Below are 69,599 nucleotides of genomic sequence, written 5' to 3'. Positions count from 1 at the left end.
CAGTGCTTTTGCCTACCTGCAATCACAGCCTCCAAGTATCTGCTCTAACGAGTCCCTGGGGAGGCTTTGTCAGGAATGGCCCTCAGTGGGCTCCATTAATTCTTCAAGGTACTTTGCTTCTGACTTTGGCTTCTTGAGAAGTTTCTTTCAGTCTGCTCTCAGTAGCTGACGTTCATGGACTCAGCCTCAAATACACCATGGGGCTCATTAAAATACAGAAAGTTCTAACGAGCCTTGTGTCTTCCTGCAATTATCTCCAAGTCTTCAAGACTTGTACGGCTAATTAGAAAAATGTCATAGTGTAGTTAAGGAGGAAGATTTCAAAGTGCACCTATACTCATGATTCTTTCATTTTAAAGAAAAGTTTTTATTAGTTTCATTTTAGAGAAAAGGTGATAGAAGCATTGTCCAAGTGATAATGATCCAGAGTGTCTCCTCAGGAGGTCTGGACAGCTAGGAAAAACAGTCCCTTGAGGTCTGACACTGGATGGACACCCTTGCTCCTCACCTCTCAAACCTCACCCCTTCTGACATTGGCCACCTGGGGCTTACATCTCTGTTCCTTGCCTCAGACTTCTCCACTGATCTCTACAGCTGGAGGTTACAGCTCCATTGCACCATCTCCCCCCTGCTCTCCTTAGAGAACTGGCTGCACACAGGCCCAGAAGAATTTTTCCTATTTGCAAGCAAAGCAAAGAAAATCATTTTCAAGTTCATAAACACAGTCCTCAACCATATGCAACGTACAAGCTTCCCCTAATGAGGCTGCCTTTCTACAAGGGATAGTCTTATGAGAAATGTTTATGATAGATACTAAGAAGTTAGATGTAAACACAATTAAAGAATTGGCTAAAGAGACTATTAGACTACTGGAAGACAGGCAAGGTCTTAGCTCCCTGAAGCTCAAAGCAGCTGCATAGGGGAGAGGTATCTGAATGAACAAAGAGCAAGGGAAGGAGAGAAGTGGAGCACAATGGAAAGGGCCTTTGCCTAGGCAGTCTGCATCTGAAAAGATGACTTTCACAAATGGTCATTTTGTCAGGACAGGTGTAACTACATGAAAGACTAGAGCAACTAAATACACCGAAGAACAGGCAGAATAGTGGTAACGAAGTTGCAGGGAAAGACTGCTATTTCTTTGGAATGTCCTCTGTAAAGGTTCATGGAATCGGTAGGGGTCTCTTGAGAGTGAAGACAAACCAAAGTTGCACTCATCTCCTAAAGAGGCCAAAAGTGCAACCCAGGGAACCACAGGCTGTACAAGGTCACTTGGATGAGGAGTGTGAGATTGAATGACTCCTCATGGGTGACATTTCTGGGCACCTAAAAAAGGAGAACATTGGCATGGACTTCCAAAGTGTAAATCAGGCCTTGCCAACCTGACTACCATCATGATGAAGGAAGTGCATTTGTACACAAGGGGAGCACGGTGGATGTTGTTTACCTCCACTTCAGCAAGACTTTTGGCAAATTCTCCCTTGTCGTGGTTTAACCCCAGCCAGCAACTAAGCACCACGCAGCCGCTCACTCACTCCCCCCCCATCCAGTGGGATGGGGGAGAAAATCAGGAAAAGAAGTAAAACTCCTGGGTTGAGATAAGAACGGTTTAATAGAACAGAAAAGAAGAAACTAATAATGATAATGATGACACTAATAAAATGACAACAGTAAGTAATAAAAGGATTGAAATGTACAAATGATGCACAGGGCAATTGCTCACCACCCGCCGACCGACACCCAGCCATTCCCCGAGCGGCCAAAAAAACTGCCCCCCCCCTTCCCAGTTCCTAAACTAGATGGGACGTCACATGGTATGGAATACACCGTTGGCCAGTTTGGGTCAGGTGCCCTGGCTGGGCATGAGAAGCTGAAAAATCCCCGACCATAGTCTAAACACTACTGAGCAACAACTGAAAACATCAGTGTTATCAACATTCTTCACATACTGAACTCAAAACATAGCACTGTACCAGCTACTAGGAAGACAGTTAACTCCATCCCGGCTGAAACCAGGACATCCCTCAATATTCTTCTGCTCAAGTTAGGACATTATGATCTGGATGGACAGACAAAGAGATGGGCAAAGCACCAGTTGGATGATGAGGCTCAGAGCGCAGTGTTGAAGGGGCCATACCCTGCGTGGAGGCCAGTGGGACATATTGGGGTATTGTGGGGCTGCACAGGAGACTCTACTGGGCGCTGTGCAGTTTAACTTCTGTGTCCATGACCCAGAGGACGCAACTCTCAACATGTTTGTTGATGTCACTGTATTGGGAGCAGCATTCCAGTGCCTTGGGATGCCATTCAGGGGAACCTAACAGGCAGAAGGACTGTCCTGTCAGGAACGTTGTGAGATCAAGAAAGACAAAGTCCAGATCCTGTGCCTGGGATAGACTAAAACCCTGCAGTGGCAGGGGAAGGGGACTGCCTGGCCAGAGGGCAACTCTGAAGAACAGCTCTGGTGGTGGTGGGGGACAGAAGGCAAAACACAGTCCAGCAGTGATACACATGATCCAGGGCTACCTGGTAGCAGAGGTGGCCAGCAGTGTCCTGGAGAGTAGAAAGAAAAGCATCACCAAAAGCGTGAAGGAAAATATTGTCTCCCCTGCCCAACAATTGTCAAACCACCTGTGCATTGCTGTGTCCATTTTTGGGACCCTAGTTCAAGTGTCCCGGGTCTGGCCGGGGTGGAGTTCACTTTCTTCATAGCAGCCCCTATGATGTTATGTGTTCCATTGGTGCCTCAAACAGTGCTGATAACACACCAGTGTTTTAGCTGTTGCTGAATAGTGTTTGCACAGCGTCAAGGTCTTCTCTGGACACAGCTTCCTGAACACAGCTAGGGGTATGCCACGCCTCCTGAGATTCCTGGGAACATCCACCTTCTTGCCCATGGGGGTAGGTTCCTTATGCAAGTTTCCTGGCATATCTGCAGACCAATGGGGTGCTTTAAGCTGCAAACAGAAATGAAAGTAAGCCTGTGACTGGGGCACTATCAGCTTAATTGCTACAAGAGGGGGAGATGGAGGGATCTCAGAGCTGCCAGGTTCCTGCTGAAGATTTAAGGCCTCTGAGATAGCAGCAGAGGATAACAGTGTTGAACTGGCCTAGCCTTTAGATCATTTCACATGTGATGGCTCTGCTCCCCCAGTTCAATCATTGGCACCTGGAAACCACCCCGCTTTTCCTTCCTCTCCTCCCAAAACCTGACCAAGTGATGACAGGAGGGAAAGAAGGAAGCAGAAAAGCCCTAGTCCTCCATCATCAGCTGGGATCTGGCACTTGGAGGGCCACAGTTTCCTTCCATTGTGCAACCCATAAAGAATCAAGGTGGGACGTGAGCCTGCAAGTCCGAATCAACAAGGTCCATGGACAGGCAAGGCTGTGTCTATGGCTGTGTCTGGAGACCAGTAGCCCTACAGCATAGACCAAGCTGGGGCTGAAACTCAGGCCTAGGCTTCAATCGTCTCCTGGGCTCATGGACACAGGTGTGGGTGGAAGCTGCAGGTGATGCTGCCCAGGGCCCTGACACTGCCATCTTAGACCCCACCTGCCAGTGCCCTCAACTGGCCAAATTCTCATTCCCTGATGTGCAGGGTCTGCTCTCTGCTACTCTCCTTCTTCCTATCCCTGGGGATCTGGGAGACCACAATTTCATGGTCATTATGGCCAAGGCTGACTCCAGTCTTCACATCCCTGACCAACTCTTCCTCTTCTGGGAGTTCTAGGTCCAGGTGAGCATCAGACTGGATGGCCTATTCAGAAGCTGACCCACACAGAAGCTCCCACCTCATCAGTTGCCTGTCCCATAGAGAGCGTCCATATATATCTGAGCTGCCCTGACATCACACAAGGCATCTCCTGCTTCTCATCTTCCCTGTCGGTCTCTCCTAAACATGTTGTGTCTCCATTCACCAAATAACCCATGGGAGCTGTCCTTCCTCACCTCAGCTCTTACTCCACTCATGTTACAGCTCTGTCACGGCACACAGGGCTCCTGCTGTCCACGCCCCAGGTGGTGGGCATTGATGCCCATTAGGACTGCAGCCCCTCAGATGTGGCACCAGGGCCAAGGGCAGACTGAGACAAGGGGAGTCAAAAGAATCTCAGTAGATATGATAAAGGGGGATGAAAGATGCTGTTTAGCACTTGCATTGTTGAAATTAGCTGAGGCAGAGACAGTCCTTGATAAGAAGAGCTGGTCCCAAGAACCAGCCAATGAGGCAGATACAGTTCCTGATAAGAAGCAGGAGCTTGTCCCAAGAGCCAGCCAAGACTGCTCTTGTAGCTTGGGTGAACACCAAGAAACCACGGAGCCTGCGCAAGAAAAGGGGTTACTAGTGGTGATGAAGAGGAGTTGTCTATCTTCATCTCTGTGACCACCCGACAACCACCATAAGGAGGCATTGTGCAAGCGCAGTTGAGAGGAAACTATGGAAATGACCTCTCGGAACTCATTTTAATATGAAGCGGGGATAGGTCATGCATATGTATAGGCGTATTGTGAATATGTAACCCTTGATTGTATAAATTTGAAGCAAACTGCCGAGTCAGGCACGCAGGTCTTTGGTGGGACTACCCCTCCCTGCTGCCCAGCGCTGAATGAACATACCTACTTTACAATCTCACTGATTATGGAGTCTGTTTTCTGCACGTCACTGGTACTACCATGGATTACCAGTAGGAGTAACAGTACTACCGCACAGGATCAGGTAGGGACGCCAGGCCTACCCCGGAGCATCAGGCAGGGATACCAGGCATACCCCAGAGGGTCAGGTAGGGACAGTGGGTCTAACACTGCACACCCATAGGGACAACAGGTGTACCCCAGAGTACTAGTAGGGGTACCGTTCCTGCTGTGCAGGATCAGGTAGGGACGCCAGGCAATACTCTGGAGCATCAGGTGGGGACACCAGGACTACCCCGGAGCATCAGGTACAGATACCAGGCCTACCCCAGCGGGTCAGGTAGGGAGGCGAGGTCTACTCCTCATTTGAAGTAGGGAGGCCTGGTCTACCCTGTCTGCGTGGGTAGGGAGGCCAGGTCTTCCCCACCAGCACTGGAAGGGAGGCCAGGTCTACCCCGCCCTTCCCAGCAGGGAGGCCTGGTCGACCCCCTTCACGCAGGTAGGGAGGACAGGCCTACCCCGGAGCATCAGGTAGCAAGGCCGGGTCTACCCCAGAGGGTCAGGCAGGACGCCAGGCTTACCGCAGAGTGTCAGGTAGGGAGGCCTGGTCTACACCATCCGCATGGGTAGGGAGGCCAGGTCTACTCCACCTGTGTGGGTAGGGAGCCCAAGTCTACCTCTCCCGTGCCCGTAAGGGATGCCTGGTCTAGCCTGGAGCGGCAGTAGGGACAGCAGGTGTACCGCAGGGTGCAAGTAGGGGTACCAGTGCTATTCTGGAGTACCAGCAGGGGTAATGATACTACCCTGGAGGATGAGGTAGGGATGCCAGGCCTACCCCAGAGTGTCAGGTAGGGAGGGTGCGTCTACCCCTGCAAGCCCGTAGGGACAGCAGGTATACCCCGGAGTACCGGTAGGGGTGCTGGATCTACCCCGGAGTGTCAGGTAGGGATGCCAGGCAGAGCCCGGAGCATCAGGTAGGGAGGCCATGTCTAGCCTGCAGAGGCAGTAAGGAGAGCAGGTGTACCCTGGGGTACAAGTAGGGGTACTGGTGCTACCCCAGAGTACCAGTAGGGGTAACAGTACTACCCCAAAGGATCAGGTAGGCAGGCAAGATCTACCCCACCCTCGTGGGTAGGGAGGCCAGGTCTACCCTCAACGCATCAGTAGAAAGGCCAGGTCATCCCCGCGCTTGCCGATAGGGACGCCAGGTCTACCCTGGTAGCGGTGGTAGAGAGGCCAGGTCTACCGCACCCGTGCGGGTAGGGAGGCCAGGTCTACCTCGCCCATGCCTGTAACAGAGGCCTGATCTAGCCCAGAGCAGCAGTAAGGACAGCAGGTGTACCCTGGGGTACAACTAGGGGTATTGGTTCTACCCTGGAGTACCAGTAGGGGTAACGGTACTACCCCGGAGGATGAGGTAGGGATGCCAGGCTGTCCTGGTTTCAGCCGGGATGGAGTTAACTGTCTTCCTAGTAGCTGGTACAGTGCTCTGTTTTGAGTTCAGTATGTGAAGAATGTTGATAACACGATGTTTTCAGTTGTGGCTCAGTAGTGTTTAGACTAAAGTCAAGGATTTTTCAGCTTCTCATGCCCAGCCAACCAGAAAGCTGGAGGGGCACAAGAAGTTGGCACAGGACGCAGCCAGGGCACCTGACCCAATTTGGCCAACGGGGTATTCCACATCATGTGACATCCCATCTAGTATAGGAATGGGGAAGTGGGGGAGGGAATCGCAGCTCAGGGACTAGCTGGGTGTCGGTCGGCGGGTGATGAGCAATTCCACTGCACATCATTTGTACATTCCAATCCTTTATGACTACTGTTGTTACTTTATTGGTGTTATCATTATCATTATTAGTTTCTTTTCTGTTCTATTAAACTGTTCTTACCTCAACCCACAAGTTTTACTTCTTTTCCTGATTTTCTCCCCCATCCCACTGCGGGGGAAGGGAAGTGAATGAGCGGCTGCGTGGTGCTTTAGTTGCTGGCTGGGGTTAAACCATGACACATGCCTACCCCCGACGGTCAGGTAGGGAGGCCAGTTGTACTGTGCCCACGCTGACAGGGAGGCCGGGTCTACCCACCATTGCTGGTATGGAGGCCTGGTCTACCCCATCCACACGGGTAAGGCAGCCAGGTCTACCCCACCCATGCAGGCAGGGAGGCCAGGTCTACCCCGCTCTTGACTGCACGGAGGCCTGGTCTAACCCACCCACACTGGCAGGGAAGCCATATCAATCCCGCCCTTGCCGGTATGGAGGCCTTGCTTACTTTGTCCACAAGGGTAGGGAAGCCAGGACTACCTTTCCCTTGACAGCTGGGAGGCCTGGCCTACCCACCTCACATGGGTAGGAAAGCCAGGCGTAACACGGCGCATCAGGTAGGGATATCAGACTGACCCCAAAGGGTCAGGTAGGGAGGGCACGTCTACCCCCGCGTGCCCGTAGGGACATCAGGTGTACCCCGGAGTACCAGTAGGGGTACCTGTACTGCCACGCAGGATCAGGTAGGGGTACCGGTACTACCCCAGAGCATCAGGTAGGGAGGCCAGGTCTAACCTGGAGCGCCAGTAGGGACAGCAGGTGTAGCAGGTGTACCAGTAGGGGTACCAATACTACTCTGGAGTACAAGTAGGGGTACTGGTACTACCCTGGAGGATCAGGTAGGGACGCCAGGCCTACCCCTGATGATCAAGTGGAGAGGCCAGTTCTAGCACGCTCGCGCTGGCAGGGAGGCCAGGTCTACCCCACGCTTGCCCGCAGGGAGGCTTGCCTACCCCATCCGCGTGGGTAGGGAGGCCAGGTCAACCTTGCCCTTGAGGTAGGGAGGCCAGTTCTACCCCACCATTGCCAGTAGGGAGGCCAGGTCTACCCTGTCTGCATGGGTAGTGAGGCCATGTCTGTCTTGCCCACGCCAGCAGGGAGGCCAGGTCTACGTGGTCTGCGCGGCTAGGAAGGCCAGGTGTGCGCTGCGCGCGCAGGTCAGGAGGCCTGGTCTACCCCGTCCACACGGGTAGAGATGCCAGGCCTATACTGGAGCATCAGGTAGGGACACCAGACCTACCCCAGAGGTTCAGGTAGGGAGGCCAGGTCTAGCCGGCAGCGCCCATAGGGACATCAGGTGTACCCTGGAGTACCAGTAGGGCTACTGGTACTGCTGCAGAGGATCAGGTAGGGGTACTGGTACTACCCCGGAGCGTCAGGTAGGGACACCAGGCCGAGCCCGGAGCATCAGGTAGGGAGCCCAAGTCGACCTCTCCAATGCCCGTAAGGGAGGCCTGGTCTAGCCCGGAGTGGCAATAGGGAGAGCAGGTGTACCCTGGGGTACAAGTAGGGGTACCGGTGCTATTCTGGAGTACCAGTAGGGGTAATGATACTACGCCGGAGGATGAGGTAGGGATGCCAGGCCTACCCCTGATGGTCAGGTAGGGAGGCCAGTTCTGCAAAGTCTGCGTGGGTAGGGAGGTCAGGTCTGCCCCGCCCATGCCAGCTGGGAGGCCTGGTCTACCGTATCCACGCAGGTTGGAATGCCATGCTTATCCCGGAGCATCAGGTAGGGGTACCAGGCCAACCCCAGAGGGTCAGGTAGGGAGGGTGGGTCTACTTCCACGCCCCCGTAGGGGCAGCAGTTATACTCCGGGGTATAAGTAGGCGTACTGGTACTACCCTGGAGTACCAGTAGGGCTAACGGTACTAGTGCACAGTAGAACTCCCTTACCCTGGAGTACCAGTAAGGGTACCGGTACTACCCTGGAGTACTGGTACGGGTACCGGTACTATCGCACAGGATCAGGTAGGGACGGCAGGCCTACCCCAGATGGTCAGGTAGGGAGGCCAAGTCTACGCCACCCGCATGGGTAAAGAAACCTAGCCTATTCCGTCCATGCCGGTAGGGAGGCCAGGTATACCTTGTCCTTGCCGGTAATGGAGGCCTGGTCTACCTCGTCTGCACAGATAGGGAGGCCAGGTTTGCCCCGCCCACACCAGAAGGGAGGCCAGGTCTTGCCCGCCCTTGCCCATATGCAGGCCTGGTCTGCCCCGTCTGTGCAGTTAGAGAGGCAAGTTCCATCCCACCCTCGTGGTTAGGCAGGACAGGTCTTTCCAACCCGCTTGGCGAGGGATGCCACATCTACCCAGCCCGTGCAGTTAGGGATGCCAGGTCTACCCCACCTGCATTGTTAGGGAGGCCTGGTCTACTTGGCCGGTGCAGGTAGGGAGGTCAGGTCTACCCCACTGGTGTCGGTTGAGAGGCCAGGTCTAACCGTCCCACACGGTTAGGGAGGCCTGGTTTAACCCATCGGTGCCAGTGGGGAGGCCATATCTACCTCGCCCTTGCCATTAGTGAGACCTGGTCTACCCCCTAGATCAACTAGCGAGGCCAGGTCTACCCCGCCCGCGTAGATAGAGTTGCTAGGTCTACCCCACCCTTGTCTGTAGGGAGGCCTGGTCTAACCCACCGGCACCGGTCAGGAGGACTGGTCTACCCTCCGGTGCCAGTGGAGAGGCCAAGTCTACCCTGCCCACTTGGATAGGGAGGCCAGGTCTACCCGACCCACTCAGCTAGTAAGGCGTGGTCTATACCACCCACGGGGTTTGGGAGGCCAAGTCTACCCTGCCCGTGTGGTTAGGGAGGTCAGGTCAACCCTGGCCGTGCCTTTAGGGAGGCCTGCTCTACCAGGCCCGCGTGGACAGGGTGGCCAGGTCTGCCCCACCTGCACTGGTCGGGAAGCCAGGTCTACACCGCCTGTGCAGTTAGAGAGGACAGGTCTACCCCACCTGCGCGGTTAGGGAGGTCAGGTATGCCCTGGCTGTGTGTTAGAAGAGGCCAGGTCTACCTGGCCTGCTCAGGTAGGGAGAACATGTCTACCCCACCGGCACCCTAGGGATGCCTGGTCTACCCCACACACGTGTTTATGGAGGCCTAGTCTAACCCACTGGCGCGGTTCAGGAGGCCAGGTCTAGCCCGCCCTCACGATCAGGGAGACGACATCTACCCCGCCCTTGCTGGTAGGGAGCCCAGGTCTACCAGTCCTGCGTGGGTAGGGAGGCTAGGTCTACCCCTCCCACCCAGTTAGGGAGGCCATCTCTACCCCGCCCTAGCCGATAGGGAGGCCTGGTCTACCTCGCCTGCATTAGTAGGGAGGCCAGGTCTACCCTGCCGACACGGTTAGGAAGGCCTGGTCTACCCCACCAGTGCTGAACGGGTGGCCAGGTCTACCCTGTCCACCCAGTTATGGAGGCCATCTCTACCCTGCACTTTCCGTTAGGGAGGGCTGGTCTACCCCGCCTGTGCGGGTAGGGAGACCACATCTACGCCGTTCACGTGGTTACAGAGTCCAGGTCTACCCCACCGACGCCATTCGGGAGGCCTGGTCTACCCTGCCTGTGCAGTTAGAGAGGCCAGCTCTACCACACCCGCATGGTTAAAGAGGCCAGGTGTAGCCTGCCCATGCAGTTAGGGAGCCCTGGACTACCCGGCCTATGTGGGCTGGGAGGTCAGATATACCTCTCTTGTGCTGTTAGGGAGAACAAATCTACCCCATTGGCACTGGTTGGGAAGCCAGGCCTACCCGGCCCGTATGGATAGGGAGACCTGGTCTACCCCACCAGCACCAGCTGGGAGGCCAGGTTTACCCTGCCTGCTTGGCTAAAGTAGCCAGGTCCACTCACTGGCGCCAGCAGGGAGGCCAGGTCTACCCTGCCATTGCCTAGGCAGACCTGGTCTACCCCGCCCGCTCAACTAGGGAGGGCAGGTCTACGCTGTCCTTGCTGGTAGGGAGGCCAGGTCTACCCCATTGGAGCCGTTAGGGAGGCCAGGTCTACCCTGCTTGCACATTTAAGGAGGCCTGGTCTACCCCACCGGCACCGGGAGGGAGGCGAGGTCTACCCCAGCTGCGCGGTTTGGGAGGCCTGTTCTACATCAGCCGCGTAGGTAGGGAGGCAATGTCTACCCCACTCGCGCTATTAGGGAGGCCAGGTCTACCCCACCCGTGAGGGTAGGGAGGCCAGATCTACCCCACCCATGCAGTTAGGGAGGCCAAGTCTATGCTACTCGCGCTGTTTTGGAGGCCAGGTCTAGCTCACCTGTGCGGTTAAGGAGGCCTGTTCTACCCCAGCCGCGCAGGTAGGGAGGCCGGGTCTATGCCGCTCGTGCTGTTTGGGAGACCAGGTCTACCCCGCCCTCTCGGTTAGGGAGACCAGGTCTACCCCACTGGTGCAGCAGTGAGGCCACGTCTACCCCTGAACATCATTTTAAGAGATACTTGAGAGTCTGAGTGCCTTTCTGACTGGGATCACAAGAGAGCAGCACCTCGTGGGGAAAAACACTCTCTCAGCACCCTTGGATGCAGCCCCTATGGTTCCCATGGTCTGGTAAGGGTGTAGTTTGCTTGAGTAACCCCGTGCTTGATCCCCATCCACTGCTGGTTCTTCTCCTCCAGAGTCCTGCCTCACAGCTCAAAGGCCTGGGAGACCTGGCTGGTATTAACCGAGGCTGTGACGTAGAGTACCTCAGATCTATCTAGAGCTACTCTTCCTCATTTCAGCAGTGGTCCTACCTTATCTCTTTTTCTTCTTTAACAGATCCTGAAGTATCAAAACTTCATCTTGGTGTCCTTGAAATACTTTTTGAGCTTCCACTGAGTTTTGATATGGACCATTGCTGTGCTTGGAGGATGATGTGCTTGAAGACAAGATGTGTCCAGGCACACTCTGAAAATTCTTGGTCTTTTCATTGATTGGATCATCAAGGGAGTGAGTAAAAACCCCTGTTCATGCAATGCCTGCAGCTCTTGGGTGGAGAAGCAGACCTAGCTCTCTGATGGCATCTGATGACTGATGCCTCTGACTGATGGCTTTAGTGTATGGCAAACAGGCACCAAATTGCACCCTCTGTGATGCCATCTGGGAAGTCTATGACGCACCCACTCTGAATGGGAATTGCTTTTCTGCAGCTCCTGTGAAGTCCCTGCCAGCATTGGCATCTCATGTAGCTCTGTGGCCCTGGAGTTGGACATTAAACAGAGGACCTGCCCTGAATTCTGTTAGGCAATGTGGGGACGAACTGGGACACATGCCATTATAGTCAGTGGAGGTATAGTATATTCAACTGATGGAAAAGAGAGAGACCCAGCTCTCGCTATGGTACATGACTGCAGTCGTTCATATGAATACCTGTATCTAGTGCCATGAAGATAAGGAGAAGGAAAAGGCTCTTTTGGCCTTTGGTTGGGCATAAGCTGCCATGTCACTTGGCCAAAGCAATTTCCTACCAGGCTCATACATGATTCCCAAGGTGTTGCCCTGTCTCTATGAACTTCTCCATTACAGTTTGCTGTTACCTACATGTATCTTGGACCATCTCTGGCAGTTCAAATGTCACCAGGGATTTGCATCTGAACACTTGACTACTACCTTTCCTCTCCATTAATTCAGATGGGAGCTGAGACAAGAGCTCACATGCAGGTGTCCATTCTGCTCACACCTGAAGTGAGGCAAGAGGAATCCCACCTCCTGTGGCTTTGTGGTGTGCATGGGAGGGAGCTGAGCCTCCTTCAAATGCCATGAGTAGATATGCAGGATGAAATGCCACCAATGACCCCTGGAACCATTCTCTCTGTAGGTGTAAAGGAGATCCCTGCCTGCCACTCTCTGAGTATCCTGTCTAAAAAATAACATGAAAAATTGATACATTAAAAGTAACTCTGAGAGAAGGATTATATTTCTGGAAAGAAAAAAGTGTCACATGTAAATGTAACTTTGTCTCTAGGAGGACAATTTTATTTCAGGAAAGAAGTGGCTCTCCCTAGCTGAGGGAAGGAACATCAGTGATTGCCTCAGCCTGTTTCCAAACAGGTTCCCCTGGAGCCCCAGGGACACCTGGAGGGAGCCCAGAGGGGGCAGAGAAAGTGCTGCCTTGGGCTGGTCCTCTGCTGCTGAGCTGGGCTGGGCTCCTGGGCTGGAGGGAGCTCATGGCAAGCAGGCAGCACTGCCGAGAGACAGCTCTGCCCAGGAGCAGCTCCTCTGCAAAGCGCAGCAGGGCTGAGGGCACTGCCTGCAGGCACCGAGGGGAGAGAAGTGAGGCAGAGAGAGATGTTAAAGGCAGCCTGGGGTGGGAGGACAGAGAAGACCTAACTTGGAGAAAATTTTTCACAGGTTTTAACAGGGTAAGTCTCTGGCTGCAAGGCAATGCAGCTGTGCTTCCTGGAATGATGTCCTAAATCTGGCACATCCCACAGCCTAGCGGATCTTTCAGGAAACCACTCACAGTTTGTGCAGTGTAGAGAAAAAGGACGTGCTTTGGAGCACAGCTTCCCTGCTGCACCCTCAGAGGGACAGGGCATGTCAGCTGCCTTCACCCGGGGATGGCTGCAGAGTGTGAAGGTGGGTGTGCAGCCAGGGGTGCCCAGGGCTGTCCTTCTGAGCAGGGTCCTTGTGGCCAGGGGTCTGTGTGCTGGGGCAGGGACTCTGCTGCTGGTCAGGGTAAGTACTCTGCCTGCCTGGGGAGCTCTAACAGCAGAGTGGGGAGAAGCTGTGAGTGGAAGAAGCAACCCCCAGCAGGGCAGGGTCCTTCTGCTGACAAGCGGATCACAGCTCCAGATCATCCGCAGGACATTTCCGAGGGCACTTTTCATGGGCAAGCTCAAAGCAGGGATTGCTGTATAGTTAAGGAGCTTTCCAGAGCCTGTATTTTCTCTTTCCTAGTCTTGGGGAATTTTCAGAAGAAATGGAAGAGGAGCTGTCATTCTTGAACAGCTCACTGAGACTCCTGAGCTGTAACTCTGAGGGATCAGTAAGGCTGATAGAGGCCTCCTGAAGTAGAGCACAGGGACTGAGAACAACTGCCTGGCTGTGTTGGTGTCTGGGAGGTGGCATGCACAGCTGGGTAAGGGTAAATCTTTCCTGAGACTTCAGCTGCCTCTCCCCTTGCCTCTCTGAGACAGACCATCACTGCTTCTCTCCTTGGTTCTCCGCTTGCCTGTGTTACTGTTACCTTGTTCCTGCTGTCAGGTTCTCTGGGGGTGGGAGTTTCAGCTGCAGAGTCACACACTGATCTTGTGCATCCTCCCATACAGGTGTGTGCTTGGAACAAGTGTCCCAGCTTTCCTATCATCTGAGGGGTTATGCTCACTGCTGTCTGTGGGGCTGGGGAATGAGCTGATTCTCCTTACAGAGATGCCATCACATCAGATCACTTGGCTATCACCTCAGGGCGTCCTTCCAAGCTGTCAGCTGCCCTGCAGGATGCAAACCTGTCTCATAGCAGCTTTCTGTTATCTGAAAGCCCCATGGAGAAGCACAGAGATGCTATGACTGAGGAAATGCTTTTGGGTTGGTGAAATGAGCCCAGTGTTTCCTTGGCTAGAAGCAGGGTGCTGAGACTTTGAGAAAGGGGGAGACATTTGTTGGTCTGTAGTGGATGTCTTTGCTCTTAACAGTGTCTCGTGGCTTTTCAGGGTAAAATATGGGAGCGTGATCACCCTCCATCTCAGAAAGGTGCAAGCACAGTGAAAGTGGGAACTAGAGAGAAGGACAGAGCAGCTCCCCCTCTCTCTGCACTAAGCCACAGGCAATTCTCTTGCCTTGCCTGGCTCACGCTGTTCTCCTGGAGTCCAGCAGAAATGCTGAAGGATCCCGAGATCTAAGAAAACTCCCCAGGGGTGATGTGGGCAGCTGTAAAAAACCCTAGAACTCTTAAACTACTTTTACCTTCCTGGTTCCTTAGCACTGGGAGTGCAGATGCTGACAAGCCCTTCTGGGTTAGGAGCGGTTTCACTGACAAAGTACGTCAAACACCAGACTGGCCCCTGCCCCAACAGTTCCCATGAACCCACTGCTGCAGAGCAGGGCTGACTTTTCAAGAGCCAACGGGCAGAGGCCCTGATCTTCATTGCACACTCGGCCAGCACCAAGCAGGGCTCCAGCCACAGACCTGAAGGAAGGTCTCCTAAAAAAGGAAAAGGATCTGTGTGTGTGAGAGTGGGAGGGTCTATGGGAAATGGCTTTGATATTGCTCAGAGAATAATGCCCTAACTCTTCACTGTCTTTTTTCTACTTTGACAGCACCCTATTACCAGAGGATGAAATTCTCCAACAGCAGCTCCATCACCCAGTTCCTCCTCCTGGCATTTGCAGACACGCGGGAGCTGCAGCTCTTGCACTTCTGGCTCTTCCTGGGCATCTACCTGGCTGCCCTCCTGGCCAACAGCCTCATCGTCACCGCCGTAGCCTGTGACCACCACCTCCACACACCCATGTACTTCTTCCTCCTCAATCTCTCCCTCCTTGACCTGGGCTCCATCTCCACCACTGTCCCCAAAGCCATGGCCAACTCCCTCTGGGACACCAGGGCCATCTCCTACTTGGGATGTGCTGCACAGGTCTTTCTGTCTGTCTTTTTGATCTCAGCAGAGTATTTTCTTCTCACTGTCATGGCCTATGACCGCTACGTTGCCATCTGCAAACCCCTGCACTACGGGACCCTCCTGGACAGCAGAGCTTGTGTCCACATGGCAGCAGCTGCCTGGGGCAGTGGGTTCCTCTATGCTCTGCTGCACACTGCCAACACATTTTCACTACCCCTCTGCCGAGGCAATGCTGTGGACCAGTTCTTCTGTGAAATTCCCCAGATCCTCAAGCTCGCCTGCTCAGATGCCTACCTCAGGGAAGTTGGGGTACTTGCAGTTTGTATCTCTTTTGCATTTGGGTGTTTTGTTTTCATTGTGCTGTCCTATGGGCAGATCTTCAGGGCTGTGCTGAGGGTCCCCTCCAAGCAGGGACGGCACAAAGCCTTTTCCACCTGCCTCCCTCACCTGGCCGTGGTCTCCTTGTTTGTAAGCACTGCCATGTTTGCTTATCTGAAGCCCCCCTCCATCTCCTCCCCATCCCTGGACCTGCTGGTGGCACTTCCGTACTCAGTGGTGCCTCCAGCCTTGAACCCTCTCATCTACAGCATGAGAAACCGTGAGATCAAGGATGCCCTGAGAAAACTAATCACTGGATACTGTTCAGAAGAAATAAACTGCCTTTTGTTGTTTACATAGGACTCATATCTCATTACAAGCCCAGCGTATCTTCTGGTGGTTTTTTTATGGTGATTTTGGGGTTTTGAGTGTGGTTTTTGATTGCTCTTTTTGCTTTGTTTTACTTTTCTTTGTGGAAAGCATTCAGATAAGTTTCTTCCTCTGGTTTCTAATTCACACTTTATCCAGATTTTGTGTGCCCTGCAGGCTGTGCAAATGAGGACCCATACCCTCTGTGTATTTACCCAAAATAAAGGACCCTGCAGTGACTTGTTTTTCTGAGATCCTTCCTCCAAGACCTTCTCTGCAGCTGCAGGGAGCAGTGCCTGTGTGCAGAGGGGAAGAAGAAAAGAGTCCTGGCACAGCAGCACTGTCTGGGAGCACTAGCGCTTAGTCTTTCCTGAGCTGCTCTCTTCCCACTTCCATGCTTTCCTTTTGAACCCTTTGGTTGGTGGAAGGCCTGAGTGCTCTTCAAGCATGGTTAGAGACCTGCTGTGTGGCAGGCCTGTGACTGCAGGCAAGGACAGGCAGTGGGCACTTGTGTGACAGAGGTGGCCTCCATTGCAGCATTTCCATCATACAAGGGGATCTCCTCAGGCCTTGTGCCACAGATGCCCCCCACCCCTGGGACTCACCCCTCTCCACTCTAGAGGAGCTGTTGTGCACTTCAGAGGGTCTGGGGCAGTGGGGTGAGTGCACAGATTTCTGCCACACCCTGTAGTGGGCACTGCTGTGGGGCCAGCCCAGACTGGGCTGTGGTGGGGAGAGGGCAGGGGAGGTGGAGAGAGGTCAAGAACAGTGGGAAGAATTTAGGGGTAGCTGTGCTGGGCTGGAAAGTGCCCAGGAGAGAACAATATCGGTGTATAGCTTGTAGTGTGTGACCATGGAGGGCAAGGACTCACACCAGGGGTTTGTGTTGCAGAGGCATCTCATAGGTCCTGGGAGTCACTATGAAATTCAGGGTGCCCCACTGATTCTGGGAGACATCGGCGGTTTTGAGGAGCACCATAGATGTGGGCAGATGCTGCAGTTTCCTGGAGCCCCTTAGATCTGGGGAGATGCTCGTGGTTTCAGAGAGCTCAATAGATCTGGGGAGATGCTGGCAGTTTCCTGGAGCCCCATTGATCTGGGGAGATGATGGCGGTTTTGAGGCATCCCATAGATCTGGGGAGATGATGGTGGTATCGAGAAGCCCCATAGATCTGGGGAGATGATGGCAGTTTCAGGGAGCCCCATAGATCTGGGTAGATGATGGTGGTTTCGAGGAGCCGCATAGATTTGGGGAGATGCCTACAGTTTCAGGGAGCCCCATAGATCTGGGGAGATGCTGGTAGTTTTGAGGCGCCCCGTAAATCTGGGGAGACGCTGGTAGTTTCAAGGTGCCCCATAGATCTGGGGAAATGCCATTCGATTTGGGGTTCCCCATAGATCCTACGAGACACCAGCGGTTTCGGGGCACCCCATAGGTCCTGGGAGTCACTATCGTATTCAGGGTGCCCCATAGGTGCTGGGAGACATTGGCGGTTTTGAGGAGCCCCATAGATCTGAGGAGATGATGGCAGTTTCAAGGCATCCCATAGATTTCGGGAGATGATGGCAGTTTCAGGGAGCCCCATAGATCTGGGGAAATGCCGTCAGATTTTGGGCGCCCCATAGATCCTACGAGACACCCGCGGTTTAGGAGCATCCCATAGGCCCTGGGAGTCACTATCAGATTCAGGGTGCCCCATAGATGCTGGGAGACATCGGCAGTTTTGAGGAGCCCCATAGATCTGGGGAGATGATGGCGGTTTCAGGGAGCCCCGTAAATCTGGGGAGATGCTGGTAGTTTCAAGGCGCCCCATAATTCTGGAGAGACACTGGCAGTTTCAAGGAGCCCCGTAGACCTGGGGAAATGCCGTCAGATTTGGGGGACTCCATAGATCCTATCAGACACCTGCGGTTTTGGGGCACCCCATAGGTCCTGGGAGTCACTATCGTATTCAGGATGCCCCATAGATACTAGGAGACATTGGCGGTTTTGAGGAGCCCCATAGATCTGGGGAGATGCTGGCAGTTTCAGGGAGCCTCTTAGGTCTGGGGAGATGATAGTGGTTTCAAGGAGCCCCATAGATCTGGGAAGATGATGGCAGTATCAAGGAGCCCCATAGATCTTGGGAAATGCCGTCAGATTTGGGGTGCCCCAGAGATCCTATGAGACACTGGCAGTTTCGGGGCACCCCATAGGCCTTGGGAGTCACTATCATATTCAGGATGCCCCATAGATACTAGGAGACATCGGCGGTTTTGAGGAGCCCCTTATATCTAGGGAGATGATGGCAGTGTCAGGGAGCCCCATAGATCTGTGGAGATGATGGCAGTTTCAAGGCATACCATAGATCTTGGGAGATGCTGGCAGTTTCAGGGAGCCCCATAGGTCTGGAGAGATGCAGGCAGTTTCAGGGAACTCCACAGATCTGAGGAGATGCTGGTAGTTTCATGGAGCCCCTTAGATCTAGGGAGATGATGGCAGTTTCAGGGAGCCCCATAGATCTGGCAGATGATGGCAGTATCAAGGAGCCCCATAGATCTGGGGAAATGCCGTCGAATTTGGGGTGCCCCATAGATCCTACGAGATACTGGCGGTTTCGGCGCACCCCATAGGCCCTGGGAGTCAGTATCGTATCTAGGATGCCCCATTGATCCTGGGTGACATCGGCGGTTTTGAAGAGCCCCATAGATGTGGGGAGATGCTGGCAGTTTCAGGAAGCCCCATAGATCTGGAGAGACGCTCTTAGTATCGAGGCACCCCATAGATCTGGGTAGTTGATGGCGGTTTCGGCGACCCCCATAGATCTGGGGAAATGCCGTCGGATTTGGGGTGCCCCATAGATCCTATGAGACACCGGCGGTTTCGGGGCACCCCATATGTCCTGGGTGTCACTATCGTATTCAGGGTGCCCTATAGATCCTGTGAGACATTGGAGTTTTGGAGGAGCCCCAAAGATCTGGGGAGATTCTGGCAGCTTCAGGGAGCCCCATAGATCTGGGGAGATGATGGTGGTTTTAAGGAGCCCCATAGATCTGGGGAGATTATGACAGTTTCAGGGACCCCATAGATCTTGGGAGATGGTGGTATTGAGGAGCCCCATAGATCTGGGGAGATGATGGCAGTTTCAGGGAACCCCATAGATCTGGGGAAATGCCGTCGGATTTTGGACACCCCATAGATCCTAAGAGACTCTGGCGGTTTCAGGGCACCCCATAGGCCCTAGGAGTCACTATCATATTCAGGATGCCCCACAGATCCTGGGAGACATCGGCGGTTTTGAGGAGACCCATAAATGTGGAGACATGCTGCCAGTTTCAGGGAGCCCCATAGATCTGGGGAGATGATGGCAGTTTCAGGGAGCCCCATAGGTCAGGGGAGACACTGGCAGTTTCAGAGAACTGCATAGATCTGGGGAGATGATGGTGGTTTTGGGGAGCCCCATAGATCTGGGAAGATGATGGCAGTATCAAGGAGCCCCATAGATCTGGGAAGATGCTGGCAGTTTCAGGGAGCCCCGTAAATCTGGGGAGATGCTGGTAGTTCGAGGCAGCCCGTAAATCTGGGGAGCCGCTGGTAGTTTCAAGGTGCCCCATAGATCTAGGGAGACACTGGTAGTTTCAAGCAGCCCCATAGACCTGGGGAAATGCTGTCAGATTTCGGGTGCCCCATAGATCCTATGAGACATCGGTGGTTTCGGGGCATCCCATAGGTCCTGGGAGTCACTATCGTATTCAGGGTGCCCCATAGATTCTGGGAGACATCGGTGGTTTTGAGGAGCCCCATAGATGTGGGGAGATGCTGGCAGTTTCCAGGAGCGCCATAGATCTGGGAAGATGCTGGTGGTTTCGAGGTGCTCCATAAATCTGTAACAGTTGGTCGGAAAATCAGCATTGTCTCAACATTGTCATCAGGAACATGAACAGTACATTACCTGACAATGGCCTGTTTGGAGTGCAGCGGCCGGTCCCAAGGACGGAATGTGCGGTACAAGGTTCCTGGAAGGTACCTGACTGGAACCGTTAGCGATAGCCGCATAGCTACTGTCAAAAAGGATGAATTACCACTGTTCGGATAACACCAACGAAGAAATCATGAACTTTAGACGAACTTTGCTTCATTATAATACCAAAACACACCTCCTGGTCGAAGGCTACCCGCCTCCAAGACTAACCACGCCTCGGACACTGACCTGCGTGATAGCCTCGCTTGCGAAGGGTGGAGATATGATAATTGTATTCTGAGAAGGGTGGAGAGTCCTGAGGCAGAGGTGGAGCAAGGTGTGTTACTAAGCATAAAAGATGACTTTTGAACAACGGAAGTTGGAAGCTTCCCCACCAAGGACCACGACGATCAGCGACGCAGCATCAGCTGGACCTGGGACCATTAGAACATCTTGAGATCAGCGGTGCTAGCTATAACCCCTCTTTCTCCTCTCTCTAAACTTTACTTTACTTTTCTCCTTTCTTTCACCCATCTCTAACTATCGCGTGCCTCCCCACAGGCAATGCAATAAAGTTTTACAGTGTGATTACTGCCATCCCCTATGGTGTTGGTCACCTTAATTTTGCACTTTCGAGATCGTAGCAAACGAACCATCATGAGTCCACCGAGTGGACCGTGACAAAGGCTTAAAGGAAAGTGTTGCACAGTGACTTGACTTGTGAGGGTGTTTGGCACGTTAATGAGCCCTCTGGTGCTGACTTCCTGAACTGCAGATCCTGAAAGATTGAAGAAGGCCCTAGAGATTTAAAGTCAGCAGCAAACCTCCAAGTTTCCGAGCATGTTAGTGAGGACCATCCCTGAAAAGGCCATGGAGGGAATGACCAGAAAGGGGACCACCCCTTGCTCAACTCCATCAGGCCCTTCCAATTGCACTGCCTGTTCTGGTTTACGTCTTGTTATGTCCATGGCAAGGTATACCTGCGGTTTCCCTGTGGAGCCGAATCCACCATCTCCACATTGTACTTCACCTGCGTTTGGAACACACGACCTGAATGGAACTAATTGTGCTATTCTGGTACCTTTAGGAATAGAAACAGGAGGAATTAAAACATGAATCATAATTTTCACAGTCCCACAATAATCTGCATCAATAAGCCCTGGGACTACAAGAATTCCTTTTAGAGCTGTTGAAGATCGTCCCATTAAAAATGCACTAAGCCCGAACCCCAATGTTCCCTTTATGTTGCTATCCACCAAGTGTACACCTGTGTCCATCAACGTAATGTCTACTGCGGTTTCCACATCCACGCCGGAGCTCCCTGCAGTGGCGGATCTGGTGGTTGCGAGGCTGCCTGAGGGCTGGCAGCCCAAGCCCCTTGCGTTTGTGTCGTCGCGCGAGGGGCCTTCGCGGTTGGTGTAAAGTTTCCCTTCTTCCTGTATTCTTGGTGGTATTGTCATCTTTCTCAGCAGAAGCTGTACATTTGCTCCTAATGTGTCCACATTTGCCACAGTTAAAACACTTGACCAAGGGTGTCTTACTGGCCTTGTGCTTTTTTGTAGCTCCTTGTGGAGCTGCGACAACATAGGCTGTTTTCTGTGAGTCCACTGCTCGATCCATGTATTCTATCATATCAACGACGTCTGCATTTTTCGGCAAATTACACAATGCTTTGCGTGTCTTTTCAGTAGCATTTTCTAAAGCGAGCATTTTGAACATGTTTTCTTTCATGCCCTCGTTCTTGTCAGGGTGGTCATAGATTGCCCTATGCAGTCTATTAATAAACTGTGCGAAAGGTTCGTTATGCTCCTGTTTCACCTGAGTAAAAGTATGGCTTCGCATATTGTCTGGTATGGTAAGAAAAGCTTGATATGCCAAGATCTGTGATAGATGATGAACCTCAGTGATACATTGTAACTGAGCATTCCCTGATGCGAAGGGTCCAGTACCCATCAGCATCTGCGTGGTTATTCCCCATAAGTGATCTGTTTGTTGTCGTGGTGTTGCTTGTTCCTGATCACAGAACGTCTCCCGCTGTCGGAAAAACACTAGCATTTCGGAGGGCTCCAAAACCAACTGTGCTATCTGTTTAATATCTTGAGGTATCAGCATATCAGCAGAAAAAATGAATTGCAGTATTTGGTGAGCTAACACAGATTTGATTCCGTACTGACTCACAGCATTCTTTAATTTCTCAATGACCTTCCAGTCAAACGCTTCCCATTTTTTCTGTCCATTTAATTCAATAACTGGGAATGCTTGGAGCATAGTGCCTTCTATAATGGTATCTTTTATTACTCCCCTCCAATGTCTCTGCCTTTCTTCTGCAGCAGCTACTGCAGGCGACTCCGCGTCTATTGCGGGCACAGTTGGTTTCACCGTCTGTGGTTCCAAGAGGCGGGATGGATTAAAGGGCAGTGGCGGGGGCGCGGATGGTTCTGCCCGGGGGCCGACCGCGGCCACGGCTGGCAACGGCCACTCCATGGCTGGCTGACACGCGCCGCTGCAAGTCTGCGGAGTGGGGGGCAGAAAGGGAGGGGAGGAGGGAGGGGAGGAGGGAGGGGGCGGGAGGGGAGGGTCCGAGGGAGGCGCCAGAGGGGGTGGCGAGAAGGGGGCGGGAGGGGGAAGCGGAGCCGGTATACAGCGAGAATCTTCGTTCTCTTGTCCTCTTGGTTCATCCTTTCGGGAGGATGACCGTTTCTCCCTCACTTCTGGTTCTTCCGACGGTACTGTCAGTTTTTGTAATTGGTTCACCACCTCCCTCAGCTCTTCCATCACACTACCCAATGGAGATGGTTCCCTCTCCCCCACAATCTGTTTATCCGCATTAGTCACCCCCGAGTCTGTTGGCTTTGGATCTGTCAGGTGACAATTGGCCCCCTCTTAATTCCCCTGTTTCTTGCGGAGTGACAGACAGGGGAATTTTTTCGGCACCAGCGGCCTGGCTGGATATAGGCAAAGGCTGTGTCTGTGCAGGCGTCTTAGCATTAACAGAAATGGATGCTCGGGGGGGTAGAGATAGCTGTGTAGAGAATATCTCCCAAAATCCAGCGGGGTATGCTGACTCGGCAGCCATGGAGGCAGCAGAGGTGGTCGCCGTGGAGGCAGCAGAGGGGGTCACCGCTGCGCAGGCAGCGGCAGCTGCCTGCCAGTCCGCCCTCATTGTCTCCAGCATGTCTCGAATTACTTTCCAGTGCTCTGCACATTTTTTCATCTCCTTTACTTTACCCCCCCTGCAGCTAGTAGCGTCCCACAGCGCCTTGCCTATATTATCCCAGCTCGCTTCTTCAAACGTGACATTTACACTCGGGATAAGTTCTTTCTTCCAGGCCCATAAAAGTAACCCCTTTAACACAGAATTATCGAATTTCAGTTCTCTCTCAGAGAGAAAATGACGAAGGAGCTTTAGGACTGCTTCCTGCCTTTCGTCCAACCCCATCTCCTTCTCTGACCGCTCACCTGATCAGGGCGAGATTCAAACTTACGCGTGTCCCAGCTCAGCTGAAGCTCATGCTGTGCTTCCCAGCTTAGCTGAAGCTCATGCCATCCTGCTGGGGCAGCAGGAACACTCTCGGCCGGCTCCTCCGCTCCCTTGTCAGTTCAGCTCCACCAGAAATTCTCGTAGAGACGATAAAGTGCTGATCTGAGGGTCCCTGTTCGGGCGCCAAATGTTGCGGAGGATCCACAGGGGACATCACACACAGACCAATGTGATCAAGTGAAGTCCATTTACTACAGCGTTTGACACAGTTATATATCTTATGCGCTTGTGCACACGCCTTATACAATACTCTAATTGGTACAATACCCCTCTTCACGCGACACTATCTTATCCTCTATTGGCTGTGCAAGCTTCTTCACGAGGTGTCCAGCAGTTACTTATCTCATTCTTCGGTATCCAGGAGTTGTTTGTCAGGCTCTTCTTATCTTCCTTTTTCCCAGCGTACAAGGCCACAGCGTCCTTGTCTGCTCCAGCACTTTGTAAACTTATGCTTCGTTCCCAGCTAAAGGCTGGATTGCTCACATGCCCTCGCCCAGCCAAGAAATCCTCAACAATTCTCCTTGGGATTCTTTTTACTGTTAACATATTTGTTAAAACATTTTTTAGTTGTCCCTTACGATAGTGGCCAGACCGAGTTCTAGCTGAGCTTTTGCCTTTCTAATTTTCTCTCTGTATGATCTAACAAGATCCCTGCAATCCTCCCAGGTTGCCCACCCTTTCTTCCAGAGATGATAAACTTTCCTTTTTTCCCTGAATCCTAGCAAAAGCTCCCTGTTCAGCCAGGACGGTCATTTTCCTTGGCGGTTTGAATTGGGGCACATGGGAATAGTCTGGTCCTGATCCATTAAGATTTTCTTCTTAAGGAGTGTCCACCCCTCCTGGACCGCTTTGCCCTTCAGGACTATCTCCCAAGGGACTCTCTCAACCAGTGCCTTGAAGAGGCCAAAGTTTGCCCTCCAGAAGTCCATAGTGGTGGTTTTGCTGACCACCTTCCTTGCCTCACCAAGAATTGAGAATTCTATCATTTCATGATCGTTAAGTCCAAGATGGCCTCCGACCATTACACCTCCCACCAGTCCTTCCCTATTCGTAAACAATAGATCTAGCAAGGCTCCTCCCCTGGTTGGCTCACCCACCGGCTGTGTCAGGAAGTTATCTGCCACACACTCCAGGAACCTCCGAGATTGTTTACTCTCTGCTGTGTTGTATTTCCAGCAGACGTCAGGGAAGTTGAAGTCCCCCACAAGGACAAGGGCACACGATTCTGAGACCTCTGCCAGCCGCTTGTAGAACGATTCATCCCTCTCTTCAACCTGGTCAGGTGGTCTATAACAGACTCCCAGCACAATATCTGCCTTATTGGCCTTCCCTCTCGTCCTCACCCATAAGCACTCCACCTTGTCATCAGAATCGTGTAGCTCTGTACAGTCCAAACCCTCCCTAACTTCGAGAGCCAACCCACCACCTCTTCTACCTTGCCTATCCCTTCTGAAGAGCTTATAGCCATCCATTGCAGCACTCCAGTCACGGGAGTTGTCCCACCATGTTTCCATGATGGCAACAAAGTCATATCTATCCTGCTGCACAATGGCTTCCAGCGCCTCCTGTTTATTGCCCATGCTGCGTGCGTTGGCATAGATGCATTTGAGCTGGGTTATCAAATCCACCCCTAACATCGGTACGCTGCCCCCAGACTCATCTCTGGTGCAACTAGTTTTATCCCTTACCCCCTTCGAACCTAGTTTAAAGCCCTCTCCATGAGTCCCGCCATCTTATGAGAGAGGATCCTCTTACCCCTTTGAGATAGCTGGACACCACCTGTCGCTAGCAAGCCCAGTGCTGTGTAAACCTCCCTATGATCAAAACCCCCCAAATTCCACTGATGGCACCAGCCTCTGAGCCACGTATTAACCAGGTGTGTTTTTCTGTTCCTTTCAGTGTATTTCCCTGCCCCTGAAGGGATTGAGGAAAACACTACCTGTGCTCCTGATACTGCCACTAATAGCCCCAGTGCCCTCAAGTCCCTTTTGATTGCCTTTGGATTCCTCTCTGCAATCTCATCACTGCCAACCTGCACAACCAGCAATGAGTAATAATCAGAGGTCTGAACCAGACCAGGGAGTTTCCTGGTAATGTCTTCTACCCAGGCCCCAGGGAGGCAGCAGACTTCCCTGTGGGATGGGTCAGGTCTGCATATTGGGCCCTCTGTCCCCCTCAGAAGGGAGTCACCTATGACAATTACCCTCCTTTTTCTTTTTTTTCCTTTTCTTTTGCCTGACTGAGCCTAGGCACCTCCCTAGATAGGGCTTCATCTACACCCTGATCTTCACTGTCCTGGTCCTCAAGTTCCAGAGCCCCATATCTGTTGTGCAGGGGCAACTGGGAAGGTGAGGGAGACCGGGAGGGGACTCGCCTGTCTCCCCAAGCAGGGACCTGTATCCATTCCCCTCCATCTCTTAGGTCCCCTCCTGCCTGGTGGCAGGAGGGCAGGGAAATCTTTGCTTCTTGTGGAGTCTCCATCTGCTGCCTCTGCCTCAGGAATGGTAGGGTGTGGGCCCACCAATCTATCTCCCTCTCACACTCCCTGATACTCTTCAGCCTTTCCACTTCCTCCTTCAGCTCTGTCACGAGGCTGAGCAGATCATTCACCTGGTCACACCTCACACAAGAGGTGCCCCTGCTGCCCTCCGTCGTCAGTGATAGACTCAGGCACTCCCTGCAGCCAGAGACCTGGACAGCTGCACGTTTGCATGGGAGCTCTGTCTGCATCACCATGTTTTTCCTAGCAATGACTTTCATCTGAGTGGCAACCATACCTGGGTCTCCATCTGGGCTGACACCCACCACTGGAGTAGCCTTCTTGAGTTGGGAAGAGGAGGGGGCTGCGCCCAACCTGCATGCCCTGCCTGCACGAGCAGACACACAAACTGCCATGCCCCACCCTTTCTGATGTGCCATGCCCTGTTCGCCGCGCTTCTGGTCTCTGGCGCTCCTCAGGGCCATTCAAATCTCCCGCAGTTCCCCCGGCAACACCCACACCGCGTCAGCCTCTCTCGCGAGAGCTGCCAGCTCTGGATGGGTCCCTCTGCTCTTCCCTGGGGGTCCTGGGCCTCGTGAACCTCCCAGTCTGCCTCAGTCTAGTGCTTAGCTGCAGACCTACCATTGCCTCTGGTGACCTCACCGCTGACTGAATGCTGCTAATGGTTATGCCGGTATCCTGTGAACCGGCCTGGGAGGCCCCCACATCCCAGCCCAGCCCAGCAGGATGGCCATGCAGGGTTACTGAGCTTTCCTCAGAGATGCAAGACACAGGCAATGCCATCTGCAAACATGGAAAAGCAGGACAAAATGCCAACTTCAGAAGAATACGTGCATGGGGACAATATGGCAAAGACCCAAAGAGGATCTCAAAAAAGACCATGTGGATGAGAGGAACTAGCCAGTGAGCCCAGCAACTGCAAAGTGGCTTTCGAGGTTTCAAGCAGAGAGGGAGGGTGGTAGTGGGGAACTCCCTTTCCCCATGGGGTTGTGGGGGATCTCACAGCTACCTGTAAGACCCCTGTGGGGTGCAGACTGGTGCTATACACATTTCCTTGTCCTTAGGTCGATAACCTGATTGAATGTTTCAAACAGCTCTGGCTGACTGAGAGAGGGGAGAGGTCAGGAGTATGCTGGCACTTGTCCAGGTCCACCTGAGCCACACCAGCCACATCCAGTGTGGTGTGTGTAGGTCATGTCAAAGGGTGGGGAAGGGGGTGGTGGCGGTGGATGTAAATGTGTGGAATCCTGTAGGACCTGAGCAGGATGTAAACGGGAGTGAATAAGGTGTGAAGATTGTACTTGGTTTGGCTGGGATGGTGTTAATTGTCTCGTTAGCAGCCCCTATGGTGCTGAGCTTTGCCTCGGTGGTCAAAAGAGTGTTGACTGATAACACACTGACATTGTAGCTACTGCTGAGCAGCGCTTGCACAGCATCAAGGCCTTCTCTGTTTCTCACTCTGCCCCAAAAGCGAGGAGGCTGGGGGCGGCAAGAGGCGGGGAGGGGACAAAGTCAGGACAGCTGACCCCAACGGACCAAGGGGATATTCCACACCATATGACGTCATAGTCAGCAATAAAACTAGGGGAGTGCTGGTCGTTCTTCGAAGTAGAAGAGGTAATCCACTTATTAAACTTTTATCTTGACTCATGAGATTTTTTTTCTCTCTTTTGTCCTTCCACTTTCCTCCCCTATCCCCCTGGTGGGGAGTGAGCAAGTGACTGGGTGGGGGCTGCCACATGGAGTCACCCCACCAGACGAGCACATAGGAAATAGGTTGGTATGTGCTTGTGAGGTCACTGGTGCCTGAGTAGATCATAGGCTGGGAGCTGGCACAAGGCTTGTATAAGTGGTTGTGAGATTACTGATACCTGACAGGTAAAGATTATTGAGTAGCTGATAAGCCAAGAGTAGGGGTGTGGCTCATGTCAGAGCTTGTGAGGTCACTTGTGCCTTTGCATCTCACAGGCAAGCAGATAGCAATTAGGTGGATATTTGGTGGTCAGCTCACTGGTGCCTGAGTAGCTGATAGGCAAGAGGGAGACACAATGGCTTGGGTATGTACTTGTGTTGTGACTCTGGGCTGAAGAGCTGATAGGCCAGGACCAGGCGCATGGCCCTTATAGGTTCTTGTAAGGTCACCGGAGGCAGACTACTGCAACAGCAAGTACCTGGCAAATGGGTGTACATGTACGTGCGAGGTCACTGGTGCCTGAGTAACTGATAAGGCAGGAGCAAGCATCTGGCATTGTACTGGTTTTGGCTGGGATAGAAGTAACTTATTATTTACTGAAATAGTGAGCAAGCGACTGTGTGAAACTTAGCTGCCACCTGCGGTTAAACAGCAACAGGTATGTGCAAGTTGTTTTGAGGTCACTGGTGCCTTAGTAGCTGATAGAGCAGGAGCTGGCCCATGGCTTGTGTCTGTGCTTATGAGGTCACTCCTGCCTGAGTAGCTCATAGGCCTGGAGTAGACCAATGGCACGTGTAGGTGCTTCTAATGTCACTGTTGCCTGAGTAGCTGCTAGGGCAGGAGCAGGCCCCTAGTTTGTGTCAGTGGTTTTGAGGTCATTGGTGTCTGAATAGCCAATAGGCCAGGAACAGGCCCATGTCAGATACAGATATTATGACGTCACCTGTGGCTGAGTAGCAGATAGGCTAGGAGTAGGCACATGGCTGTGTATGGATGAACTTGTGATGTCACTGGTGCCTGGAGAGCTGATAGGCCAGGAGCTGGCACATAGCTTGGGTAGGTGCTTCTGGTCTCACCAAAATAATATTCAGACCACGACCAAACGCCGCTTTTTGGAAGAACCATCGTTAGCAGAAGTCCATCCACCGCGCACACACGTGTGGCACTGTAACTCAGGCACACGCAGTGGTGCCAGTAGGAGGGGTGTGAGGTCACCATCAGTATAAATCATGAGCACACAGCCATGGGAGGATGGCAGTGTTCACGTCACCGATGGCAACCCAAGGCTGCAGGGCTCGGTGCAGGGTGGTCGTGTGCTGTCACAAGGGCATCAGAGGGGACGGGATCCGCCTGGCCCCGTCACTGCGAGGCCGAAGGAGCAGCCCCTGCAGCTCTGGCTGGAGCATTCGGGGTAGGAGTGGCTCAGGGGCACCGCAGGGATGTGCCTGGGCACGGCGCCAGGAAGAAACCACAGACTTCCTCCGGAGCGCAGGGAGCTCTGCGAGGTCACGTGGGCTGTGGTTTGTGCACCTGCAGGCTGCAGCTCCCGAGCCACCCGCGGGGAATAACGGCCCCTCGGTGACATGCCAAGAGTCAGGGATGTGTCTGAGCCTCTGGGCTGCATGTCTGCTGTCGGGACAGAGACATGTCCCAGCTCCAGCTTATTGGAAGGGACCTTCCGTGGGGCTCTCCAGGGAGGGACGGGCGAGCCAGCGCTGCTGGGATGGGGCTCTGGCCTGGGCTAAGGGCCTTTCCCAGCTGCTGCTCCCAGCAGAGCGGGGTCTGAAGCAGGGGCAGGGGCTGTTTCCTTCCCTTCCTGACACAGCTCCTGGTGCAGTCTCAGCCCTGTCATTCCCATGGCACAGGGGTGGCTGGACACTCGCACCTGGGGCTCTTGGATGTGCCGGCTATAGGAGATGCTCAGTGCTCCTAGTCCACACGGCACGGTTCAGGGAGTGAAAAACCTGTTTCCCCCCATAACTGGCCCTGTCTTGTGACAGCCCTCCACCACAGTGACGTGACACCTGTAGCTGAGCCATCTCTCATATATGGTCATGAATGGCGCTGGAGAAGTTCATTGGAGGGCTGGGCTGTGTCGGAGGGGAGATGGCTCCCGATAATGTCTAAAAAGGTGCTGCTGCTTCGATTGGCTCCTCCTGTAGCTGGGCTGGCATCTGCAGAGATATATTGCCCTCCCATCGTCATTGTCCCCATGAGTCCCCAGGAGCCGTGGCAGGGAATGTAACATAGCAGGGATGTTCTGGCAGGGCAGGAGGCTCAGGATGGGCACTGAGGGACTCCTGTCCCCTCAGATGCTGTGGCTGCTCCTCTGGGTTCAGCTGTGCAGGGGTAAGTGCCCACTCCTTTGTCCCACAGCCCAGGGCCAGCAGGTACCAGTGTGGTCATTGGGATTTGTCTGGGAATGGGGCTTCTTTGCAGGTGCTACTGAGATGAGGGGCAGAAGGTGCTCAGGTCCATGGACCCTGTGCCCATCTGGGTGGGCGAGAATATCTCCTTTTGCAGGGCTCCAGTGTTCAGGGCAGCCTGTGCCTGGCTGGATTCATAGACAACCTGTCCTGGGGTACCCCTCTGGGATCCCCTCTTCCCCAGCACTGTACCTCTGGAGCTGGTGGTGGCCTAGCTGGTGATGGCAGCACCCAGAGATGCCCAGGGCACTGCCGAGCTCTAGGGTACCTCGGAGGGATTGTGTGCTGCTCACTGCCCCCTTGGTCCAGGGGACCTCTGACCCCATGAGAGCGGTTTGGACCCCACAGAGAGAAGGGGACCGGGGCATCTAGAGTAGAGAGACATCTTTCCTGAGGAGCTTGGCCCAGTGTAGGGACTGGGCTGACACCAGGGGCGAGGAGGGGACATGGGTTGGGGGATCCTCAGAATCATCGCAGTGCTCCCCCCTGGGGGTGGGGGTGGGTTTGGATGGTGCTGGGGCAGGCACAGGCTGGTGCTGGAAGCTGCAGGCCTGCGTACATGGAGCTGTTGAGGGGGTGCTGGGCTGGGGAGTAGTGGGTTCTCAGTGCAGCATTGGGCATTGTGTGTGGGTGGGTGTGGATGGGGGGGCAGGTGGCTGTTGGCGTGGGAAGCCTTGTGCAGTGGGATGGCGAGTGACCCACCTGGGCTGGAACTGGGCACCCACAGCCTTGCGCAGCCTGTGGGGATAGAAGGGAGCCCTGCACTGCACCAGGGACAGCCTGGAGGGGAGAGGGCTCCTACCCCTGTACCTTTGAATCAGCCCAGGTCGGGGGGTCCCCCAGACCTGCAGTGCTAGGGTTTGGCACTCTCCTGACCCGTCCCATGCTGGTGTTTGAAGGGGCTGCGGAGGTGAGGCTGGTGAATGGCGGCAGGCGCTGTGCTGGAAGAGTGGAGGTGAAACAACAGGGCCAGTGGGGGACCGTCTGTGGTGACTACTGGAGCATGAACGATGCGGCAGTGGTTTGTAAGCAGCTGGGCTGTGGGTCTGCTGTTGGAGCTCCTCAGTATGGACACTTTGGGGCAGGATCTGGCCCCATTTGGATGGATGATATTGGCTGTAATGGCACCGAGTCTGCCCTGTCTGACTGCGAACACAAAAGATGGGGTGAACATGACTGTGAACACATTCACGATGCTGGAGTGACATGTTCAGGTACATACCCTCAAGTGCTGTGATGGTGTAGAGATGGGGTGCGTGGTGGTCTGGATGTGCCTGTGTCACCAACACTCCCCCAAAAACTTCCTCTGGAATGGGCACTGGGCAGTTTGGTCATGGCTTGCTGGGAGGTGATGTGGGACGTGGGCATTTAACTGCCAGAGGGCTCTGGGAACTCCCAGTTGTTTTGGTTTTTTTCCAGAATTTGTCCGGCTGGTGGGAGGGAAGAGCCGCTGCTCAGGACGTGTGGAGATCCATGATGGGGACCAGTGGAAAACTGTCTGTGATTCTCACTTTGGTCCCAACGCTGCTGATGTGGTCTGCAGGGAGCTGCAGTGCGGCGTGGCCCTGCCTGTCGCTGGGCCAGCTCACTTTGGAGAAGGGGTCAGTCCCATCTGGGATGGAGAGCTGCAGTGTGTGGGGAATGAATCCCACCTCATCTCCTGCCGCAGAGGGTCCTCCAGGGACCAGCCCTGCACCCACGCGAATGGTGCTATTGTCACCTGCACACGTAAGGACTCAGGGAGGGGTGCTGAATGCTGGGGTGAGCTCCAGCCTGAGTGGGGGCAGGTTGTGCCTGTTGCGACAAGGCAAGTGGGCTATCTGTTCCCACAGGCTGGCAGAGAGGTGACCTTCTGGGGGACCCTACACAGGGCAGGGCTGGACTGCTGGCCAAGGACAAGGAGGGGGCATGGGGTGGGAGGGCTCAGTGGGATCATCGTCTTGTTCCACAGGGGACACAGAAAGGCCTGAAGGCAGAGGATAAGCTGGGAGGGGGTCAGGGCAGATTGTGGTCCAGGAGAGCTGGGGGCTTTGGGGAGAAGCAGCAAGAGTGTGCTTGGGGGAGCCTTGGTGGGGCAGGTGTCTCCTCAGGGTGCTGGCAGGGGAGGAGCAGGTGCCCTAGGTGGGCATGGGCCAGGGGCAGGTGGCAGCTGGCTGTTGGGGTAGAAGGAGGTGCCAAAGGCTGTGGGGCCACAAATGACCCAGCAGGACCAGTACTGCAGACCCCCAGCCTTGCAGCACCTGTGAGGATAGAAAGGACCCCTGCCCTGCCCGGGGGACAGACTTGGAGGGGAGAGGGCTCCCACCCTGGCACCTCTGATGCCACCCGGGCAGGGGTTCCCCCAGACGCACACTGCTGGGGCTTGGCACTGTTCTAACTGGTCCTGTGTCAGTGTTTGAAGGTGCTGTGGAGGTGAGGCTGGCGGATGGCAGCAGAGACTGTGCTGGGAGAGTGGAGGTGAAACAACAGGGCCAGTGGGGGACCATCTGTGGTGAATACTGGAGCATGAACGATGCGGCAGTGGTTTGTAAGCAGCTGGGCTGTGGGTCTGCCGTTGGAGCTCCTCAGTATGGACACTTTGGGGCAGGATCTGGCCCCATTTGGATGGATGATGTTGGCTGTAATGGCACCGAGTCTGCCCTGTCTGACTGTGAACACAAAGGATGGGGTGAAAATGACTGCATTCATGCTCTCGACGCTGGAGTGATGTGTTCAGGTAGGGGGAAAGCCTGTTCCTCACCTTTAGGCCTGTGAGAGGAGAAGGGACCATCCTCAGGGAGCGACAAGTGGACACCAGAGCAGGGCCCAGTGATGCTGGTCTAACTGCCAGGCTGGGATTGTCATTGCTGGTGTCCCCAGTCCTTGGGGAAGGCCCAGAGGGAGCCTACCACAGGGTGATCTGATCTTGCCAGAGTGTCTCAGTCATCCTCAGTCAGTGTCTTAGGCTGCAGATGAGTCCTCCATCCCTGCCCTGGGGTGTCCATTGGGTTTCATCGATCTCCACCCATTCTGCCAGTTTGCAGCCAACAATGCTGAGGGTCCCTGTGCTGGAAACACCTGGGGGCACTTGCTCGGCACTCCACGCTTTGGAGGAACGGCATGAGATGGCTGATCCTCCTGGGTCATTCCCCTTCACAGGCATGATTACCTCAACTGAATGAAATGGGCTTTTCGGAGAGAATGAGTGCTGGGCCCTGGGGAATGGAGCAGGGTGGCCACAAAGCCCTTTGCTGCCTGTGCCCAGGGCTCGGCTGTGTGGATCAGCCTGTGCGAGGGTTAGGAGCTTGCCAGCTGCTTGACTCTGGCTGCTTCCTCCTGCACCACTGCATGCACAGGCTGGTACTGAGACATCCCTGGGGCTGTGAATAGTCCTGTGGGGACATAGCCCCACACAGGCAGCACTGACCCACTGCCCAAGCTCTCCTGTCTGCCCATGGTTCCCCACACTGCCCCATGACATGAAGGCTTTGCCAGCAGTTACTGATCCTCATCTGTGCCTGCTGGTCTCTGAGAGCTGGCATGAGCCCAGTGGGAGTCTCCTGCCCCTCTGCCTGCCGTCCATCTGGGTTATGGACACCTCCAGGCAGAGCACTGTGTCCCTGGCTGAGGACAACCTACCCCTGAGCAGACATCAAAGGGATGTGGACAGGCACCAGGCATGATGGCAGCTGCAGCATTTCTGTGCTCTGTGACATCTTCCGCCTAAAATGGACCTTCCAACACCCCAGGAACACCCCTGGGAGCAAGGGGCATTTCTAGCTGCATCAAGGTGATGGTCCTGCCTGGTCCCAAGCTCTGCAGGGGCTGAGCAGGCTGCAGCAGTCTTTATCATCTGGGCCAGTGCTGGACCCGAACTGTGCACACTACTGCAGTGCTGGGGGGACCATGCCAGGCAGTGCAGGGCACCCTGTGCAGCAGCAGTTTGTCTGAGTGGTGCCTGGTGCTGTGACAGACACATACCCTCGAGTGCTGTGATGGTGTAGAGATGGGGTGCATGAGCGTCTAGATGTGCCTGTGTCACCAACGCTCCCCCAACAACTTCCTCTGAAATGTGCGATGGGCAGTTTGGTCATGGCTTGCTGGGAAGTGATGTGGGACGTGGGCATTTAACTGCCAGAGGGCTCTGGGAACTCCCAGCTGTTTTGGTTTTTTTCCAGAATTTGTCCGGCTGGTGGGAGGGAAGAGCCGCTGCTCAGGACGTGTGGAGATCCATGATGGGGACCAGTGGAAAACTGTCTGTGATTCTCACTTTGGTCCCAACGCTGCTGATGTGGTCTGCAGGGAGCTGCAGTGCGGCATGGCCCTGCCTGTTGCTGGGCCAGCTCACTTTGGAGAAGGGGTCAGTCCCATCTGGGATGGAGAGCTGCAGTGTGTGGGCAATGAATCCCGCCTCATCTCCTGCCGCAGAGGGTCCTCCAGGGACCAGCCCTGCACCCACGCGAATGGTGCTATTGTCACCTGCACACGTAAGAACTCAGGGAGGGGTGCTGAATGCTGGGGTGAGCTCCAGCCTGAGTGGGGGCAGGCTGTGCCTGTTGCGACAAGGCAAGTGGGCTATCTGTTCCCACAGGCTGGCAGAGAGGTGACCTTCCTGGGGGACCCTACACAGGGCAGGGCTGGGCTGCTGGCCAAGGACAAGGAGGGGGCATGGGGTGGGAGGGCTCAGTGGGATCATCGTCTTGTTCCACAGGGGACACAGAAAGGCCTGAAGGCAGAGGATAAGCTGGGAGGGGGTCAGGGCAGATTGTGGTCCAGGGGAGCTGGGGGCTTTGGGGAGAAGCAGCAAGAGTGTGCTTGGGGGAGCCTTGGTGGGGCAGGTGTCTCCTCAGGGTGCTGGCAGGGGAGGAGCTGGTGCCCTAGGTGGGCATGGGCCAGGGGCAGGTGGCAGCTGGCTGTTGGGGTAGAAGGAGGTGCCAAAGGCTGTGGGGCCACAAATGACCCAGCAGGGCCAGAACTGCAGACCCCCAGCCTTGCAGCACCCATGAGTATAGAAGGGACCCCTGCCCTGCTCGGGGGACAGACTTGGAGGGGAGAGGGCTCCCACCCTGGCACCTCTGATGCCACCTGGGCAGGGGTTCCCCCAGATGCACACTGCTGGGTCTTGGTGCTGTTCTAACTGGTCCTGTGTCAGTGTTTGAAGGTGCTGTGGAGGTGAGGCTGGTGAATGGCGGCAGAGACTGTGCTGGGAGAGTGGAGGTGAAACAACAGGGCCAGTGGGGGACCGTCTGTGATGACTACTGGAGCATGAACGATGCAGCAGTGGTTTGTAAGCAGCTGGGCTGTGGGTCTGCTGTTGGAGCTCCTCAGTCTGGACACTTTGGGGTAGGATCTGGCCCCATTTGGATGGATGATGTTGGCTGTAATGGCACCGAGTCTGCCCTGTCTGACTGTGAACACAAAGGATGGGGTGAAAATGACTGTGAACACAGTGAGGATGCTGGAGTGATGTGTTCAGGTAAGGGGACAGCCTGTTCCTCACCTTTGGGTCTGGGATTGGGGAAGGGCCTGTAGCTGTGCCCTCAGGGAGCGACAAGTGGACACCAGAGCAGGGCCCAGTGATGCTGGTCTAACTGCCAGGCTGGGACTGTCATTGCTGATGTCCCCAGTCCTTGGGGAAGGCCGAGAGGGAGCCTACACACTGCATGCACAGGCTGGTACTGAGATGTCCCTGGGGCCGTGAGTAGTCCTGTGGGGACATGACCCTGCGCAAGCAGCACTGATGAACTGCCCAAGACCTCCTGCCTGCCCATGGTTCCCCGTTCTGCCCCATGACATGGGGCCTTTGGCAGCAGTTACTGATCCTCATCTGTGCCTGCTGGTGTCTCAGAGTTGGCATCGGGCCAGCAGGATTATCCTCCCCTTCTGTCTGGCCATCCATCTGAGTTGTGGACACCTCCAGGCAGAGCATGGTGTCCCTGGGTGAGGACACCCTCCCCCCGAGCAGACATCAGAGGGATGTGGACAGGCACCAGGCATGATGACAGCTGCACCATTTCTGTGCTCTGTGACATCTTCCGCCTAAAATGAACCTTCCAAGACCCCAGGAACACCCCTGGGATCAGGGGGTGCTTCTGGTTGCATCAAGGTGATGGTCCTGCTTGGCCCAAAGCTCTGCAGGGGCTGAGCAGGCTGCAGCAGTCATTATCATCTGGGCCAGTTCTCCTGGATCGAAAATGCTCACACTTTGCAGGGCTGGGGAGACCACACCAGGCAACGCAGGGAACCTTGTGTGGGAGCACTTTGTCTGAGGAGTACCTGTGGCTGTGAGTCTGTGACAGACACATACCCTCGAGTGCTGTGATGGTGTAGAGATGGGATGCGTGGGGGTCTTGATGTGCCTATGTCACCAACACTCCCCCAACAACTTCCTCTGAAATGTGCAATGGGCAGTTTGGTCACGGCTTGCTGGGAGGTGATGTGGGACGTGGGCATTTAACTGCCAGAGGGCTCTGGGAACTCCCAGTTGTTTTGGTTTTTTTCAGGATTTGTCCGGCTGGTGGGAGGGAAGAGCCACTGCTTGGGACGTCTGGAGATCCATGATGGGGACCAGTGGAAAACTGTCTGTGATTCACATTTTAGTCCCAACACTGCTGATGTGGTCTGCAGGGAGCTGCAGTGCGGCGTGGCCCTGCCTGTCGCTGGGCCAGCTCACTTTGGAGAAGGGGTCAGTCCCATCTGGGATGGAGAGCTGCAGTGTTTGGGGAATGAATCCCGCCTCATCTCCTGCCGCAGAGGGTCCTCCAGGGAGCAGCCCTGCACCCATGCAAACAGCGCTGTTGTCACCTGCACACGTAAGGACTCAGGGAGGGGTGTTTTACTACTGGGCTGTGTCAGGGGTTGGGGAACAGAGCAAGGACCGTGCTGGACCAGGTGTGAGGACAGGAGGGATGATGGGATTGTCTGCAGCATGAAAATAGTGCAGAAGGAGAAGAAAGACATGTTGTCCCTCTGGCCTCTCCACCAGCTACTGAGGGTATATGAGCACCAATCCACCCTCTCTCCTCCTCCTCTGTCCCCAGAATACACAGGATTCAGGCTGGTGAATGGCAGCACAGCATGTGCAGGGAGGGTAGAGATCCAGGTGTTGGGGACCTGGGGAACTCTCTGTGCCTCCCACTGGGATCTCTCGGATGCCCATGTTCTCTGTCGTCAACTAAACTGTGGGTTTGCTGAGTCCATTCCTGGAGGAGAGCATTTTGGGAGAGGGACTGGCCCTGTCTGGAGAGACTCATTCCACTGTGATGGGACAGAAGCCCACCTGGGACAGTGCCCAGTGATCACCCTGGGGGCCTCACCATGCTCCCACGGGAACAAGGCTGCTGTCGTTTGCTCAGGTGAGTGCTGGAAAAATGCTGCATAACTCCGTGTGCCCTTTGTGTGTGATGTGGCCACCCAAAGCAGGGGTCCCACAGCAGTGCAAGGCTGAATTTCTCCCTGGAGAAACCCTGGCTTCCCCAGGAGCCATCTGGAGGGCTTTGCCTGCTCAGAGTGACCGCTCTACTTTGGGAGAGCTGAGGGCTGAAAGGAGGCAGGCATCTGCCCCCAGGGCAGTGGCTTAGGTCCCAGCACGACCACCAGGCCTGGGCTCCTCCCTTCTCCTACTGTGGGAAAAGCCCAGAGCAGGGTTGCAGGGCTGTGCTCCATCTCTGGCTGCAGACAACTGCATCCCATCCCCAGAGAGAGCTCTGCAGAGCCTCATCCCACCACCCAGGAAGCAGGTGCCTGGGTGCCCCCAGGAGCAGCAGACCTGGGGGTGAGCTGCAGAGAGGGTTTTGCCCTCGCTTCTTGTCAGCAAAAGGCTCAATCTTGCCGTGTTTGGTCAGAAAATCCCCCCTCGCCCTCATCCCTGAAGGATGCCATGCTCCCTGGTGCTACCAATGCCTGTGGCATCTCTGCTCTCCCCAGGCTCAGCTGGCTTTGCATCCCTGCGGCTGGTGGGTGGAGAGAGCCGGTGCGACGGACGAGTGGAGATCTTCCAGAATGGGACGTGGGGCAGAGTCCTGGATGACCAGTGGGGCGTGCAGGAGTCCGGTGTGGTGTGCCGGCAACTGCGGTGCGGAGAGGCAGGGACAGCCTACAACCCCCCAAAGCCCGAGCGAGGGACGGGTCCCGTGGGGCTGCGAGGGGTTCGGTGCGCGGGGCACGAGGCCAGCCTGGCCCTCTGCAACACCTCCCTGCCCGAGAGTGCACCGGCGGCAGGGGTTGCGGAGGACGTGGGAGTCATTTGCTGGGGTGAGTGGCGCTGCACGGGCACCCCAGGTGATGGGGTGGGTGGGCAGCCGGCCCTTAAGAGCAACTGGGGTTTCTACCCACTACAGGGAGCCGAAGGGTCCGGCTGGTGAATGGGGCCGGGCGCTGTGCTGGGAGAGTGGAGGTCTACTACCAGGGCATCTGGGGGACTGTCTGTGACGATGGCTGGGACCTGTCTGATGCCGCCGTCATTTGCCACCAGCTGGGCTGTGGAGGGGCAGTGGAGGCAGCCGGCTCTGCTCAGTTCGGGGAAGGCTCCGGGCAGATCTGGCTGGATGGCGTGAACTGCTCTGGGGCCGAAGCTGCTCTCTGGGACTGCCCTGCCAGGCCCTGGGGGCAGCACGACTGCGGGCACAAAGAGGATGCGGGAGTTGTCTGCTCAGGTCTGTGCCGGGAGCTGTAGTGGGAGCCTGGCTCCCATAGAGGCCAGGACACAAGGAGAGGCGGGCATGGCCAAGGCTGTCCCTGGCTACCTCTGAGCTCCTGCCCGAGCATGTCCTGTGGACACCCGTGCATGGGTACCCTCAGTCCCACTGTGGGTCCCTGGGGAGCTCAGCCATCCCTGAGGATTTGCAGGAAGGGCAGGGGTGTCTGTCCATCAGGGGCTTCTCTCTACCCTTGGGTGCAAGGCGGACGTACTGGCCATGGCCCTACCCAGCTGTGGGCCCGGGGGGTGCAGAGGTGTCCTGGCTCCCACAGCCCCAGACCAGCCTGTTCCCTCTTGGTGCTTTCCTTCCAGAGCTTGTGGCCCTGAGGCTGGAGAACAGTGATGGCTGCTCCGGGCGCCTGCAGGTTTTCTACAACGGAACGTGGGGCAGCATTTGCTCCAACTTGATGACTCTCGACACGGTGTTGCTGGCATGCAAGGAGCTGGGCTGCGGGGACGGAGGATCCCTGGAAACACGCCTGACTTATGGCAATGTGTCTGGCCCTACATGGCTGGATAACGTGCGGTGTGGGGAGAAAACCAGCTCCTTCTGGCAGTGTCCCTCTGCTCCCTGGAACCCACAGTCATGTGAAGACCCACGAGAGGAGGCCCACATCACCTGCAATGGTAACTGTGAGCCACCTGGGCACCCCAGTGTCACTCTAGCTCCTGTTCCCTGTTGAGCACAGCCAAATGCAGAGAAAGAGCTTGGAGGGGCTTTTCCTTTCCATGTCAGTCCCTTCTGCTGCTGGTGGCAGAAAAGCGATCACAGCCACACACGTCCAGCAGCAGTTGCCACCCAGGTTGCCAGCAGCACCTGGGGGAGGCAGAGGCATCTCCAGGTGAGGTCTCAGAAGAGACCCGACAGGGTTCAGAAGAGCCTCCCCTCCATAGACACGTTCCTGCTGCTCTGTTAAACAGGGACCTTTTGGGGCTGAGCAGTTGGGGTCCCCCCACAGTCCTGTACATGTCCCATGAATGACCAGGGTTCAGTTGCTGCCGTGATCGAGATGGCAGAGGGAGGCACGAGCAGAGCTCAGCCCTGCTCTCTTCTGCACAATCTCCCAAACCAGCCCTTTCACCACAATGTTTCCTTCTTCAGGAAGACGCCCAGAAATACTCTCGATCCCGCTGGCCCCGTGCCCCAACTCCACAACGTGCACAGGTAGGGAGCTGCTCCTCTGTGGATGCTTCTTGTCTGGCAGGGCTCTGCCTGCTGTCTCCGTGCCATGGGAGGTCTTTGCCTTCTCCAGACAGGGAGAAGATTCGTGCCGTGGGAGGTGAGGACAGGTGCTCGGGCAGAGTGGAGGTCTGGCACCGTGGCTCTTGGGGGACGGTGTGCGACGACTCCTGGGACATGCGGGATGCCGAGGTGGCGTGCAGGCAGCTGGGCTGTGGCCCCGCGGTGTCTGCCCTGCATGAGGCTGCGTTTGGGATGGGGACGGGCCCCATCTGGCTGGAGCAGGTGGAGTGCCGGGGGACAGAGCTGTCTCTGCAGGACTGCTGGGCCCGGCCTGGGGATGGTGGTGCTTGCCGGCATAAGGAAGATGCTGCTGTGAACTGCTCAGGTGAGTGGCAGGGCTGGGACCCCTTGCTTGGGTATTGGCAGGGAGCTGGGGAAGACCTTTTGCCGCCTTGGTCCTGGCATGGCCCCTGACCTCCCAAGAGCAAGAACATTCCTGCGGAGTGCAGGAGCCTGGTGCCAAGTGGGGAGCAGCCTCGGTGGAACTGGATGTGTTCTGGCCCTTGCCTGTGGGGCCCTGCAGCCCCAGGGTTATCCCCTGGGCTGCCTGTGCCATCCCGCCTGACACCCAGAGCAGAGGCAATGAGCCGTTTCCCAGCCTCTCTTTCTAGCACTACAGGAGGGGCAATTTGGGTGGGATGTGTCAGGGACATGCACAGACACACACACGGTGTGTTGGGGAGGAGGCTCCCCGGTACCCACACAGCCACCTTCTCAGCCCAGCTCTCCTTTTCCTCCTCTGCAGCTACACCCAGGACAGCAGCATCCCCACCCCAAGCAGGTAACTTGTCTTCCCCTGCGGCTGGGTATCCCCAGGGCCAGACTGTGACCCACAGCTGGGTGGAAGGGGCTCCTTGCTGAGGTGTGAAACTCCCAGGAGAAGGCACTGGTCTGGTGGTGAGGGGCTAGGGAAGGTTGTAATTTACTCCTCAGGGTAGAAGCTTCTCCATCGCTCATCCCTGGGGCCCTCCACCCCCTGCTGCCTTGTGTGATGGGGGTCAGGAATGGTGCTTTTTTCCCCTCACCCAGGTGTGGTGCTGGCCTTTCCATATTCTTGCCCACGCAGATTCCCCCCAGGGCCGTCTGACTGCCAGCAGGAGAATCTCAGTGCCCATCATCATCTGCATCATCCTGGGGGTCCTTCTCTGCCTGCTCCTGGCCCTCCTGGCTGGGCAAGCGCTAAGCACCAGGGCTGGGCGCAGAGGTTGGTCTTTCCACAGCAGTCCCAGGGGAAGAGAGATACCTCCTGGAAGGGCTGCAGGGTGTCAGTGAGGGGCACAGGCAGAGCTGGGGGGATGAGACCGTGTGCTGCCACCTGTCCCATGCACCACCCCATTGACTGCCTGGCCATGGGGCACCGGCAGCAAGGGGTGGAGAGAGCCCAGAAATGGGGGGAGGTAGCGATGAGGCGAGGAGAGAGACAGCAGAAATGGCAGAGCGGGGCTGGGAGATATGTGAGCAGAGAGGAGATGGCCAAGGCTGGCAGTGCTCTGGGTAGTGCTGGGGGTGCTCTGGGACAAGGGTGATGATGGGAGGAGTGCAGGGTATCAGGGTCCATCCCCATGGTGTTAGGCCCCCAGGCTGTCCCCTCTGCCCAGCTCTGCCCACCCCCTGGCAGGACATGGGCCCTACTCTAGACCCATGGGACAGATAGGGGAAAGCTCCAGGTGGAGAGGAAACATGGGAGCTGCTCCAGGGTCAGACAAGGGGTGTATGACCCCGGGGCCAGAGGGGCATGAGCACTGTCTCCGATGGGATGATGCAAGAGTGACACTGCCCCAGATAATCTCCACAGCGATGTTGCCCTCGCTGGGGATGTGGCAGGTGTGCCTGGACAGTGCAGTGGGGCTGCGCCGTCGGGCCAGTCCTGAGCTGGCCCAAGAAACAGGTTTGGGGCAGAGCAGTGTGATCCCATTGCCCCTCTGCCTGTCCCTGTGCCAGCCCTGCCTCTGTCCCCAGGCTCCAGGAGTGCTCAGGAGATGTTCCCAGAGGCTGTGTATGAGGAGATCAGTTACAGCCCAGTGTGGGAGAAGCAGGCGAGGTTTGGTCGCTCAGGTGGGTGTGGGTCATCCCTGGAGGCACATCTGCAGGACCCTTTCCCCTGGCCCCAACCCTGGGCTGATTCCCTGAAGCCCCCAGCCCACTGTGATGCTGGGGCCATGTGGTCTGTGGGGACAGCATCCAGGTCCTGGCCTGGGAGGGGAGCTTTCTCCCCACCAGCTTTGCCTGTCCCACTGGACATCCCCTCTCTTCCTGCCCCTGCACCCCATGTGACACGCGTGGAGTGAAGGAAAGGGCTGTCCTAGGGCAGCTCTGGGAGCACCTTTGAGACAGGGTTTGCCCCAGGGAGGCAGGCTGATTTCCCAGCCCTCCTCCCCATGCAGCCCCAGCTCTGTGGGTCCCCCTTCCCCAGCAGCACTGACCACGAGCCAGGTCAGCGGGGCTCACTTCATAACAGCCAGCGTGCATCTCTCCAGGCTCCTATTCAGAGGAGTCCCTGACCCAGCTGCAGCCCTACCCTGGGGTCAGCGAGGAGGAGGATGGTCTGGGATCAGCAGCAGGTAACAGAGGCAAGAAGGAGTTGATCTCCCTGAAGACATGTGATGGACAGAGGTGTCACTGAGTGTTACTGTTGGAGATGGGGAGGACATGGGGGTCTCCTGTGGTGCTGCCAACACCAGTGTCTCAGCCCTGAGTCCCTGCACATCTTCCCGTCCTCTGCTCTGCAGGATGTATCTTCTGACTGTCACCAGCTCCCCTCTCCTTTCAGATGTTCTTGTCCCACCCAGAGGTGACCCAGCGGATGGCTATGATGATGCCAGGGAGGTTTCTAATCTGGAGGAGGATGTTGCCCCTGGGCAGGGAGAGAGGGAAATGCCCAGGGAGCCAGAGGAGGGAGCAGAGCCCAGGGATGCACCCAGAGGTGAGAGGGAAATTTAACACTGCTTGTTCCTGGGATGCCATCCCTGGTGCCATTCAAGTTGCTGCTGTCCTGAGACCCCAGCCTCCTGGGAAGGGGGAACCTGTCCTGGGAGTTTTCCTTGGAGGGACTAGGGGTGGGAGAAGGAGCTGAATGTGGTGAGGAGCCTGGAGGAAGATGATGTAGAGACCCCATGGGGTGAACTGCAATGTCCTGCCTTGCTGCTTGCAGGGGCCAGCCTGCGCTCCTGGAGAAGTGCTGGGGTCCCTGGAGCTGAAGGAGGCTCGTGGCCCTTGTCCCTGGTGAGCATGGGCTATGATGATGCTGAAGAGGTCTCTCTGGCACATCCCCCTGAGGACACAATGGCTGTGACACCGGAGCTCTGTGCACAACAGTCCCGGAGCCCCAGGCCATGAGAGCCCATCCCTGCTGTGCAGCTGGGTGCAGCCAGGAGGGAGAAGAGGTCTGTGGAGCTGGGATAGCCGTGAGCACCAGGGAACCATCTCCCTTGGCTCAGGGGCAACAGAAACCGCCTGAAGTTTCCTCTATTTTTATTCCCCTTTTTATGCTGTGCATCATCTTTGTTCATAATAGAACAGCTGTGTTCAGCTTTGACCGGGAGCTGGTGCTTGCCTGCCCAAGTGTCAGGGCATCTTCCTGAGGCTGATCAGGAGGAGCAGAGAACAAAGTCATGGAGGTGGGGAAATGGGCACGTCTCAGGGACAGCAGGCTTGGGGTCAGGCTGTGGGGCTGCGAGAGCCCATGGTCGCTGGGGAATAATCCTGCTGACAGAGACATTTCCAACCTACTGGCCACAGGCAGTTTCTACTCAAAATGGCTCTCTGATAGCTCCCATGATGCACTGCAGTGGGAGCACCCATTTCCTTGTCCTAGGGTTTCCCAGCTGCTCTTTGACCCAAGCAGGGCCTGGGCCGTGCTGGTCCCACAGTGCAGAGGCCATGATAGAGCTGCCGTATCAGGCTAAGCCCTGGGCTGTGACCCCACAGAAGTGAGCCCTGAGGTGGCCGCAGTGCCCTGAACATCCCAGCCAGCCCCAGGGTGTATCATGGCCCATGGATTACCTCCCACAATGGTTAGGAGGCAGCTCTGCTCCCCACTGCCCCAGCACAGGCTGCAGAGCCACTTTCTGGGACACACGGGGCTGGGATTCCCTCTCCTCATGCTCTGCCAGGACCCCAGTCTCCATGGGCTGCTCCTGCTGCCTTGGGCCCTCGCAGACCCTGAGCACTCTTGCCAAGGCACTGAGCTGCCATCTTCCTGAGCAGAGGCTGTAAGGTGCCACGGCAGCCCTGGGACCCCCTCCTCCTGCTCTCCTCCAGCTCCCACCCCTGCCTGCCTGCTGCCTCGACAGGGATGTCAGTTTGGTTTTGTGTCAGGGCAGAACTTGTGTGCAGGTACAAGAGGGATGGGAGCAGGGGGGATTGGGGCACATTTCCCCTAGAACTGCTAGAGGGCTGGGCGGATGGGGAAAAGATCCCCAGGAGATGTATGCTGCAGCCAGAAGCCATGGTCCAGTCCCTGACCTGGAGAAGGGCTCATCTGGGAGGATGCTCATGTGGGCACATTTCCATGGCCGAGGAGATTTTGTGTCCCTCTCCTAAAAGAGGCACTGCTGGGAGATGAGCCAGGGTTCCTCTCCCTTGGCTGTGGCTTTCACCTGCCCCAGCGCCCATGGGCAGAGAAACTTCTTACATAGCAGCCAGGCGGGGAGAAGGGTTTGACACCTGGGCAGGACCTGGCACCTGAACTGCTCTCCCTGCTCCTGCTGGTGGGTCTCCACACCACTCCGGCACTTCCCGAAAAGGCTCCTCTGCTGCGGGCTGGAAGGTGCATTGGCTGTCTGTGGCAGGGTTCCCTGTGGGGAGCTGCTGGAGCTCAGTACTGCTGCAAGCAGCAGGATCTGGCCCTAGAGGAGAAGCGGGGAGGAGGTGGCTGTCACCAACACCCTCTCCCACTTCAGCATTGCCCCATTCCCTGCTGGGAGCTCCTCCACCCCTGGGGTGATCCTGGCGGGATCTGGGAGAAGCCCAGGCATACACATCCCTCTGCCCCATTGTAAGAGTCGGTCAGAAAATCAGCATTGTCTCAACATTGTCATCAGGATCATGAACAGTACATTACCTGACAATGGCCTGTTTGGAGCGCAGCGGCCAGTCCCAAGGACGGATTGTGCGGTACAAGGTTCCTGGAAGGTACCTGGCTGGAACCGATAGAGATAACTGCATAGCTACTGTCAAAAAGGATGAATTGCCACTGTTGGCATAACACCGACGAAGAAATCATGAACTTTAGATGAACTTTGCTTCATTATAATACCAAAACACACCTCCTGGTCGAAGGCTACCCACCTCCAAGACTAACCACGCCTCGGACACTGACCCTGTGCCCCATAGATCCTACGAGACACTGGCAGTTTCGGGGCACCCCACTAGGTCCAGGATTCACCATGCTGGCAGTTTCAGGAAACTCCATACATCTGGGGAGATGATGGCGGTTTCAGGAAGCCCCATAGATCTGGGGAGATGCCGTCGGATTTGGGGCGCCCCATAAATCCTACGAGACACCGGTGGTTCTGGGGCACCCCATAGGTCCTGGGAGTCACTATATTATTCAGGGTGCCCATAGACCCTGGGAGACATTGGCCATTTTGAGGACCCCCATAGATCTGGGGAGATGATGGAGGTTTCGAGGAGCCCCATAGATCTAGGGAGATGCTGGCAGTTTCAGGGAGCCCCATAGATCTGGGGAGATGCTGGTAGTTTTGAGGCGCCCTGTAAATCTGGGGAGATGCTGGTAGATTCAAGGCACCCCATAGATCTGGGGAAATGCCATCAGATTTGGGGCACCCCATAGATCCTACGAGACACTGGTGGTTTTGGGGCACCCCATAGGTCCTGGGAGTCACTATCGTATTCAGGGTGCCCCATAGATCCTGGGAGACATCTGCCATTTTGAGGAGCCCCATAGATCTGGGGAGATGATGATGGTTTCGAGGAGCCCCATAGATCTGCGAAGATGATGGTGGTATCAAAGAGCCCCATAGATCTGGGGAAATGCCATTGGATTTGGGGCGCCCCATAGATCCTAAGAGACAGTGGCGGTTTCGGGGCACCCCAGTATGTCCAGGGATTCACCATCATATTCAGGGTGCCCCATAGAAACTGGGAGACATCGGAGGTTTCGAGGCATCCCATAGATCTGGGGAGATTCTGGCAGTTTCAGGAAACTCCATAGATCTGGGGAGACATTGGCAGTTTCAGGGAGCCCCATAGATCTGGGGAAATGCCATCGGATTTGGGTTGCCCCATAGATCCTACGAGACACCAGCAGTTTCAGGGCACCCCATAGGTCCTGGGAGTCGCTATCGTATTCAGGGTGCCCCATAGATCCTGGGATACATTGGCGGTTTTGAGGAGCCCCATAGATCTGGGGAGATGATGGTGGTTTCGAGGAGCCCCATAGATCTGGGGAGATGCTGGTAGTTTCGAGACGCCCTGAAAATCTGGGGAGCTGCTGGTAGTTTCAAGGTGCCCCATAGATCTGGGGAGACACTGGCAGTTTCAAGGAGCCCCGTAGACCCGGGGAAATGCCGTTGGATTTGGGGTGCCCCATAGATCCTGGGAGACATTGGCGGTTTTGAGGAGCCCCATAGGTCCTGGGAGTCACTATGGTTTTCAGGGTGCCCCATAGATTCTGGGAGACATTGGTGGTTTTGAGGAGCCCCATAGATGTGGGGAGATGCTGGCAGTTTCCTGGAGCCCCTTATATCTGGGGAGATGATGGCGGTTTTGGAGAGCCCCATAGATCTGGGGAGATGATAGCGGTTTCAGGGAGCCCCATAGACCTAGGGAGATGATGGTGGTTTCGAGGAGCCCCATAGATCTGGGAAGGTGATGGCAGTATCAAGGAGCCCCAAAGATCTGGGGAAATGCCGTCACATTTGTGCCGCCCCAGAGATCCTATGAGACACTGGCAGTTTCGGGGCAGCCCGCAGGCCCTGGGAGTCACTATCGTATTCAGGATGCCCCACAGATCCTGGGAGACATCGGCGGTTTTGAGGAGCCCCATAGATCTGGGGAGATGATGGCAGTTTCAAGACATCCCATAGATCTGGGGAGATGCTGGTAGTTTCAGGGAGCCCCGTAGATCTGGGGAGATGATGGCAGTTTCAGGGAGCCCCATAGATCTGGAGAAATGCCATTGAATTTGGTGCACCCCATAGATGCTACGAGATACTGGCATTTTCGAGACACCCCATAGGCCCTGGGAGTCACTATCGTTCTCAGGGTGCCCCATAGATCGTTGGAGACATCGGCGGTTTTGAGGAGCCCCATAGATGTGGGGACATGCTCGCAGTTTCAGGGAGCCCCATAGATCTGGGGAGACGCTCTTAGTTTTGAGGCACCCCATAGATCTGGGGAGTTGATGGCAGTTTCATGGAGCCCAATAGATCTGGGGAAATGCCGTTGGATTTGGGGCGCCCCATAGATCCTACGAGACAGTGGCAGTTTCGGGGCACCCCACTAGGCCCTGGGAGTCGCTATCATATTCAGGGTGCCCCATAGATCCTGGGAGACATCAGCGGTTTCGAGGCATCCCATAGATCTGGGGAGATGATGGCACTTTCAGGGAACTCCATAGATCTGGGGAGATGATGGTGGTTTCGAGGTGGCCCATAGATCTGGGAAGATGATGGCAGTATCAAGGAGCCCCACAGATCTGGGGAAATGCCGTCAGATTTGGGGCGCCCCAGAGATCGTATGAGACACTGGCGGTTTCGCGGCACCCCACAGGCCCTGGGAGTCACTAGCATATTCAGGATGCCCCACAGATCCTGGGAAACATCGGCGGTTTTGAGGAGCTCCATAGAGCTGGGGACATGCTGGCAGTTTCCTGGAGCCCCATAGATCTGCGGAGATGATGGCAGTTTCGAGGTGTCCCATAGATCTGGGGAGATGCTGGCAGTTTCAGTGTGCCCCGTAGATCTGGGGAGATGCTGGCAGTTTCGAGGTGCACCGTAAATCTGGGGAGATGCTGGTAATTTGAAGGAGCCCCATAGATCTGGGGAGATGCTGGCTGTTTCAGGGAGCCCCATAGATCTGGGGAGATGATGGTGGTATCAAGGAGCCCCATAGATCTGGGGAGATGCTGGCAGTTTCAGGGAGCCCCATAGATCTGGGGACATGCTGGCAGTTTCAGGGAGCCCCTTAGATCTGGAGAGATGATGGTGGTTTCGAGGTGCCCCATAGATCTGGGTAGATGATGTCAGTATCAAGGAGCCCATAGATCTGGGGAAATGCCATCGGATTTGGGGCGCCCCAGAGATCGTATGAGACACTGGCGGTTTCGCGGCACCCCACAGGCCCTGGGAGTCACTATCGTATTCAGGATGCCCCAAGACTTACCACGTCTCAGACACTGACCCCGCACCTGCGTGATATCCTCGCTCAAGAAGGGCGGAGATATGATAATTGTATTCTGAGAAGGGCGGAGATATGATAATTGTATTCTGAGAAGGGTGGAGACTCCTGAGGCAGAGGTGGAGCAAGGTGTGTTACTAAGCATAAAAGATGACTTCTGAACAACGGAAGTTGGAAGCTTCCCCACCAAGGACCACGACGATCGACGACGCAGCATCAGCTGGACCCGGGACCGTGAGATCAGGGGTGGTAGCTATAACCTCTCTTTCTCCTCTCTCTAAACTTTATTTTTCTCCTTTCTTTCACCCATCTCTAACTATCGTGTGCGTCCTCACAGGCAATACAGTAGAGTTTTACTGCGTGATTACTGCTATCCCCTATGGTGTTGGTCACCTTAATCTTGCACTTTCGAGATCGTAGCAAAGGAACCATCACGAGTCCACCGAGTGGACCGTGAGACCCGCCCGCTTGTCTAGGGAGGCTTCGTCAAGCCACTTGCGCCAGCAGGGAGGCCAAGTCTACCCCGTCCTTGCCAGTAGGGAGACCTGGTCTACCCCGCCCGCTTGGCTAGGGAGGCTAGTTTTACCCTGTCCTTGCCGGTAGGGAGGCCAGTTCTGTCCCACCAGCACAGCTGTGAAGCCAGGTCTACCCCACCGGTGCCAGTAGGGAGGCCAGTTCTACCCAGCCATGTGGTTTGGGAGGCCTCGTCTAACCTACTTGCACAGGTAGGAAGGCACGGTCTACCCCGCTCACGCTGGTAGGAAGGCCTGGTCTACCCTGTGTGTGCGGCTAGGGAGGCCAGGTCTACCACACCAGCGCCAGTTTGGAGGCCATGTCTACCCACCTGAACGGTTAGGGAGGCCAGGTCAAACTACCAGCACCGGCACAGAGGCCAGGTCTACCCCATCCTTGCCAGTAGGGAGGCCAGGTCTACCCCACCAGTGCCAGTAGGGAGGCCAAATCCACACCACCCACTCAGGTAGAGAGACAAGGTCCACCCCACCCACGCAGTTAGCGAGGCCTGGTCTACCCCACCCCCATGGGTAGGGAGCCCAGGTCTACTCCTACCGCGTAGTGCAGGAGGCCTGGACTGCCCCAACGGTGCTGGTAGGGAGGCCAGGTCTACCCTGCCCATGTGGTTAGGGAGGCCAAGTGTAGCGCACCAGCGCTGGTTGGAAGTCCAGGTCTACCCCGTCCGCGCATTTAGGGAGAACTGGTCTACCCTGCCAGTGCTGTTACGAAGGCCAGATCTACCTTGCCTGCACGGTTAGGGAGCCCAGGTCTACTCTGACCGTGTAGTTCGGGAGGCCTGGTCTGCCCCAACGGCGCCGGTAGGGAGGCCAGGTCTACCCTGCCCACGCGGTTAATGAGGACTGGTCTACCCTGCCCGTGCTGCTACGGAAGCCAAGTCTACCCCGCCCGCGTGGTTAGAGAGGCCAGGTCTACCCATCCGGTGCCGGTCGGGAGTCCAAGTCTACCCCGCCCTTGCCAGTAGGGAGGCCTGGTCTACCCCACCCTCTCAGCTAGGGAGGCCAGGTGTAACCTACCCGCATGGTTAGGGAGGCCAGGTCTATTCTGCCCGCTCAGGTAGGGAGGCCAGATCTACCCCGCACACGTGGTTAGGGAGGCCTAATCAATGCAGCCTGCGCAGGTAGGCAGTTCAGGTCTATCCCATGGCTCCAGCTGGGACGCCAGGTCTACCCTGCCCTCTAGGGTAGGGAGACAAGGTCTACCCCACCCGCGCTGTACGGGAGGCCAGGTCTACCCCATTGGTGCCTGTTGGGAGGCCTGGTCTACCCCATCCACTCAGTGATGGAGGCCAGGTCTACCCGGCCCTCAAGGATAGGGAGGAGAGGTCTATCCCACTCGCATGGTCAGGGATGCCACGTCTACCCTGCCCATGCGTTTAGGGAGGCCTGGTGTAGTCCAATTGCACAGTTAGGGAGGCCTTGTCTAACCCACCCACGCGGGTAGGGAGGCCAGGTCTACCTCGTTGTCGCAGCAGCGAGGCCAGCTCAACACTACTGGCGCTGGTAGGGAGGCTAGGTCTACTTTGCCCGCGTGTTTAGGGCAACCCTTCCTGCACGGGTAGGGAGGCCAGGTCTACCCCGCCCATGCAGTTAGGGGGGCCTGGTCTACCCCACCAGTGCTGTTTGGGATGCCAGGTCTACCCCACCGACGCTGGTCGGGAAGCAAGGTTACCCCACCCTTGCACAGTAGTGAGACCTGGTCTACCCCGCCGCTTGGGTATGGAGCCCAGGTCTACCCTGCCTTTGCCAGTAATGAGGTCTGTTCTACCCCGCCCGCTCAGCTAGGCAGGCCAGGTCTATCCCACCGGCGCCAGCAGCGAGGCTATGTCTACCCTGCCCGCTCGGCTTGGGAGGCCAGGTCTACCTTCAGGCGCCAGTAGGGAGGCCAGGTCTACCCGGACCACGCGGGTAGGGAGGGCAGGTCTACCACACCGGTGTTGGTAGGGAGGCCAAATCCACACCACCTGCTCAGTTAGGGAGACAATGTCTACCCCACCCACACTGTTTGGGAGGCCAGGTGTACCCAATTAGTGCCAGTCAGGAGGCCTGGTCTACCCAGTCCGTGCAGTCAGGGAGGCCAGGTCTACTCAGCCCTTGAGGATAGGGAGGAGAGGTCTACCCCACCATCGCGGTCAGGGATACCAGGTCTACCCCGCCTGTGCCGTTAGGGAGGCCTGCTCTGCCCTACTGGCACCGGTCGGGAGGCCAGGTGTACCTCACCCACGTGGTTAGGGAGGGCATGTCTAGCCGGTCTGTGCAGATAGGGAGGCCAGGTCAACCGCACCAGCATTGTTCGGAAGTCCACGTCTATCCCGCCTGCGCAGTTAGAGAGGCCAGGTCAACCTTAACGTACAGTTAGGGAGGCGTTGTCTAACCCACCTGCATGGGTAGGGAGGAGAGGTCTACCACACTGGCACAGCAGCGAGGCCATGTCTAACCCACTGGTGCAGTTAAGGAGACCTGGTCTACCCCAGCCGCACGGTTACAGAGGCCAGGTCTACTCTTCCTGCTCGGCTAGGGAGGCCAGGTCTACCCCTACTGTGCAGTTTGGGAGGCCTGGTTTTCCTCACCGGTGCTGTTAGTGAAGCCACGTCTAGACCCGGCCTCCTGAACGGCACCGGTTGGATAGACCAGGCCTCCCAAACCATGAGGGTGGGGTAGACCTGGCCTCCCTGCCGGTGCTGGCGGGGGAGACCTGGCCTCCATAGCCGAGTGGGCGGGGCAGAACAGGCCTCCCAACCGGCAAGTGCGGGGTACACCTGGCCTTCCTAGCCGAGCGGGCATGGTAGACCAAGACTCCCTAACCAAGCGGGCGCGGTAGACCTTGCCTCCCTAACCGCGAGTCGGGGTACACCTGGTCTCCCTACCTGAGTGGACGGGGTAAATTTGGCCTCCCTAACTGTGCTGACGGCGTAGATCTGGCCTCCCATTGGGTGCCAGTGGGGTAGACCTGGCCTCCCGAATGGCGCCGGTGGGGTAGACCAGGCCTTCCTAACTGTGCATGCGGGGTAGACCAGACCTCCCTACAAGCAAGGGCAGGGTAGACCTGGCCTCCTTGCCAGTGCCAGTGGCTAGACCTGGCCTACCTAGCTGAGCGGGTGGGGAAGACCTGGCCTCGCTGCCAGCGCCAGCAGGGTACACCTGGCCTCCCTAGCCGAGCGGGCAAGGTAGACCTTGCCTTTCTAACCGTGAGTCGAGGTAGACCTGGTCTCCCTACCCAAGCGGGTGGGGTAAATTTGGCCTCCCTAACTGCACTAACGATGTAGATCTAGCCTCCCATCTGGCGCCGAGGGGTTAGACCTGGCCTGCCAACTGGCACCGGAGGGGTAGAACTGGTCTCCCTACCTGAGCAGGCGGGGTAGATTTGGCCTCCCTACCAGCACCAGTCGGGTAGACCTGGCCTCCCGAACGGCGCTGGTGGGGTAGACCAGGCCTTCCTAACCGTGCGGGCAGGGTAGACATGGCCTCCCTACTGGCAAGGGCAGGGTAGACCTGGTCTCCCTACCGGCACCAGTGGCTAGACCTGGCCTCCCTAGACGAGCAGGTGGGGTAGACCTGGCCTCTCTGCCGGGTCCAGCAAGGCAGACCTGGACTCACTAGCTGAACAGGCAAGGTAGACCATGACTCCCTTCCAGCAAGGGCGGGGTAGTCCTGGCTTCCATACCTGAGCGGCGGGGTAGACCACGTCTCACTACCGGCAAGGACGGGGTAGCCTGGCTTCCTGACTGGCGCTGGTGGGGTAGAACTTGCCTCCCTATCCCGTGCGTGCAGGGTACGGCTACCTTCCCAACTGGCGCTGGTGCGGTAGTACTGGCGTCCCTATCTGCGTGGGCCAGGTAGACCTGGCATCCATAACTGCGCAGGCAGGGTACACCAGGCCTCCCAACCGGCGCCTATGGGGTAAAACCGGCCTCCCTAACAGCGTGAACAGGGTAGACCTGGCCTCCCTACCCACGTGGATGGGTTAGACCAGGCCTCCCCAAACGCGCAGGTGGGGTAGATCGTGTAGGAAGAGAGCTGTCAACTTTTTTGGAAGCCATCAGGGACTTGTCCTGATCTCCAGGATCTGTCAAAAGTGATGCAGAGTGAGCCTTGCTGCAAAATTGGCTTCCTCCCTCCCCAGCCTAGGAGGATTCCCCTCTGCTCACAGGACCTGCTCAAGGCTGATGTTGCTCAAGTAACCTCTGACTTGATCCCCACTCACTGCTGGATGTTTTCCTCCAGGGTCCTGCCACCAGTCACAAAGGCCTGGCAGAAGTCACAGCCAAAGAAGTCATTCAGTTCCTCAGCCTTACCTGCTCCTACACTTAGGAAGTTCAGCAGCAGGCCCACATGATCCCTGTCTATTCTTTTACTGTTAATGAAGTAGCATCAGCTCATCTTGGTGCCTCTATCCTGCCCTGCATCTCTCAAGACAATGGGACCTTTGGCTTTGGCATCACCTCTACATCCTGGGACAAAGTTTCTACATTCTGTCAGCAGTTTTCCCTGCTTCCACCTCCTGCCTGCTGCCCTTTTGCCCTGGAGCTCAGTCAGTTCACACAAGCAGCATCCGGAGATGGTTGCTTCGCTTCTTCTTCTCTGGAGTCCCAGGTCTGTTCTCTGTGGCTGGCCTTACTCACTGCCCTTTGGTGTCTGATCCCCCACTAATTCATGGCCATGACAGCCAAGACTGACACTGAATATCATCACATCCCTAAGCAGCTGTTCCTTGTTGGCCAGGGTCAGGTCTAGGTGAGAATCACCCTTGGTGGCCCACCTGGCAGCTGCCTGAAGAAGTTGTCCCAATAGCCAACTTCAGGCTGTTGGCACCCTGTTGTTTTGCCTTGCCAGGGAATGCCAGGGCACTTGAAGTTGTTCACCACAGGAACCTGCTCATGAACCTGGACACTTCCTGGGGTTGCTGACAAAAGACCTTTTCTGTTTCCTCTTCCTGAGCAAGCAGTTTGTAACTGCAAACACAAGGTCACTCTTGCTGACTCCTGCTCTGATCCTAAATGACAAAAAGTAACCCAACCTGTTGTCTGTCACATAGAGGACCCCCACAAATCCAAGCTTCCCCTTGATACAGGGAGCATAGTCCTTGTCCTCCCTGCTGCTCCCTGGGCAGAGCCTGTATCCCTCCTTGCAGCACCACAGCTCAGCAAGCTGTCCCACCACGTCTCATTGAATCCAAAACCATCACAGTTCTGTGACAAGCCATGGGTCTCCAGCTCCTCCTGGCAGTGCACATTTGGGCCACGGCATCTCAGCTGTGCCAGCGTACTGGACCACAGACTTCTCACAGGGAAACCTGAACGCTGGTCCTGACCAGAAAAATATTGAACCTCGAGTTCTTAGGGCTGCGCTGCGCTGCACCCTGCTGCACGTACAGCACGGCCATCAAACCTGTGTTATGGTGCCCAGATCCCTTGGCCATAGGACGACCTCAGCAGCATATTATCACACAAAAGCCTGCAGGCAGGTCCCACTCTGTACTGGACATCATGCCTCCTGCGTGGCCTTGCCTGTATCTAACAGTGCAGCAAAACATTCTCATGAAAACGTCATTTCTGTTTAACTGTTGAGACGATGAGTAGAGTTGTTCCCTGTAAGAAGATCCTACAGTAGCTTGAATGACCAAAACAGGAGACTGTCTCCTATGGAAGGGGTCTGCATGGTTTGCTGCATTCAGGTAGAAGCCCCGTTCAATGCAGCACCACCTGGGGTTCCCACCATCTAATGGGACCTAAGATGATCTGCATGATTCTCTCCTTATAGTGTTAACGATGATGAACATAATTTTAAAAAGTAACTCACAGTGTCCGAGTTCCTTTCTTACTGGGGTCATAACAGACCAGCACCTCCTCGAGAAAAAAACACTCTCTCAGCACTCTTGAATGCAGCCCCTATGGTTCCCCTGGACGGGTAAGGGTGTAGTTTGCTTGAGTAACCCCGCGCTTGATCCCCATCCACTGCTGGTTCTTCTCCTCCAGAGTCCTGCCTCACAGCTCAAAGGCCTGGGAGACCTGGCTGGTATTAACCGAGGCTGTGACGTAGAGTACCTCAGATCTATCTAGAGCTACTCTTCCTCATTTCAGCAGTGGTCCTACCTTATCTCTTTTTCTTCTTTAACTGTTCCCAAAGTATCAAAAGTTCATCTTAGTGCCGTTGAAATCCTTTTTGATTTTACACTGAATTTTGATATGGACCATTGCTGTGCTTGGAGGATGATGTGTTTGAAGACAGGATGTATCCAGGCACACTCTGAAAATTCTTGGTCTTTTCATTGATTCGATCATCAAGGGAGTGAGTAAAAACCCCTGTTCATGCAATGCCTGCAGCTCTTGGGTGGAGAAGGAGCAGACCTTGCCTCTCTGATGGCATCTGATGACTGATGCCTCTGACTGATGGCTTTAGTGTATGGCAAACAGGCACCAAATTGCACCCTCTGTGATGCCGTCTGGGACGTCTTGGATGCACCCACCCTGAATGGGAATTCATTTTTTGCAGCTCCTGTGAGGTCCCTGCCAGCCTTGGCATTTCGTGTAGCTCTGTGGCCCTGGAGTTGGACATTAAACAGAGGACCTGCCCTGAATTCTGTTAGGCAGTGTGGGGACGAACCTGGGACACATGCCATTACAGTCAGTGGAGGTATAGTAAATTCACCTGATGGAAAAGAGAGAGACCCAGCTCTCGCTATGGTACATGACTGCAGTCGTTCATATGAATACCTGTATAAAGTGCCATGAAGATAAGGAGAAGGAAAAGGATCTTTTGGCCTTTAGTTGGGCATAAGCTGCCATGTCACTTCGCCAAAGGAATTTCCCACTAGGCTTATATAGGATTACCAAGATGTTGCCCTGTCTCTATGAACTTCTCCGTTACAGTTTGCTGTTACCTACATGTATCGTGGACCACCTCTGGCAGTTGAAATGGCACCAGGGATTTGCATCTGAACACCTGACTCCTGCCCTTCCTCTCCATTAATCCAGATGGGAGCTGAGACAAGGAGCTCCCATGCAGGTGTCCATTTTGCTCACACCTGAAGTGAGGCAAGAGGAATCCCACCTCCTGTGGCTTTGTGGTGGGAGGGAGCTGAGCCTCCTTCAAATGCCATCAGTAGAAACGCAGGATGAGATGCGTCCCTTGACCCCTGGATCCCTTCCCTCAGCAGGGGTAAAGGAGATCCCTGCCTGCCTCTCTCTGGGTATCCTGTCTAATAATACGACCAAAAATTGTGGCATGTAGATGTAACTTTGTCTCTGAGAGGAGAATTTTATTTCAGGAAAGAACTGGCTCTCCCTAGCTAAGGGAATATACATCAGTGATTGCTTCAGCCTGTTTCGCAGCAGGTTCCCCTGGAGCCCCAGGGACACCTGGAGGGAGCCCAGAGGGGGCAGAGAAAGTGCTGCCTTGGGCTGGTCCTCTGCTGCTGAGCTGGGCTGGGCTCCTGGGCTGGAGGGAGCTCATGGCAAGCAGGCAGCACTGCAGAGAGACAGCTCTGCCCAGGAGCAGCTCCTCTGCAAAGCACAGCAGGGCTGAGGGCACTGCCTGCAGGCACCGAGGGGAGAGGAGTGAGGCAGAGAGAGAGGTTAAAGGCAGCCTGGGGTGGGAGGACAGAGAAGAGTGGACTTGGAGAAAAATCTTCACAGCCCTTTACAGGGTAAATGTCTTGCTGCAGGGCAATGTAGCTGTGCTTCCTGGAATGATCTCCTAAAGGTGGCACATCCCACATCCAATAGGATCTTGCCGGATGACTCTCACAGTTTGTGCAGTGCGGAGAAAAAGGATGCGCTTTGGAGCACAGCTTCCCTGCTGCACCCTCAGAGGGACAGGGCATGTCAGCTGCCTTCACCTGGGGATGGCTGTGGAGTGTGAAGGTGGGTGTGCAGCCAGGGGTGCCCAGGGCTGTCCTTCTGAGAAGGGTCCTTGCGGCCAGGGGGCTGTGTGCTGGGGCAGGGACTCTGCCGCTGGTCAGGGTAAGTACTCAGCCTGCCTGGGGAACTCCAACAACAGAGTGGGGAGAAGCTGTGGGTGGAAAATAAACTTGCAGGAGGGCAGGGTCTTTCTGCTGACAAGAGGGTGCTGTGTGGATCAGGGCTGCTCACAGCTCCAGATCATCCCCAAGATATTTCCAAGGGCACTTTTCAAGGGCAAGGTGAAAGCAAGGATTGCTATAAACATAAGGAGCTTTCCTGAGTTTGTTTTTTCAAGTTACTACTCTTGGAGAATTTTCAGGAGAAATCAAACAACTGTTGTCATACTTAAAAAGCGCACTGAGACTCCTGAGATGCAACTCTGAGTGACCAGTCAGTCTGATAGGAGCCTCCTGAAGTTAAGCACAGGGACTGAGAACAACAGGCTGGATGTTGTTGGTGTCTGGGAGGTGGCATGTACAGCTGGGTAAGGCTAACTCTTTCCTGAGACTTCAGCTGCCTCTGCCTTTGCCTCTCTGAGCCAGTCGATCACTGCATTTTTCCTTGATTCTCCACTAGTCTGTTATTGCTATTGTTATCTTGTTCTTGCTGTCTGTTTCTCTGGGGTGGGAGTTTCAGTTGCAGAGTCACACACTGATCTTGTGCATCCTCCCATGTAGCTGTGTCCATGGGAACAAGGTTACAGGTGTCCAAGCTTTCCTCCAAGCTGTGGGGCTGTGGGAAATGCAGCCTGTGTCATTCCCTAGGAAATGAGCTGACTCTCCCTTCCTGAGATACCATCATCAGGACACTTGGCTACCTCATTAGGATGACCTTCCAAGCTGTGAGCTGCCCTCCAGGATGCAGGTCTGTCCCATAGCAACTTGGTGTTCCTGAATGCCCCATGGAAAAGCACAGAGACACCATGAGTGAGGAAATGCTGCTGGGTTTGTGAAATGAACCATGTGTGTCCTTGGCAAGAAGTGGGGTGCAGAGACCTGGATGAAGGGGGAGACACTTGGTGTTGGACAGTGGGTGACTCTGCTCTCAGTAGTGCCTGGAATATTTTCAGGTTAACACAGGGATGTGATTACCGTCCATCTCAGAACGGTGAGAGCTCAGTGTAGCTGGCAACAAGACAGAGTGACAGGACAGCCTCCCCTCACTCTGCACTAAGCCACAGGCAATCCTCTTGACTCACAGGACACACTTTGTTTTCTCTGAGTGAAGCAGAAGTGATGAGGGTTTCTGAAATTGAAGAAAATCACCAGGTGAGATAGTGGAGAGCGCTAACCCCCCCACCTTTCACTCAAACACTGTTTTGATTGTGGTTTCTTAGCCCTGGGAGCACAGATGTAGATAAACACTTTTACATTAAGAGCAGTTTCATCTGACCAATTCAAACACCAGGACTGACACCCCCCCCCAACAGACACGATTCCCAGAAACCCACTGCTGCAAACCATGGCCGAGTCCTTGGCAGCCAGCAGGCAGAGGTCCTTCTCCTCACGAGAAACGCAGCCAGCACCAAACAGAGCTCCATCCACAGAGCTGAACAGAGATTTCATTGAAATGCAAAAAAATGCAGTGAACATGTATTATGAGAAATGGCTTTGATTTTGGTCAGAGAATAATGCCCTAACTTGTCTCTGCCCTTGCCTCCCTGTTCAGTGCTCCACACCCAGAGGCAGCAGATGTCCAACAGCAGCTCCATCACCCAGTTCCTCCTCCTGGCATTTGCAGACATGCGGGAGCTGCAGCTCTTGCACTTCTGGCTCTTCCTGGCCATCTACCTGGCTGCCCTCCTGGCCAACGGCCTCATCATCACCGCCGTAGCCTGTGACCGCCGCCTGCACACACCCATGTACTTCTTCCTCCTCAACCTCTCCCTCCTTGACCTGGGCACCATCTCCACCACTGTCCCCAAAGCCATGGCCAACTCCCTCTGGGACACCAGGGCCATCTCCTACTTGGGATGTGCTGCACAGGTCTTTCTGTTCATCTTTTTGATGTCAGCAGAGTATTTTCTTCTCACTGTCATGGCCTACGACCGCTACGTTGCCATCTGCAAACCCCTGCACTACGGGACCCTCCTGGGCAGCAGAGCTTGTGTCCACATGGCAGCAGCTGCCTGGGGCAGTGCGTTTCTCAGTGCCGTGCTGCACACTGCCAATACATTTTCACTACCCCTCTGCCAAGGCAATGCTGTGGACCAGTTCTTCTGCGAAATTCCCCAAATCGTCAAGCTCGCCTGCTCAGATGCCTACCTCAGGGAAACTGGGGTTCTTGCAGTTTGTATCTCTTTTGCATTTGGGTGTTTTGTTTTCATTGTGCTGTCCTATGGGCAGATCTTCAGAGCCGTGCTGAGGGTCCCCTCTGAGCAGGGACGGCACAAAGCCTTTTCCACCTGCCTCCCTCACCTCACTGTGGTCTCCTTGTTTATAAGTACTGTCATGATTGCCTACCTGAAGCCCCCCTCCATCTCCTCCCCATCCCTGGACCTGCTGGTGGCAGTTCTGTACTCAGTGGTGCCTCCAGCCTTGAACCCCCTCATCTACAGCATGAGAAACCGTGAGATCAAGGATGCCCTGAGAAAACTAATCACTGGATACTGTTCAGAAGAAATGAACTGCATGTTGTCTTCTGCATAGGACTCATATCTCATTACAAGCCCAGCCTGTTATCTGGTGGGTTTTTTATGGTGATTTTAGGGTTTGAGTATGGTTTTTGATTGCTCCTTTTGCTTTCTTTTACTTATCTGAATGCTTTCCACAAAGAACTGTTTCTTCCTCTGGTTTCTAATTCACACTCTATGCAGATTTTCTGTGACCTGGAGGCTGTGCAAATGAGAAGCCATATCCTCTATATATTTAACCAAAATAAAGGGCCCTGCAGTGACTTGTTTTTCTGAGATCCTTCCTCCAAGACCTTCTCCGCAGCTGCAGGGAGCAGTGCCTGTGTGCAGAGGGGAAGAAGAAAAGAGTCCTGGCGCAGCAGCACTGTCTGGGAGCACCAGCGCTTGGTCTTTCCGAGCTGCTCTCTTCCCACTTCCATGTTTTCCTTTTGAACCCTTTGGTTGGTGGAAGGCCTGAGTGCTCTTCAAGCATGGTTAGAGTCCTGCTGTGTGGCAGGCCTGTGGCCGCAGTCAAGGACAGGCAGTGGGCACTTGTGTGACAGAGCTGGCCTCCATTGCAGCATTTCCATCATACAAGGGGATCTCCTCAGGCATTGTGCCACAGATGCCCCCCACCTCTTGGGCTCACCCCTCTCCACCCCCAAGGAGCTTCTGTGCCCTTCAGAGGGTCTGGGGCTGTGGGGTGAGTGCCCAGAGCTCTGCAGCACCCTGTGGTGGGCACTGCTGTGGGGTCATGCCAGACTGGGCTGTGCTGGGGAGAGCGCAATGGAGGTGGAGGGAGGTCAGGGGAGGTGGGAATAGTTTAGGGGGAGCTGTGCTGGGCTGGAAAGTGCCCAGGAGAGAAAAATACCAGAGTATAGCTTGTAGCATGTGACCATGCAGAGTAAGAACTGACACTGGGGGTTTGTAGTGCAGAGACAGGGCTTGTGGCAAGCATGGAAGACACGCAGGTGCAGAGCACAGAAGACGCTGGTCTGTGCCCTTGGCGATGTGGACACACTGGTAGGGTGGCTTGGGGTCTTTGTAACTCCCAATGTCTCTTTTTGGCCATTTCCAGCACTTGCCAGTTATTCCAGGTTTACAGGCAAGTTTTGCTGTGAGGCCATCTCCATCTTCCTGCTGGGCCAAGGACTGGTTTGGGGGAATGGACAGCCCTGCCCAGCCTCGCTTCTTCCCCAGACCCTGGAGCAGAGCTTTCTGCAAAGCTCCACATGGGACAAGGCTGTGGCAGTTCAGGGGTTGGGTGCTAGGGAAGCTGCAAAAGTAGGAGGGTCATGGAGGAACTGTGATCTGAAGGCCATCATAAGGATCACAACGGGGGGAACTTTCCCACCCCTGACTCTACCCTCCCCCATGCTGTGCCTGCAGAGTGGGGCTGTAAGACCACGTATGGGAAGTGGGGCTGGGCCAGCACAGGGACAGAAGCAGCAGTCTGGAGTTTTCAGCAAGGACAGGTACAAAGCGGGTATTTCTATATATTGACTTTGTTGTGGAGGTATCTGTGTAGGAAAAGAAAAGCTCACCTGGAGATGCTGGCTGCAAGGGAAGTCAAAAGCAAACAGAAGACCTTTGGTCACTTCTGAGAGACCAAGGCTGAACAAGGGAAATGCAGGGCTGCTGCTGAATGGGGAAGGTGATTTAAGAACAGCAGACACAGGTGGGGCTGAAGGAATGAATGCCTGCTGTGCCTGAGTCTTTACTGAAATGGTCTCCAGGCCCCTGTGCTCAGGGAAAGGCTTCAAGGGAGAGGAGAGAATGCATTGGCATAAAAGTGCAACACTTTAAACCCTGCAACTTTAATGCCTTTACCCTCTGACGGAGAAAAAGATAACCGCAATTGTGTTTATCTCATAAGTGAAACCAGCAAGCCGCAAGATGACCTGAGAGATCAACCTTTAGATAACCCTGATCTGAACCTCTTCACGGATGGCTCATCTTCTTACGAAGAAGGTCGAAGATGTACCGGTTTCGCAGTCACCACAGAAACACAGGTACTGTTGGCTGGACCTTTGCCTGCCCTTTTAGGTGCACGAGGAGCAGAAATAGTTGCTCTTACTGAAGCTGCTAAATATGCAACTGGAGTAAGAGTTAACATTTATAGAGACTCTAAATATGCCTTTGGTGTATGTCATGCTACGGGGAATTTATGGAAGGAAAGGGGTTTTCTGACTTCAGAGGGAAAAACTGTTGCCCACGGACAACAACCTCTTAGAAGCGATCCAATTGCCCTCTGAAATATCTCTGATCTATATAAAGGCACAGACTCAGAGACAAGACATGATGGCAAAAGAGAATTCTCTAGCCGACCAAGCCGCTAGAGCAGCAGCGCGACAGGTCGTATCCGCTCTGTCTCTGTTACAACATGACATAACATTTGAGCTCCCGGATGTGAATAAGCTGGATGAAGACCTCCCTGAAGAAGAGAAACAACACTGGACTCGGCTGGGAGCCCACCAGCGAGAAGGGCAGTGGATTCTGAATAACAAACCTCTCCTTCCAAAAAGGTATTTATTACGGATAACACGTGGCACCATGAGAGGACCCACGGGAGACCGGAGAGCCTCGCGCTCTGAATCCAGAGACTCTGGACAGCCCCAGGAATTTATGCAGCAGCAAAAAGAATTTGTGAAGGATATAAACTTTGCAGACAATATGCTTCGGTGCAAATTAAACCTCCTGGTGGGAAAAGACCTCCAGCCACCTTTCCTTTTCAAAAACTCCAAATTGATTATGCAGATGTGCCAAAAACAATGGGGTACTCTTACACGTTAGTGATCGTTGATCAGCTATCAGGATGGGTGGAAGCTCTCCCGACTAGGAAAAATGATTCTAAGGCAGCAGTAAAAGCCTTATTGAAAGAAATCATTCCAAGGTATGGGGTTCCTGAAGTAATTGACTGAGATCGAGGGAGTCATTTCACAGCTGCTATCCTGATTCAGATTTATAATTCTGGGGGGATTTTAAATAAATTTCATAATCTGCATCACCCTGAATCATCCGGTCAGGGAGAATGAATGAAAGGAGAAATTAGTACAAGTTTGTAAACAGACTGGTTTGAAATGGCCTGAGGCCTTAAATTTAGTTTGGTGGGATATTAGGAATACTCCACGGCAACCAATTGGAGTTTCTCTGGCAGAGATCCTTTCTGGGAGAATACTTGCTGTTCTGGGTACGTATGTGGCAGCAAAGACTAGCCTCTTGGATGGAGATGAACAGGTAACACAATACCTTTTGTATTTGCAAAATTCCTTTTTCCAAATGCGTAACCATGCCTATTGGTATCAGGGAATAAGCCCTGAAATCCCAGTTCATGATATACAGCCAAAATTTACATAAAGAATTTCAAAAGAACAAACAGATTTGAAGCAAAATGGGAAGGACCTTATGCTGTTTTACTAACTTCTTTTTATGCCATTAAGGTATCTGGGAAAGAAAATTGAATCCGTCATTCGCATGCCCGCAAAGAATCTAAAGAATAATGGACAATTGCAACGTATTACTACTTTTTGTGTTTGTATTTTACCCTGGAGTGACACCTTGTGGACAAAATTTGCATTGCGCCATGGAGATGCCCGTACCAATAGAAGAGTTATTATTTATATACAGTGATCGTTCTTTTCAGCTTTCAGTCCAAATTATAGACCTACAGGCAGTGCCTGGACAGGTCATTTTTTCGGCTAGTTATCCGAAGACCAGGCAGAGACACCCCATTTACCCGTTTTTTTAATTTTCTCGAATTCTGTGCTAGTGTTAGAAGTAGACTTGACGATTCGTGGGATATTTGGTCCGACGGTCATGGCTTTTCTAAACGGTGGTGGGGATATGGCAGTCGAAGAACTTATCCTGTATATCATATTCACCTTCAAGAACCAACAGGGGGAATTGGGACATGGTGCTTTGACCATCAAATGTGGGGAATTTATGGTAACCGAGACTGGTGCTGTCATCGATTCTATTAAGCAATCGTTTTACTTTCAAATTTAGGATTCTAATAATCAAACGAGGACCTTATCTTGAGTGGAATTTTTGGCACCGTCACACGCATTATCCTCATTCATATTATAACATGTCATCTCTGAATGTGCTAAAACAATTGGTACGGAAACCTAGGGATGTTCACCAAGTAGAAAATGCCTGGACCAACAATATGCATGTGTCGTTGATGAAATCTTTTACTGAAAATCTAAATTTAAGTGAATGTTGGATTTGTGTTGCTCTACCAAAGACAGTGAATCAAGGATTTCAGTTAGTAGGAATACCCATTCCTAAAAGTGCAAATTGGAAAAAATACTGGTCCAATACTACTTTTTCCATATCTTATGAAGAACAAATTTGGGAAATTAGACTATCAAATTCAGGAGACTATTCACAAGCCCACTGTCTACAAAGATGTTATCCCCCAAGTGCTGATAATCAACATTTATGCAGAAATCATTCATTTGTAGGAATTTGGACTCAATGCCAAAACACAACTTCTATCAACTCAGGATTGCGTTTAAGTTGGTGAGCACCTGAGGACTTAGGTATTTTTTGGTTATGTGGCAGCAAAGCCTATAAAGCTTTGCCTCCAGGTTGGGGAGGTATTTGTACCCTAGGAGTAATGTCTACAGATTTGGAAATTCACCCAAAAACTGTCTCAAGTGCAACATGGCACAGAACCTTTTTATCTCAAATTCGAAGAACTTTAAATCCCTTGATTGAAAGACCAACAGGGTTCCATTCATTTGTTAGATGGTTAATTCTGGCTTTAGGAGTAAGTGAATTGGAAAAAGCAGTCTGAAATGTCTCTGGAGAAATTGAAAAATTAGCAAATTCAACTGCTCACGGACTTTCCACTCTCCAGATAGAGGTAACTGAACTTTTAAAAATAACTATTCAAAACCAAATGGCCTTAGACGTGATTCTGGCTTCACAAGGTGGAGTTTGTACTGTCCTAAATACTAGTTGCTCTACATATACTGATCGATCGGGAGAATTAATGACATATGTCCAGAAAATTTGGGAGGTTAGTGCCACAATGCAACAAATTCAAAGAGATGACATATCTTGGGGATTTTCTGACACATTCTCTTGGTTAGTGTCTTGGTTTCCAAATGTGACTACTTGGGTAAAAAAAATTAATTGCAATAGTCCTTGTTGTTATAATCATAGTAGTATGTGTGATTGTTTTGTTTCAGTGCTGTGTAGGTTGCAGCTCTAGGATAGTACAGAAGACAGAAAGACAAATGTGGAGTTATCAATAGGATCGCAGGAGTGCGATGAAAAACAGAAGGAAGGAATTGTAAAAGGAACTAGGCCTTAAGCCTTATTGTTTCTAAGACTATTCATACCAGACATATAACTAATGATTAGAGATTGCTTTAGATGTGATTAATAGAATGCAGGTGCTTATAAAACAATATGCATAAGCTGCTTATTTGTCCTATGCGTAGCCCCCACCATGGCTGGCTTGAAACCCAGTCAAGCTGAATCAACAGAAGAAGGATCATACATCTTAGACCTAAGACATGGGAGTAAGCGATTAACTTTAGAACAAGATAAATTAACAGAATAGCCTGCGTGATTTTCAGAAATTCAAAGCTGATCTTTGATGTGTAAGAAGATAAGTGATTGTGGTGACCCAAGACCTTCTGCCTACGACCACTAACTTCAGAAGAACCGGGACACCAGAACTGATGAGATAAATTGATGAATGATAACGACATGGGAACAGAGACCAACTGGAAAATTGCAAAGATTTTGGACTGGGGTAACGGGTGGTAAAAGGTATGTAAGACTGAGAAATTTTTGGAAGTTTGCCATTCACTGTGGTTTTGGCCCAGCTCTGAGTTGTTAATAAAGCAAACCTAGAGAAACTCATGATTGAAAATACTTTAACACCGGGGACCGAATGGAGGCATCTGACATGGCAGAAGGGAAGGCAAGAGTGCTCTGGGGCATAACGAAAGCCGGAGGAAGAGTTGTCTCTGAGTAAGAAAAAAACAAGGCCTGCTGCAGAACTCAAGGATAGTGATGGAACTCAAGGACACTCGCAGGAAGCGTCGTGACAGAAGTAGAGGGGTGCTGAGGTGGCCAGAGACACAGAAGAAGGCTTGAGGGCACAAAGGTACTCGGGAGAGGATTTGAACAGGGTACAGATGTCAGGAGGGAGACACTGACCCACTGGAGGCAAGCAAGATGGAGGAGAGGACACAAAGAGTGCTCTGAGGAAGAGGAGATGTTCTGACAAGCCGAGAGGGGTACAAATGACACTCCAGGCATAAAAGCACTTTGATAAGATCCTCTAAAGCCTCAGGATGAACCATGGGGTGGGGAAGACATAAAAAGAAAATTTTAAAAGCGACAGGCTATAAGACAGACAAGAACAAATTGAAAAATAAACACAGTTAATCAAAGTAGACATTCAATAAAAATTCTAAAAGCAAAAGTACAGGACAGACAGGAAAAAATTAAAAAATAGCAATAGACAAGTTGATAAAAGTAGACATAGAAATAAAATTTCAAAAGTGATGGGGTACAGGCCAGGCAGGGAAAAAAAAATAAAAATAGGGACAGAAAACTAGATAAAAGTACACATAGAAACAAAAATTCAAAGTTGAAGGTGTTAAGAGAGGAAAAAAATTAGAAAATAGGAATAACAAACTAAATAAATGGACACACGGGCCTTTGGAAGAAGGGGCAGGCAACTCAGGAGCACTACAAGGATGTCATGAGGTTATGCAGGGAGAAAATTAGAAGGGCCAAAGCCCAACTAGAACTTAATCTGACTGCTGCTGTAAAAGACAAGAAAAAAATGTTTCTATAAATACATTTGGAACAAAAGGAAGGCTAAGGGGACTCTCCATCCTTTATTTGATGTGGGGCAGGGGGAAAGATAGTGACAAAGGCTGAGGAAAAGGATAAGCTGCCGCCTTTGCTTCAGTCTTCAATAGTAAGACCCCTGAGCTGGAAGACAGGGAGCAAAACGAAGCCCCCATAATCCAAGGGGAAATGGTTAGCGACCTGCTACATCACTTAGACATGTCTGTGGGTCCGGATGGGATCCACCCAAGGGTACCGAGGGAGCTGGTGGAGGTGCTCACCAAGCTACTTTCCATCATTTATCAGCAGTCCTGGCTAACCGGGGGATGTCCCAGTCAACTGGAGGTTAGCAAATGTGGCAACCGTCTACCAGAAGGGCTGGAAGGAGGATCTGGGGAACTACGGGCTGAGGGCACTGCCTGCAGGCACCGAGGGGAGAGGAGTGAGGCAGAGAGAGAGGTTAAAGGCAGCCTGGGGTGGGAAGACGGAGAAAAGCCGACCTGGAGAAGAATCATCACAGCCCTTAACAGGTTAAGTGCTTGCTGCGGGGCAATGCAGCTGTGGTTCCTGGAATGACCTCCTAAAGCTGGCACATCCCACAGCCTATAGGATCTGTCAGGAGGACTCTCACAGTTTGTGCAGTGCAGAGAAAAAGGACGCGCTTTGGAGCACAGCTTCCCTGCTGCAGCCTCAGAGGGACAGGGCATGTCAGCTGCCTTCACCCGGGGATGGCTGCAGAGTGTGAAGGTGGGTGTGCAGCCAGGGGTGCCCAGGGCTGTCCTTCTGAGCAGGGTCCTTGCGGCCAGGGGGCTGTGTGCTGGGGCAGGGACTCTGCCGCTGGTCGGGGTAAGTACTCTGCCTGCCTGGGGAACTATAACAGCAGAGTGGGGAGAAGCTGTGGGTGGAAGAAGCAACTTGCAGCAGGGCAGGGTCCTTCTGCTGACAAGAGGATGCTGTGTGGATCAGGGCTGCTCACAGCTCCAGATCATCCGCAGGACATTTCCGAGGGCACTTTTCAAGGGCAGGGTCAAAGCAGGGATTGCTATAAACATCAGGAGCTTTCCTGAGTTTGTGTTTTCTGTTTCCTACTCTTGGGGAGTTTTCAGAGGGAAATAGAAAAGGAGCTGTCATGCGTGAAAAAGTCAAAGACTCCTGAGCTGTAACGCCGAGGGATCAGTCAGTCTGATAGGAGCCTCCTGAAGTAGAGCACAGGGACTGAGAACAACTGCCTGGCTGTGTTGGTGTCTGGAAAACAGCGTGTACAGCTGGGTAAGGGTAACTCTTTCCTGAGTGCCTGGCTGCCTCTGCCTTTGCCTCTCTGAGCCAGACCCTCACTCTATTTTTCCTTGCTTCTCCAGTAGTCTGTGTTATTGCTACTGTTACCTTGTTCTTGCTGCCAGGCTCTCTGGGGGTGGGAGTTTCAGCTGCAGAGTCACACACTGATCTTGTGGGTCCTCCCATGCAGCTGTGTCCATGGGAACAAGGTTACAGGTGTCCAAGCTTTCCTCCAAGCTGTGGGGCTGTGGGCAATGCAGCCTGTGTCATTCCCTAGGAAATGAGCTGACTCTCCCTTCCTGAGATACCATCATCAGGACACTTGGCTATTTTCTTGGGGTGTCCTTCCAAGCTGTGAGCTGCCCTCCAGGATGCAGGTCTGTCCCACAGCATCTTTGTGTTCCTGAATGCCCCATGCAAACTCACAGAGACACTATGACTGAAGGAAATGCTGCTGGGTTTGTGAAATGAACCGTGTGTGTCCTTGGCAAGAGGTAAGGTGAGGAGACCTTGAGAAAGGGGGAGACACTTGGTGCTGGGCAGTGGGTCTCTCTGCTCTCAGTAGCGCCTGGAGACTTTTCAGGTTAACACAGCGGTGTGATTACCCTCCATCTCAGAAAGGTGAGATCTCAGCGTATCTGGCCACAAGACAGAGTGACAGAACAGCTCCCCTCGCTCTGCACTAAGCCGCAGGCAGAACTCTTTCCTCACAGGACCCACTTTATTTTCTCCGAGTGCAGCAGAAATGATGAGGTTTTTTTGAAATCCCAGAAAATCTCACGGTGAGATGGGGAAGAGATGTAAACACCACCACTACCCCCCTCGCCCCCTGCCCCCCACCCCAAACAATGCTTTGATTGTGTTTTCTTAGCCCTGGGAGTGCAGATGCTGACAAGCACTTTTACATTAGGAGCAGATTCATCTGACCAATTCAAACACCAGGACTGACAGAAAACATTCCCAGAAAGCCACTGCTACAGAGCAAAGCTGATTCCTTGGCAACCAGTAGGCAGAGGTCCTGATCCTCAGGGCACACTCAGCCAGCACCAACCAGAGCTCCAGCAATGGAGCTGAAGAAAAATATCATTGCCATAGTAAAGGTGCTGTGAACGTGTAGTAGGAGAAATAGCTTTGATTTTGGTCAGAGACTAATGTCGTAACTTGTCACTGCCCTTGCCTCCCTGTTCAGTGCTCCACACCTAGAGGCAGCAGATGTCTAACAGCAGCTCCATCACCCAGTTCCTCCTCCTGGCATTTGCAGACATGAGGGAGCTGCAGCTCTTGCACTTCTGGCTCTTCCTGGGCATCTACCTGGCTGCCCTCCTGGCCAACGGCCTCATTATCACCGCCATAGCCTGTGACCACCACCTCCACACACCCATGTACTTCTTCCTCCTCAACCTCTCCCTCCTTGACCTGGGCTCCATCTCCACCACTGTCCCCAAAGCCATGGCCAACTCCCTCTGGGACACCAGGGCCATCTCCTACCCAGGATGTGCTGCACAGGTCTTTCTGTTAGTCTTTTTGATCTCAGCAGAGTATTTTCTTCTCACTGTCATGGCCTATGACCGCTACGTTGCCATCTGCAAACCCCTGCACTACGGGACCCTCCTGGGCAGCAGAGCTTGTGTCCACATGGCAGCAGCTGCCTGGGGCAGTGCGTTTCTCAATGCTGTGCTGCACACTGCCAGTACATTTTCACTACTCCTCTGCCGAGGCAATGCTGTGGACCAGTTCTTCTGTGAAATCCCCCAGATCCTCAAGCTTGCCTGCTCAGATGCCTACCTCAGGGAAGTTGGGGTACTTGTAGTTGTTGTATGTTTAGCTGTTGGGTGTTTTATTTTCATTGTGCTGTCCTATGGGCAGATCTTCAGAGCCGTGCTGAGGGTCCCCTCTGAGCAGGGACAGCACAAAGCCTTTTCCACCTGCCTCCCTCACCTCACTGTGGTCTCCTTGTTTGTAAGCACTGCCATGTTTGCCTACCTGAAGCCCCCCTCCATCTCCTCCCCATCCCTGAACCTGCTGGTGGCAGTTCTGTACTCAGTGGTGCCTCCAGCCTTGAACCCCCTCATCTACAGCATGAGAAACCGTGAGATCAAGGATGCCCTAAGAAAACTAATCACTGGATACTGTTCAGAAGAAATGAACTGCATGTTGTCTTTTGCATAGGACTCATATCTCATTACAAGCCCAGCCTGTTATCTGGCGGGTTTTTTATGAACATTTTAGGGTTTGAGTATGGTTTTTGATTGCTCTTTTTTCTTTGTTTTACTTATCTGAATGCTTTCCACAAAGAATTGTTTCTTCCTCTGGTTTCTAATTTACACTCTATCCAGATTTTCTGTGACCTGGAGGCTGTGCAAATGAGGAGCCATACCCTCTATATATTTAACCAAAATAA

At 54.1% G+C, this 69,599-nt stretch overlaps 4 protein-coding genes across 4 annotated transcripts; all 4 read left to right on the top strand.

The window, feature by feature from the left end:
- Positions 1 to 14,705: 14,705 nt before the first annotated feature.
- On the top strand, positions 14,706 to 15,668 carry LOC142028272 (olfactory receptor 14C36-like). Its single transcript, XM_075022229.1, has one exon. It carries the CDS (start codon positions 14,706 to 14,708, stop codon positions 15,666 to 15,668), a length of 963 nt encoding a protein of 320 aa, XP_074878330.1.
- A 14,965-nt stretch (positions 15,669 to 30,633) lies between these two features.
- LOC142028269 (scavenger receptor cysteine-rich type 1 protein M130-like) lies at positions 30,634 to 43,103 on the top strand. Its single transcript, XM_075022226.1, has 16 exons — positions 30,634 to 30,992; positions 31,198 to 31,506; positions 34,910 to 35,233; positions 36,261 to 36,569; positions 36,798 to 37,112; positions 37,684 to 38,010; positions 38,097 to 38,411; positions 38,768 to 39,082; positions 39,558 to 39,620; positions 39,709 to 40,023; positions 40,444 to 40,479; positions 40,765 to 40,902; positions 41,658 to 41,759; positions 42,161 to 42,259; positions 42,469 to 42,621; positions 42,850 to 43,103. Exons 1-16 carry the CDS (start codon positions 30,662 to 30,664, stop codon positions 43,032 to 43,034), a joined length of 3,636 nt encoding a protein of 1,211 aa, XP_074878327.1. The 5' UTR covers positions 30,634 to 30,661; the 3' UTR covers positions 43,035 to 43,103.
- A 15,033-nt stretch (positions 43,104 to 58,136) lies between these two features.
- LOC142028270 (olfactory receptor 14J1-like) lies at positions 58,137 to 59,138 on the top strand. The gene has a single exon (XM_075022227.1). The coding sequence runs from the start codon at positions 58,182 to 58,184 to the stop codon at positions 59,136 to 59,138; it is 957 nt and encodes a 318-aa protein (XP_074878328.1). The 5' UTR covers positions 58,137 to 58,181.
- A 9,227-nt stretch (positions 59,139 to 68,365) lies between these two features.
- Positions 68,366 to 69,367, top strand: LOC142028271 (olfactory receptor 14A16-like). The gene has a single exon (XM_075022228.1). It carries the CDS (start codon positions 68,411 to 68,413, stop codon positions 69,365 to 69,367), a length of 957 nt encoding a protein of 318 aa, XP_074878329.1. The 5' UTR covers positions 68,366 to 68,410.
- Positions 69,368 to 69,599: the final 232 nt, after the last annotated feature.

The sequence above is a fragment of the Buteo buteo genome, unplaced genomic scaffold (assembly GCF_964188355.1).
Source record: "Buteo buteo unplaced genomic scaffold, bButBut1.hap1.1 HAP1_SCAFFOLD_227, whole genome shotgun sequence".
NCBI lineage: Eukaryota > Metazoa > Chordata > Aves > Accipitriformes > Accipitridae > Buteo > Buteo buteo.
The sequence above is the reverse complement of the archived record's forward strand: the minus strand, read 5'-3'. Positions and strand labels throughout refer to the sequence as shown.

Bases quoted from the DNA above. Each gene is read 5' to 3' on its own strand.
- LOC142028272 (XM_075022229.1), top strand. From the start codon at position 14,706: ATGAAATTCTCCAACAGCAGCTCCATCACCCAGTTCCTCCTCCTGGCA.
- LOC142028269 (XM_075022226.1), top strand. From the start codon at position 30,662: ATGCTGGTGTTTGAAGGGGCTGCGGAGGTGAGGCTGGTGAATGGCGGC. The intron at 31,507-34,909 runs GTAAGGACTCAG...GTCCTGTGTCAG, and splicing joins TGCTATTGTCACCTGCACAC to TGTTTGAAGGTGCTGTGGAG. The intron at 40,024-40,443 runs GTGAGTGGCAGG...CCTCCTCTGCAG, and splicing joins TGCTGCTGTGAACTGCTCAG to CTACACCCAGGACAGCAGCA.
- LOC142028270 (XM_075022227.1), top strand. From the start codon at position 58,182: ATGTCCAACAGCAGCTCCATCACCCAGTTCCTCCTCCTGGCATTTGCA.
- LOC142028271 (XM_075022228.1), top strand. From the start codon at position 68,411: ATGTCTAACAGCAGCTCCATCACCCAGTTCCTCCTCCTGGCATTTGCA.